This window comes from Pantherophis guttatus, chromosome 15 (genome assembly GCF_059756535.1).
Source record: "Pantherophis guttatus breed Tessera chromosome 15, ASM5975653v1, whole genome shotgun sequence".
Classification (NCBI taxonomy): Eukaryota; Metazoa; Chordata; class Lepidosauria; order Squamata; family Colubridae; genus Pantherophis; species Pantherophis guttatus.
Window position 1 is genome coordinate 19,035,587 of NC_142077.1, and position 72,089 is coordinate 19,107,675.

Here is a 72,089-nt window from a genome sequence, read left to right on the forward strand (position 1 = left end):
GGAGGATTCAGCCCAACAGCAGAGCTGAAACTTTTATCATAATTCTCCCTCTCAGGAGGGATCCCTGGATAATTCAATTAGTTCTTGGACTTGGAGATTGTTGGGAAATTCTCTGGAGGGAAATGAAAGGGAAATAATCCCCATGTCATTCATAATAACAGGGGCAGAGATGGAATTAAATCCATCATCTAGAATTGAGAAGTTTGGGAGCTCCATGCTTGAAAGTGGCCCCAGAGGGAATACATGGCACGTGTGGCTGAAATAACAAATAAATCTGATATTTGTTTCCATAGTGATCAAAGACAGAATGGGGTGTGGGGGGGCAGTTAATGCAGGAGCCTTCCACAGATCTGAAATAGCTGCCAGCTGAGTTGGAACCAAAATTTACTTTATTTTGAAAGCTAATGCTCAAGGGCATCGCACAAAGGGGCTGATGCAATAGTGTGGCCAGACTCCAAGAACAAAATCAACTTTAATGAAAAAGTTTTTGAACTTTGCAGAATTAAAAAAATCAGAGAGAAAGAGAGAGAGAGAGAGAGAGAGAGAGAGAGAGAGAGAGAGAGAGAGAGAGAGAGAGAGAGAGAGGTTAGAAAAAAGCAAGTGAAAAGAGATGGAGAAATCAAGGCTGCCTCTCACCCCATGTGGGGAGGGCAGGGGAAGAGAAGGAGGGAAGGGGAGCTTAGGACCCTCGTGTTGCAGATGGAAAGCTGATCTTCAAAATCCAACTTCCATCTTCAGAGACCTGGGAATGCAGAAGCCCATGTCCCATGTTCCCCTGCCACCATTTCCCATGCACAGGCCAGGTAAGGGGGCTCTTGCAGGGATGCCAGACAGGACTCTGCCCGGTTGAGTGGGGAGCCCCCCTTGGGAGAAGGAAGCTGTCAGATCCCTAAAAGTGATACTGCCATTCAATCGGAAGATGGGGGGACACTTGGATTCGATTTATTCGCATTGCCTGTGTCAACAGATATTTTACAACCCATATCCTGGCGCCAAAGAGCCCTGAGATCCCCTTTACCTGCAGGAAGTTTTATGATAGCCATGTGGGTTGTCTCACTTTAAAGTAAATGGTGGGAATGCATGTTTGTTCGTGTTCTCAGAGAAACTAGTAAAGAAAACATCTTCACACTTGTGTATTGTCTAAAATCTGCATTCTGACTTAAAGGGAGGGGTCTCTACTGCTTTAATCCTACTGCTTTGCCTAAGGGTATTCAGGTCTTGCTTTAACTGGATGGCTGTCACTTCTGCTTAATAAAAGAATCCTTTTGAACAACTACGTTTCAAGAGTTCTCATTTTCTTAAGTTGGAAGGAGAGGCGATCCTTACAGAAAGCACAATCTGCAAAACGGTCAACCCAGAGAAGCAATCTTTGCTCTACTGAGGGGACCTTGCAAACCATGTCTGAACGAAGCAGAGAGCTGGGAGAAACCGATTGCTGGGGAGAGACAGCAACCGCCACCCAGTCGGATGCCTGTTTCGTGCACCCCATCGGAGAGGATGAGGTAACCCTGGAGAATCCTGAAAAGCCCCGCTGGTCGATTGGCATTGGGAAGAAAGATGGCTGGGATGAGAGAACCAGAGGAGTCACCCTCAACCGTGGCAACCGAAAACCGGGGTGGAAACTGGAACTAGAAGCCCTTACTGACCAGGGGGGGGCTGACCGAAGCACCCTTGAGGGAGGACTATCTGAAGTGGCATATAACCCAATTAGTGATGGAAACTTTGGAAAATCTCAACATCCGAAGGGAGCCAGGACAACAATCAAAGAGCACTGAAAGGGCAGCAGTCGTAGATGATGCCACGGGAGGCACCCCCCTTCTGGAGCCTGCCTATTGAGCAAAGGGCACAGCAGCAGCGGGAGAAGACCCAGCAACCCCTCCCCCCAGGCTGCACGCACACCGACACCCATTCCCAACCAACCCCGGGCTCCTCAGCTGGAAAGAGAAACTCCCCCTCTTGGGGTGAAGTTTGATGGGAATCCGCAACAATTAGGATTCTTTGTGGCACATGTGCTCACCTACATGCAAGAGTATGGGTGTGATTTCCAAACCCAAGGCTCCCGAGTGCGAGTTGTGACCCTAGCCCTAGAGGGTACCGCTGCCAGGTGGATGGTGACCCTACATAATGCCAACGCACCAGAACTGCGGAATTTCAACCATTTCATGATGGCCCTGTGAGTCGGTTCGAGGACCCACTGGCAGATCGCAAAGCACGTGACCGCATTAAGGTGGTGAGGCAGGGGCGACGGCCAGTAGCAGAGTATACTGAAGAATTCTGGGACCTCGCGTGTCGTGTGCACTGGCCGGAAGATATTTTGGTGAGCTGTTTCAAGGACGGGCTGAGTGATGATCTATACAATGCCTGTGTGGCCCGAGGGGCACCGAATCACCTACATGAATGGTATGTCACCTCCAAAGAAGCTGAGATCGATATGGCCAGAAACCAGTATTGAGCAGGGTGAGCATGGAAGAAATCCCCACTCCAATGGAAGCACGAGCCCCTCAAACCACAAACTGCATTCTCTCCGAGATCTTCAGCCTGTTTCAAGTGTGGAAAAGTGCGGAGTGTCATTCGCAAACACCCACTCGGAACCACCCACCGGAGGAGGGCCCTGCAAAACTGGGTTGGCGTGGGAAGGAGACTGTCCTGAGGAGCAGGGAGACCATAGAAGTCCCATCCCCTCCCCTCTTTGGGGAGGAAACCCTGGCATCTGAACAGGAGGAATCACACTCATTCGGAAGCGATCCAGATGATGAGCCACTGGTAAGCAAACCAATTAAGCCATTTACCCTCCCCTTAAGACTATTTATCCCAAACCAGGGCAGGGAGATAAATATCCCCACTCTAGTGGATTCAGGGTGCACCCGTTGTTTGATCAGCCCAACATTAGTAGGGAAGTTAGGGATTAACGTAAGAAAGCTGAAAACCCCCGTTGCTTTCTGCCAACTAGATGGGTCAATAGCAGGAGGGGAGCCAGCTTCTTTTGCTACTGAGCCTCTACATATAGGCATCGGAAGCCACGAGGAAAGGCTTACCTTTATAGTGGCACCTGGCATGGAATGGCCGTTGGTTCTGGGCCTTGCATGGCTGAAAAAATGGAACCCAAAAATCAATTGGAAACAAGGCATCATAAATTTCCAGAGGAATGTGACTTTTGCTGAGAATCCACATAAAGGAACGGAGGGGGCAGAGAATCGAGAAACAGCCATGCCTGGTCACGCCATACCAACTGAGGGCATACCCATAGAGTACAAGGATTTAGGCTCCCCCCACCACCGTGCCACTGACTGTGCAATAGAAATCTTACCCGGTGTGAAACTCCCTAAACCCAAGATGTACAGCATGTCACCGAGGGAGTTGGAAGAGCTGAGAATATTTATTGAGAAAAACCTAGCAAGGAGTTTCATCGAACCAGCCCGACCAAAAATTGCAGCTCCAGTGCTCTTTAGAGAGAAAAAAGATGGCTCAAAACGTCTCTGCATTGATTTTCGTAATTTGAATACAATCTGTGTAGAGAACATGTATCTTCTCACCCTTATGAAAGATATGTTTACACACCTCGTTAAAGGGAAAATTTTTTCAAAGCTGGATTTAAGGGAGGCTTACTACCAGGTCAGAATTAAGGAGGGGGATGAGTGGAAAACGGCATTTAACATCCCCCTCGGCTGCTACTAATTCAAGGTGCTCCCCTTTGGGTTGCAAGGAGCCCCTGCAGTGTTTATGCAGTTAATAAATGAAGTGCTGCATCAGCATTTATATAAGGGGGTCCTGGTCTATTTGGACGACATTTTAATCTATACCGAGACCAAAGCAGAACATGTAAAACTAGTCAGGGCGGTTTTAAACAAACTCCGCTCTGCCAAACTTTATGCCAAACTTTCCAAATGTGAATTCCACCAAGAGAAGATTGACTATTTGGGGTACCGCATTTCACACCAGGGAGTTGAGATGGATCCTCTAAAAGTGCAGGCTGTACTTGATTGGGAACCTCCACGCACACATAAACAGTTACAGAGCTTCCTGGGGTTTGCCAACTTTTACCGCCAACCTGCGTTCGCTCAGATTGTCCTCCCCATCACCAAGCTCTTAAAAACGAAGGGGGAGGACAACCCTAAACCAAAGAAACCATTGAACTGGACTATGGAATCCCAGGCAGCATTTGAAAAACTTAAACGGCTGTTCTCGGCAGAACCAATTCTACCACACCTGGACACGGAGAAACCATTTGTCATACAAGCAGATGCCAGCGATGTGGCAATAGGAGCAGTCCTGCTTCAGAAGAATGATCAAGACCAGCTACAATCCTGCACTTACACATCCAAAAAATTGAATGAGACAGAGCAAAGGTGGGCCATTTGGGAGAAAGAGGCTTATGCAGTTCGTTGGGCATTGTTAACCTGGAGGCACTTCCTAGAAGTGCCTCCTAAAAGATGCCTTCCTAGAAGATTTTCCTAAAAATCTAGAAGCCCTAAAGACCCCAAGGAAACTCTCCCCAAAACAAATAGGATGGGCTCAGTAGTTTAAACGGTTTGATTTTACTCTAAAATATCTCCTGGGGGGGAAAAACTTTCTGGCGGATGCGCTATCCAGAAAACCGCAATACATTCGTGCAAGGTCAGACGTAATCAAACCTATAGTACAAAACAGTCAACTAGCCGCTAAAGTAGTCACCAGATCCCAGGAAAAACAAGAAACAGTGACAGACAATGACATCACCCAAAATTTAAACAAGCATTGACCACTGATGAATGGTTTTTGAACAACAAATCCAGCTGTCTGATGAAAGAAGACTTGGCTTGGGTGGGGGGGAAGTTGTATGTCCCTGCAAGCCAAAGACTATGCTTAATGGTACGGTGCCATGACTCCAAATTAGCTGGACATTTTGGGTTTGTGAAAATTTTACACCTGATTAAAAGACAATTTTGGTGGCCATCACTAAAAAAGGACATAGAAAGCTATGTAGCTAGCTGCCCCATTTGTGCAGCAGCAAAAAGACGCCAGGGGAAATCCCCAGGTCTATTGCAGAAGGTAGCTGAACCTGCAGCGCCTTGGAGAGAGATCGCGATGGATTTCATTGTGGAATTGCCAAACAGTGAGGGAAATACTGTTATTTGGGTTGTGACAGACCTATTTTCAAAACAGGCACATTTTATACCCTGCCAAAAGATCCCAACTGCTAAAAGTTTAGCCAAATTATTCCTAATACACATTTATCGACTTCATGGTGCTCCACAAAGGATCATCTCCGACAGAGGGGCTCAATTCACCTCCAAGTTTTGGAGGGCGTTTTTGGGCTTACTTGGTACTGGCCAGGGGTTGAGCATATCTTTTCATCCGTGTACTAATGGTAATTCTGAAATTTTGAACTCGGTACTAGAACAATATTTAAGATGTTTTATTAATTTTCAACAGGATAACTGGACCGAACTTTTGCCTTTTGCTGAAGTTGCGTTTAATAATGCTGTACATCGAAGCACTGGTTTTACCCCCTTTAAGAGTAGCAACAGGCCAGGATTTCAGCCCCATGTCTGAACTACCCACGGAAGAACCCACCATCCCCTCACTTAAGGAGTGGATGGATAATTTGCGAAACACATGGCCAGTGGTTAGATTAGCCTTACAGGAAGCTAGAGAAGCTTTTAAAGTTCAAGCTGACAAGAAAAGGATGGAACCCAAACCTTTTCATATTGGAGACAGAGTATACTTATCTACAAAATTTCTGAAATCATTACAACCATCAAAAAAACTAGGGCCAAAGTTCATTGGACCTTTCCCCATCACTAGAATCATCAATCCAGTAGCAGTTGAACTACTTCTTCCAAAGACACTCAGGCAGATCCACCCAGTATTCCATATCAGTTTACTCAAGCGAGAAGTAATCTCATCCCTCAGACCACCTGCATCTACACCACCTGTTCCCATCATGATTGAAGGTGAACAACACTTTGAAATCAAGGAAATCCTGGACTCTAGGATCCACAGAGGGAAAGTCCAATACTTAGTTGCTTGGAAACATTTACCACCAGCACACAATGAATGGGTCGCTAAACACCATGTTAGGGCTCCAATCTTATTGAGAAAATTTCACTCCCAATACCCTAACAAGCCTTGTTGATCTACTATCATGAAATCTTGAAATCTTGTGTATATTTTTTTTTGTTTTGTTTTTTTTACAGGTGGACCCTTTTGTTTTCTAAGGAGGGTAGCATGTCAGATCCCTAAAAGTGATACTGCCATTCAATTGGAGGAAGGGGGGACTTGGATTTGATTTACTAGCATGGCCTGTGTCAACAGATATTTTACAACCTATATCCTGGTGCCAGAGGCCTGAGATTCCTATTATTATTATTATTATTATTATTATTATTATTATTATTATTATTTAATCTTTAGTGAGATTCACTGCCTTTGAGGCTGGTTAATAGCTCAGCAGCTCGAGTCCTAACCAAGGACCTAGGAACTGTTAAGGTATCGTCGGAGGATGTAAGCTATTCCGAGTAAGGTGGTTTTTTGTAAAGTCAAAATGTTCAAGTCCGGCAAATTTAGAATTTCTAAGTAGCGGGGTAGCCCTTTGGGTATTGCTCCAAGGGCTCCAATTACAATTACAATTACAATTACAATTATTATTATTATTATTATTATTATTATTATTATTATTATTATTATTATTATTAATTTATTTATTTGATTTGTATGCCGCCCTATCTCCATAGGACTCAGGGCGGCTCACAACAATTAAAATCAAACCAGATAAAACATGTTAAAATACATATTAAACACATATTAAACATATTAAGATAATCCAAACCCCATCAGTCCAGGCTGGGCAATGTGAACAGACATGTTTTTAGTTCGCAGCGGAAGGTGTGAAGGTCAGGGGCCAACCGGAGCCCCAGGGGGAGTTGATTCCAAAGGGTGGGAGCCCCCACAGAGAAAGCTCTACTGTACTTCTGGGGGTCACCAGCCGACATTGTCTAGCCGACGGCACTTGGAGGAATTTATATGATAGCCATGTGCGTTGCTTCACTTTAAAGTATAATGGTGGGAATGCATGTTTGTTCGGGTTCCCAGAGGAAATAATAAAGAAAACAGCTTCACACTTGTGTATTGACTAAAATCTGCATTCTGATTTAAAGGGAGGGGGTCTCTACTGCTTTAATCCTACTTGTCTTGCCTAAGGGTATTCAGATTGTGCTTTAGCTGGATGGCTTTCACTTCTGCTTAATAAAAGAAATCCTTTTGAACAACCACGTTTCAAGAGTTCGTACTTTCTTAAGTTGGAAGGAGAGGCGATCCTTACACAGCCCTTCTGTGTTGCCCTTGAGCATTAGCTTTCAAAATAAAGTAAATTTTGGCTCCAACTCAGCTGGCAGCTATTTCAGATCTGTGACATACTCTGGAATTAACTGGCCTCTGGGATTTTCTCTTTAATCACTATGCAAACAAATATCAGATTTATTTGTTTCTTCAGCCACAGGTGTCGTGTATTCCCTCTGGGGCCACTTTCAAGCATGGAGCTCCCAAACCTCTCAATTCTAGATGACCGATTTAATTCCATCTCTGCCCCTGTTATTTTGAATCACATGGGGATTATTTCCCTTTCATTTCCCTCCAGAGAATTTCCCAACAATCTTTGACTGCAAGAACTAGTTGAATTATCCAGGGATCCCTCCTGAGAGGGAGAATTATGGTAAAAGTTTCGGCTCTGCTGTTTGGCTGAATCCTCCAGGGGAGACTTTGGGCAGAGAAATATGGAGTTTTGGGACAGGCAGAGTCTGCTCTTGAATGTACGTCTCTCTCCTTTCCAGGTGAAGCTGAGTGTTTCTCTGTGTTGAGAAAAAGCAACTGGTTGTTCCACCTTGTGAGAGTCCTTTGAATTCTTCTAATTCTTCTTTAGAAACAGGAAAGGGATTCATTGATTCACGCCATGAATGATGGACCTCCTGCTTCTGCCTCTGATGCTGCTTTTGTCCCATACAGTCTCTGGGAAGCTGAGAATGAAATGCCCGCTGAGTTTGGAGCACCAGGATGGAAAACAACCACAGAGCTTTTACAGCCCAGGAGACCATTTCATTGGTATAGTCCTCACTGGAAATGAAAGATTGGGTATAAAGTTGCTTTTCAACATGACTCCTTCTCTTCAGTTTGTTTTCCATGATCCGTAAGTCATTCTGGGTGATGGAGTTGCACTCCCTCCATTCTAACACCCTCCCTTTCTCTTTTATATTTTTCATTTATTCCTATATTGGGGAATATGTCCAATTTCCTAAATGATTTTGATTTCCATGGCTTTTCTCTTTTGTCTTGTTTTGTAGAAGAGACTCAAAAAGGGGTCTGGAAAAAAGATGAAAGGGCTGCAGATTTCCTCTCTCAGTTCAATCCTTAATTTATCATTTGAATAATGAATTTTATTTAAAGTAGTGGTGGAATCACTTGTAGTTGCCATACCTCAGCCAATTTCCATATTTGATCATTTCTTTTGGATCAAAGTTGGCTTAAGGTTCAGTAGGCTTCTCGAGGATTATATATTAAAAAAGGTATTGTTGCTGTTGATTATAATAACACTTTTTTTTTTTACAATAGGGATTTTTATAGTTTTTCATACGGCTTACTATTCATTTTCAACATTCAAATGGTCAACAAGAATTCCCATCTCTTGCACAATCTCACACTTGGCTACAACCTCCATGACAACTATTTGAGCACTTTACGCACTTCAGATGCCTTGCTGGACATTCTCTCCACTGGAGAAGCCAATGTCCCCAACTATGGCTGTGGAAGGAAGGAGAACCTTCTGGCTCTTCTTGATGGAGCCGAGAGGGAGATCTCCATCCAGATGTCAACATTAGGAGGAACCTACAAAGTCCCACAGGTTTGTGTGTCTTTTTCTCCATCTGGTAAAGTGAGGGGTGGATGGTGGTGGGTGAGCAATAGTTGCAATCATGTCTTCTCCATGGAATTCAAAAGCTGCTTTTGCATATTAGCAAAAATGTCAATACTTTACCCCATTATGTTCATGTTGAGATTAATCATAAAAGGCCTGAAATGCAAGCAAGAAGAAGATATTCTAACAACTATTAACTGATCAAAAAATATCCCTGGTTGTTGGGGTCTCTATTGGCATCTTCATTTTCACATAAATAATGCCTGCCCTATCCACTCAGATTGAAGTTGCCAATAGTACCATTTTATCTATCTAAAATGTGAATAAAAAGGACTCTATCAATTATAGACCAAATAGACTAGCAGATATTGTGGCTAAAATTTATGCCATGATCCTCTTAGTTAAACTTGAGAAAAATTCATTCCTTGCAGAAGAAACAGAATGTTTTAGGTAGAGTTAAATGCTATATAGATTTTATATGAAATAATGCATAAATTAATAATCATATATTGGCAACAAGTTTGTCTTGAAATATCTAATCTATATCAGTGAGGTAAAATAAGGTTTGCAGGCTTTCTAGATGTTAGTGCAGCATTTGACTCAATAAACAGAGAAATATGATGGAGAAAATGTTTTGCCCTCAAAATGGAGCTCAGACTGTTGGCCCTGATCCAAGCCCTTGTTTGAGAGGGAGGTTTGAGCTCAATGGAGGCATGAGAAGAAGGATCTAGGCTTACCAAGGGGGAAGGGAAAGCTGGGTATTTGAACCCTTGTTAGTCAGTATAGATATGAAATGACTTACTAGGACTAATGCAGGATCAAAAAAGAGATCATAAATAAATGTTATTTCATTCTTTGACAAAAATGACTAAATTAGTGGACCAGTGAAATGCAGTGCATGTAGTATACAGTACTTGGATTTCAGAAAGGCTTTGACAAAGTAAACCATAACCTATTTCTTGGTAAGCTAAAAATATATGGGATAGACAGCATCACCCCCAGATGGGCTCAGCCTGTCGTCCTCAATGGAACTACGTCTGCATGGAGGGAAACAAACAGTGGGGGACCCCAAGGTTCCATTTTAGGCCCAATTCTCTTCAACATCTTCATGAATGATTCGGATGAGGGGAGAAATGGGGAAATCATCACATTTGAAGACAACACTAAAGTTAGTGTCAGAAGATAGGCTGAAGATCTAGCTGGATCTAGATAGACTTGAACCCTGGGCCTATCTAACAAAATGAAATTCAATGTAGAGAAATGTAAGGTTTTACACTTAGGCTAGAAAACCAAATGTACACTTACAGATTAGGTGAAATCTGGCTCAATTGCAGTAACTGTGAAAGGGATCTTGGAGTCCTAGTGGACAATCACTTAAATATGAGCCAGCAATGTGTGGCAGCAGCCAAAAAAGCCAATTCAGTCCTAGGTTGCATTAACAGAGGGATAAAATCAAGATCACATGAAGTATTGTATGGCTTTATTTTTTATTTTTTTAAAATAATTTTTATTAAACATTTTTTAAAAAACAAACAAACAAATAAAAAACAAACAAAAACAGATATTTACATCTTCTTTTCAACATCTTCACATCAGTAATCTATATTTATACATTTTCTCTTTCTTATCTTAATCTATCTTTTATACATATATTTCTAGTATATCATATATATATATTCTCTTAATCTAAATATTTTATTTACATTTAACATAAACAGGTACCTAGTTTCCTTTCCACAATTTATATCTTCCCATTTGTTTCCATATTTCTCCACGTAATTTAACCATTGTTTAGTTTTCTTTTGTCCCCCCCTTTTTCCCCCTTTTTCCTCCAACCATTTATACCATTTCTCCCAGACTAAGTAATAATCTGTTTCATCTTTTTCTTGTATCTCCTTTGTGAGTTTATCCATTTCCGCACACTCCATAATTTTTCTAATCATTTTGTCTTCTGATGGTATGTCATTGTTTTTCCAGTTTTGGGCGAAAACTATTCGTGCTGCTGTCATTATGTGAATAATTAAGTATCTTATTTCTTTTTCACATGACCCGGTAATTATTCCCAGTAAAAAAGTTTCTGGCCTCATTTCTATTTGTTGATTTATAATTTCTTCTATTTGTGTTTTAATTGTTTGCCAAATTTGTTTTGCCTTTTGGCAGGACCACCACATGTGATAATAAGTTCCTTTTTGATGTTTACATTTCCAACATAGCGGGGAGGCATTTGGAAACATCTTTGCCAATCTGGCAGGTGGGAGATGCCACCTATAAAACATTTTATACATATTTTCTTTATAAGGTACAGACATTGTTAGTTTGTAATTTATATTCCATAATTTCTCCCATTTATCTAATTCAATATTGTATCAAAATTTTTTCACCCAAATTATCATATTTTCTTTAACTATCTCTTCTTCCAATTTGTATCTTAATAAATAATTATAGGGTATTTTTTTATCAATTTATCCTCTGTTCCATGAAGAATTTTATCTAATTCGTATGTTCCCTTTTGAAATCCAAATTGTGCCAAATCTGTCCTGTATCTAGATTTTATTTGCATATAGGGCCACCAATCAATGTCTGTACCCAATTCTTTCAATTCCTGTCTTTTTCTTAATTCCCCTTGATTATTCAACAGATCTTTGTAAGTTTTCATTTTGCCAATATCTAGAGCATTTGGGTAGATTTGTGCCTCCATAGTGGATAGCCATTCTGGAATTTTGTCATTATGTTTCTTTTTTATCCCCTGCCATGTCTATATTTATTTATTTATTTATTTATTGATTTAATTTTATTTTTATAATTATAATTTTTATAATTTTTTTATATGTAGCAATGCTTCCCTGATCAAATGTCATTGAAAATATACATGCTGTCTACTTTTTCCCTCCCAGAAGAAAGCATGCCATCCTCTTTGTAGCTCGAACCCCTCTAATGAAAATATTCTTTTGTTTTTTAGTTCCATCCAATCTTTAATCCATATCAATGAAATTGCTTTGTAATATGTTTCCCAGTCTTGGTGTGCTAATCCTCCTCTCTCCCTCATGTCTTGTAAATGTTTTATTTTGATCCTTGCTTTCTTCCCCTGCCAAATGTAATTCGCTATAAGTTTATTAAAATCTTTAAAAAAAATTCTTCCCCAATTTTATCGGTATCACTTGGAATAAAAATAACATTCTTGGTAGCACATTCATTTTAACTGAGGCTATCTTCCCAAGAAATGATAACTGTAGTTTGCTCCAGATTTCTAGATGTTTCTTTATCTGTCTTGTTAATTTGTTGTAGTTGTCTTCTCTAATCGATGATCCTTTGTTTGTTAGCCATATTCCTAGATATTTTACTTTTTTTGTCATTTGTATACCCATTCTGTCTTCTAGTTCTTTCTCTTGTTGTTTTGTGAGGTTTTTCGTTAATGCCTTTGTTTTTTGCCTGTTAATTTTGAGTCCTGCTACCTTCCCATATTCTTCTATTTGTGATAAAAATTTGGGTCCTGTCAATATTGGCTGTTCTATGATGAAGACCAAGTCATCGGCAAAGGCTTGAAGTTTATATTCCTCTTTTTTAACTTTCAGTCCTTTTATTTCCTTGTTTCTTCTAATTTCATTTAACAGTATCTCTAAGGATATGATATGAACAATAAAGGGGATAGAGGGCATCCCTGTCTCACTCCTTTTGTTATTATAAATTGTTCAGTCATATCTCCGTTTATTATTTATTTTTGCTGTTTGAGATGAGTATATTTTCTTTATCATATTTACAAATTTATCGCCAAATTTCATATTTTCCAATTGTAAAGTAAGAAATTTCCAATTTATATTGTCAAAGGCCTTTTGTGCATCCAAGAATATTAGTGCGATTTGTTTATCTGGGTTTGCTTAGTAGTATTCCAATACATCAATTATAATTCTCATATTATTTTTTATTTGTCTTTTTGGCAGAAAGCCATTCTGATCAGAGTGAATATATTCGTTTATTACTTTTTTTAGTCTTTCCGCAATAATCAATGTAAATAATTTGTACATTTAGTAACGATATTGGTCTATAATTTTTGATTTGTGATTGGTCTGTCCTCCTCTTTTGGGATAAGCATGATAATGGCTTCCGTCCAAGAATTGGGTATTTTGGCCTTCAAAAATGCATCATTAAAAGTTTCGAGTATAATTTCATCTAATGGTTGTTGACAAGACTTATAAAATTCTGCCGGGGTGCCATCTGGACCTGGAGTTTTATTATTTTTCTATTTTTTCCTTGCCTCCATTAATTCAATCATACTAATTGGTCTATTCAATATTTCCCTGTGTGTCTCTTCTAATTCCCTTAGATCTGATTTATTTAAATATTGTTTAATGTCTTCTTCAAATATCTCCTCTTGCTCATATAGCAAAATATGAGCAAAAGTTTTGCTATATTTTTTTTATCCTCATTTCTATAATGCGTCTCTCCTTTCCCATCTTGTAATTAGTGTATCGTTCTTTTCTCTTTTTCTTTTTTCAGTTTATACGCCAACCAACATCCCGTTTTATTCGCACATTCAAAATGGTTTTGCTTTGCTGACTTAATTTTCCATGCTATCTCTATTTGTGTGGTCAAATTAATTTTATGTTTTATCAAATTTATTTTTCCTTTGGTCGTTTTATGTAGGTCAGATTCGCATTCTTTAAGCTCTTTTAACAGGTTGTCTCGTTCTTGTTTGTTTTTATTTTTCTTCACCATATATGCAATAGTTAGACCTCTTATGTATGCTTTTGCCATATCCCATAGATTTTGAAGAGAAGTTTCCTCTTTTGTGATTATCCTGAAGAATATGTTCATTTCTTTTTCAGTCATCTGAACGTATTCTTTATCTTTTTATATATCTTTATTCATCATCCATCTTTTTCTTGTCCATTGTCCTTTCCATATTACTTTTACTGGGTTATGATCTGCCCACATATTTGTCATTATTTCCACTTCTTCTACATCTTTTCTAAGTTCTTTCATCATCCATACCATGTCTATTCTAGACCATGATTGATGTGGACTAGAATAGAATGTGTATTCTTTTTTCTCTTTATTTTAAGTGGACAATCACTTAAATATGAGCCAGCAATGTGTGGCAGCAGCCAAAAAAGCTAATTCATTCATAGGCTGCGTTAACAGAGGGATAAAATCAGGATCACATGAATTATTGGTACTGCTTTATAATGCCTTGGCAAGACCACACTTGGAATAGTGCATCCAGTTTTAGTCTCCATATTATAAAAAAGATGTAGAGACTCTGGAAAGAGTGCAGAAAAGATTATTAAGGGCCTGGAGACTAAAACATATGAGGAACAGTTGCAGGAATTCAGTATGTCTAGTCTAGTGAAAAGGACTAAGGGTGACATCATAGCAATGTACCAATATTTGAGGGGCTGCCACAAAGAAGAGGAGGTCAACCTATTTTTCAAAGTACTAGAAAGCAAGACAAGAAACCAAGGAGAGAAACTAATCAAGGAGAGAAACAACCTAGAACTAAGGAGAAATTTCCTAATGGTGAGGAATGGAACATCTACCCTTCAGAAATTGTGGGTGGTCCATCACTGGAGGCTTTTAAGAAGAAACTGGACAGCCACTTGTCTGGAATAGTATAGATAGATATAGATTAACATAGTTGAAAGGGACCTTGTAGGTCATCTAGTCCAAACAGACCCTACACCATTTCTGACAGGTGACGGTCCAGCCTCTTCTTGAAAGCTTCCTGTGATGAAGCTCCCACAACTTCTGAAGGCAAGATGCTATCATGTCTCCCCTGGTCCTTCTCTTCACTAGACTAGCCATGCCCAGTTCCTGCAACCTTTTTCATATGTTTTAGTCTCCAGTCCCCTCATCATCCTGGTTGCTCTTCTCTGCACTTTTTTTAGAGTCTCAACATCTTTTTTATAGTGTGGTGACTAAAACTGGATGCAGTATTCTAGGTGTGGTCTTACTAAGGCTTTATAGAGTATTATTAGTACCTTTCTTGATCTTGATTGTATCCATCTGATAATGCAGTTTAGGATTTCATTGGCTTTTTTGGCTACACTGCACACTCTTGACTCATATTTAATTGGTTGTCCACTAAGACTTTGTTTTGTGGTGAAGGTTGTTGAGAGCGTGGTGGCACGACAACTTCCCCGGCACCTGGATGAAGCTATCTATCTGGACCTGTACCAGTCAGGCTTCAGGCAGGGGTACAGCACTGAAACGGCATTGGTCGCGTTGGTGGAGGATCTCTGGAGGGCTCGGGATAGGGGTTTTTCCTCTGTCCTGGTCCTGTTAGATCTCTCAGCGGCTTTTGATACCATCGACCATGTTATCATGCTGCAGCGGTTGAGGGGGTTAGGAATAGGGGGCACCGTTTTGCGGTGGTTTTCCTCCTTCCTCTCTGACTGCTCGCAGTTCATGTTGACAGGGGGGCAGAAGTCGACTTTGAGGTGCTTTTCATGGGGAGTGCCGCAGGGGTCGGTCCTCTTGCCCCTTCTGTTCAACATTTACGTGAAGCCGCTGGGTGAGATCATCCGTGGTTTTGGGCTGAGAGTCCATCTGTACGCTGATGATACTCAGCTGTACATCTCCACCCCAGACCACCCCAACGATGCCCTTGATGTGATGTCTCACTGCCTGGAGGCCGTGCGGGTCTGGATGGGGAGAAATAGGCTCAGACTCAACCCCTCCAAGACTGAGTGGCTGTGGTTCCCAGCGTCGCGATATAGTCAGCTGGTGCCATCGCTGACTATTGGGGGTGAGTTTTTACCCTCCACAGAGAGGGCTCACAATCTGGGTGTCCTCCTGGACGCACAGCTGTCTTTAGAAAAACATATGACGGCCGTGGCCAGGGGGGCTTTTTATCAGGTTCGCCTGATCTGCCAGTTGCAGCCCTTTCTGGATCACGACACCTTGCGCACAGTCACTCACGCCCTTGTCACCTCCCGACTGGACTACTGCAATGCTCTCTACATGGGGCTCCCCTTCAAAAACACCCGGAGGTCCAGAATGCGGCCGTGCGGGTGGTTATAGGTGCAACTCGTTGTGCCCATGTGCCTCCTGTGCGAGCTGCACTGGCTCCCGGTGGTCTTCCAGCTGCAATTCAAGGTGTTGGTTACCACCTTTAAAGCGCTCCATGGCATTGGACCTGGATACCTTCGAGACCGTCTTCTGCCACCAGTAGCCGCCCACCGGCCAGTCCGCTCCCACAGAGAGGGTCTCCTCAGGGTGCCATCGGCCAAATTATGTCGGCAGGCGACACCCAGGGGGAGGGCCTTCTCTGTGGGAGCCCCAGCCCTGTGGAATGATCTGCCCCCAGAAATTCGTAAAATCTCTGATCTCCGTGTATTTCGCTGTGCCCTCAAAACCATGTTGTTCCGCCAGGCTGGGCTATCAATGTAAAGATTTTAATTGGATTTTAAAAATGGGATTTTAAATTTGGGGTTTTAAATTGAGCCTATCATTTAATAATTTTAATTATTTTTAAATGTTGTCTGTCTTTGTGCTTTTAATCAGGCTGTACACCGCCCTGAGTCCTTCGGGAGAAGGGCGGTATAGAAATAAAATTAATAAATAAATTAATTAATAAATCCCTCTCACAGTTACTGCTATTAAGCCTGGTTTCACCCAGTCTATATGTGTATAGGGGCTCCTGCTTGAGGGGGTTGGACTAGAAAACCTCCAAGGTCCCTTTATTTTGTTATAAGTTCTATTATAGGTACACATGTTTATCATGCTAAATTCCTATTGGAACACACTGATTTATGTTATATTATCCTACTTACACATTGGATTGTATACCCTGTGAAGAAGACTTGAATTGTTTTGTCTTAATAATTATCTGATAATTTATAAGCAAGTTCAAAAGTTATGGTCTTTGGGAAATGACATCATAGCCATAGATGGTCAGCCATTAGAGCAAGTAACACCTTTCCTTACCTGGGGTTGTTTTCTCTGAGCCTGAATCTTGGCTCCCTCATCATCCAAGGAGCTCCGTTAGAGAAAGGGCAGGAGTGAAAGTGGGGCTTAAAGGAAAACCTCATAGCTCTCCAGCTTCCTCAGCCCCAGTGATTAAAGAATCTGAGGCCCAGTTTCCCCCCATGTTCTTCCATCAATCTGATGTTTGGGGCTCCAGAGAGAAACCACCAGCAGAACCAACCCAATCTCAGCCTCTGAGGAGGATCTTGGGGTGGGTAAAAGGACTCCAGCTGCTGCCCTCAGAGCTGATTTTGGAATTTACACAATTTCTGCTTTGTCTAAATTCAGAAAATATGGGTATTATTGGCATGAAATTTAATCTATGGAAACTGACAGACTCTGAAAATTGTGGCTGTTGGAACAGACAAAACTTCAATTAAAGAACAATCTTGGATTATGCAACTGACAAATCTTATTAGGCTTTGAGGTCTGCCTGTTTCTTGTACAACTGGAGAAGAAGCTAAAAAGATTCCTCCACAAAGAATCTGGGATAGAGAAGCAAAAAAAGATGCAGCAATCCTTGAAAATTATAATAGGCCCTTTATTGGAATAGAATACTCCAATTGGCATTTACACGTGTTAATCTAATTGCAACAAATTGTAGGGGTGATAGAGTAGTGTGAATTACATTATTTATAGTTTTTTAATTTGTTTATTATTTTCCACTTTTATTATACAATCTTGCCAATATTCTGTCTTTAATATTTTAAACTATGCCTGATTAACAAACTATTCTAATACATTCATGAGAACCAGGTTGGATTTATTAAAATCTAATATTTTGGATTTGATTTGATCCCAAATATAACATAGCATTCTTCATTGCTTTTTTAGATCAATCTGGAAACTGCTTCAGAAGCTCTGAGTGATAAAAGTCAATTCCCTTTTTTCTACCGGATGAATCCCAAACAAGGGATCCTGTACCCAGTAATTGTCCCACTGCTCCTCCATTTCAGATGGACCCTGATTGGCCTCTTTGCTTCAGACACAGAGAAGGGAGAGAATTTCATGAGGACTTTCCCTCCTATGCTTGTCAAGAATGGAATTTGTGCTGTTATATCACAACAATTGTCAACAACTGGATATACTGCAGCCCTCAGGGATTCCCTCTCTAAATGGAGGCAAGTCAACGTCTTTGTTCACTTCATAGAACATGATTCCATTTGGGGAAGAATTCTTCCTTTACATTTAGCACTTATGCATTTGCCAGGACCCGTTGAAGGGAAAGTCTGGATCCTCACAAGTTTCGAAGGGTATGAAATGAACAAGCGCAGACTTCTCAAATACATCCATAGTATTTGGAAGTTTGGTTTTCTAAACAAAAAAAAGGCCAAGGGATTCTGCCTTTGACCCCCATTTCTTTGTGGAAGAAAAGTTTCAAGATCATTATTTTCTCTGTTCTCTTTCAAAGAACGTCTTTTCTGTCAAAGGCCGCAGAAGATGCACCCAGAAAGCCCCACTGGAGACCCAGGAGAAAGAAAACAGTAGAAAGTTCCCAAATTACTATCAATATTACAGCCTCATTCAGACTCTGGCCCAGGCCTTGAATGCTGCCTATTCCTCCAGGTGGAGGAGGAGAAGGAAGGAGGGAGAAAAGACTTCGGGGTCTCCAAGGCTGCAGCCGTGGCAGGTATGGGATCCCGATATTGATCCATTCATCTTAGATCCGTTGGAGGAGGAATCCAGAGGAGAAGGAGGGGAACCAACTCAACAGATCTGGCCAATTCAGTTACTCAGGGAATAATGGTTCCAAAAAATAGATAGCATGGCATTTTAATATTTTGCACTGATCATTTGAAAATGCTGTATTCTTTCTTAAATAAATTCCTGTATGGTTGAATTTGTTATTAGCATCATGGAATTTCATCTTTATTCTGTCCAGTGGTGGGTTTCAAAAATTTTCGCTACTGGTTCGGTGGGTGTGGCGGCATGTGACTGAGTGGGTGTGGCCAACTTGATGCCACTCATGCCCACACCCACTCAGTCACATGACTCCCCCACTTAGCCACACCCACAGGAAAAGGTAGGAAAGGTAGGGAATTTCCACCTATCTCTCCTTGCCCTCCCTTTGCCTGTCGCCCCCATTTCCCCTTTTTTACCGGCCCTGGCCCTAGCCACCTTCCTCCCCCACCACCACCTCTTTGTTCAGGCTGCTTACCTTCTGTGGCGGCTGATCCAGAGTCCAGAAGGCAAGCTGATTAGAGGTTTTGGCGGCCCCCAGGCTCCATCTGGGAGCACGGGAAGACCCCTTGGAGGGTAGAGCTGAGGATTTTGTACAGTATCTGCATGACAAAATCGCTCAAATTTGGGAAGGCTTGGACTCTGACGGGGTAGGTTCAACAGGGTGATGGAGGAAGGTCTTGAGAGTGTTATCCGGGAGGAGTTTGACCCGGTGACTCCCGAAGATGTGGACAGGATTCTGGGTAGACTTAGCGTGGCCACATGTTTATTGGACCCGTGTCCGCCCTGGTTGGTGCTGGCCTCCCGGGAGGTTACACAAGGCTGACTCCAGAGGATTATCAATGCTTCTTTGAGTGAGGGTTGCTTTCCCACCACCTTGAAAGAGGCGGTGGTGAGGCCCCTCCTCAAGAAGCCCTCCCTGGACCCGGCTGTTTTAGCGAATTATTGTCCAGTCCAGTCTCCAACCTCCACTTTGTGGTGAAGGTTGTTGAGAATATGGTGGTGCGACAGTTTCCCCAGTACCTGTTCCAGTCGGGTTTCAGACCTGGGTACAGCATGGAAACAGCATTGGTCGCATTGGTTGATGATCTCTGGAGGGCTCGGGATAGGGGTTTTTCCTCTGTCCTGGTCCTATTAGATCTCTCAGCGGCTTTTGATACCATCGACCATGGTATCATGCTGCGCTGGTTAGAGGGGTTAGGAATGGGAGGCACCGTGCTGCGGTGGTTCTCCTCCTTTCTCTCTGACCGGTCGCAGTTTGTGTTGACAGGGGGGCAGAGGTCGACCTCGAGGCACCTTATGTGTGGGGTGCCGCAAGGGTCGGTCCTCTCGCCCCTTCTGTTTAACATTTATGTGAAGCCGCTGGGTGAGATCATCTGTGGTTTCGGGGTGCTGTTCCACCAGTACACTGAGGACACTCAGCTGTACATCTCCACCCTGGACCACCCCAATGATGCCCTTGGTGTGATGTCCCAGTGTCTGGAGGCCATTCGGATCTGGATGGGGAGAAACAGGCTCAAGCTCAACCCATCCAAGACTGAGTGGCTGTGGCTTCCAGCGTCCCGATATAGTCAGTTGATGCCTTCTCTGACTATTGGGGGCGAGTCATTGGCCCCCACAGAGAGGGCTCACAACTTAGGTGTCCTCCTGGATGCACGGCTGTCCTTAGAAGAACATGTGATGGCCGTGGCCAGGAGGGCTTTTTATCAGGTTCGCCTGATTCGCCAGTTGCATCCCTTTCTGGATCGGGACTCCCTACGCACGGTTATTCATGCCCTCGTCACTTCCCACCTGGACTACTGTAATGCTCTCTACATGGGGCTCCCCTTGAAGAGCATCCGGAGGCTCCAACTGGTCCAGAATGCGGCTGCGCAGGTGATTATGGGAGTGTCATGGCACTCCCATGTAACACCTCTCCTGCACGAGCTGCACTGGCTTCTGGTGGTCCTCCGGGTGCAATTCAAGGTATTGGTTACCACCTTCAGAGCACTCCATGGCTTAAGACCGGGGTATTTACAAGACCGCCTTCTTCTACCAATAGCCTCCCACCGGCCAATTCGCTCCCACAGAGAGGGGCTCCTCCGGGTGCCATCGGCCAAGCAATGTCGGCTGGCGACCCCCAGGGGGAGAACCTTCTCTGTGGGGGCTCCTGCCCTCTGGAATGAATTGCCCCCCGAGATGTGGAGATTCCAACTTGCGCGCCTTCCGCCGGGCCCTCAAGACGCTTTTATTCCAACAAGCCGGGCTGGCCTAATTCTTTTAAATTTTTTAATCATTAACTTAATTTTAAATGTCTAAAATGGGTAGTTTTATTTTAATTAGATATGGGCCAAACTATTTAATATTTCTTAAATTGTTTTTAAATTTTATATCTGTGTGCTTTATTCTGGCTGTACACCACCCTGAGTCCTTCTGGGAGAAGGGCGGTATATAAATTAAATAAATAAACAAATAAACAAATAAACACATAAACACATAAACACATAAACACATAAACAAATAAACAAATAAACAAATAAACAAATAAACACATAAACACATAAACACATAAACACATAAACACATAAATACATAAATAAATAAGTCCTCACATACATGCAGGAATACAGCCAGAACTTCCCCACCCAAGGGGCATAAGTTCAAATAGTGACCATGGCCTTAGAAGGGGCAGCTGCTCAGTGGATGGTAACGCTCCTCAACACTGATGCCCTTGAGCTGTGAAACTTTGACTGTTTCATGATGGCCCTGTGATGTCAGTTCGAGGACCCACTAGTGGATTGCAAAGCCCGTGATCTCATCAGAATCATGAAGCAAGGTCTCCGGCCAGTAGCTGAATAAACGAGGAGTTCCGAGACCTCGCATGCCGAGTGGACTGGCTGGAAGACATCCTGGTGAGCTGGTTCAAAGACAGACTGAATGACGACTTGTACATCGCCTGCGTAGCCCGAGGGGCCCCTAACCGCTTACATGAATGGTACCTCATGGCAGAGGAAGCCGAGATCGACATGGCCAGAAACCAATACCAAGCAGGAAGGGTCAGAAGAAGATCCCCACCCCAGGGGAAAAGAGAGCCATTCAAGCCAAAATCCACCTAGCACCGAGGCCATCAACTTGCTTTAAGTGTGGAAAGGAAGCAGCAGAATGCCATTCAAAAACTCCCACCAGAAAGCCCGAGTGGCCATCCAGAGGGAAGCTGACAAACTCAACCCCCCAAGGAAAGGAGACTGCCTTAAGAAGCTGAGAGGCCGTGGAGTTTTGACTCTCCTCAACCCCAGGGGAAGAAACTCCGGCACCCCAGTGGGAGGACCAGAGTCCACCCGAAAGCAATCCAGAAGATGACCAACTGGTAAGTGACCCAATTGAACCACTCACCCTACCCCTAAGACTGTTCATCCCCAGCTGAAGGAAGGGGGAGAAAATCTTGGCGCTACTGGATTCGGGGTGCATCCGATGCCTAATTAGCCCAACCCTAGTAAGGAGACTAGCGATCCATCTGAGAAAGTTAAAAAATCCATCGCTTTCTGCCAGTTTGATGGGTCAGTAGCAAGGAGGAACCTGCCATTTTGGCCACAGAGCCTGTGCAGATAAGCATGGGGGACCATAATGAGACTCTGACATTCATAGCAGCCCCTGGCATGGAATGGCCGTTAGTTCTGGGACTCACATGAAACAACCCTAAAGTAAACTGGAAACAAGGGACCATAAAATTCCAAAAGCATGTGACATTCACAGACGAGCGAGAGAAGAAACCCGGAAAGTGGGGGAGCAAAGAAACGGCCATGCCCAGCCGGGCTATGCCAACTCAGGGCATCCCTAAAGAGTACAGGGACCTAGCCGAGGTCTTCAGCGAGGAATGCTCTGATGAACTTCCCCCCGCCCCCAACCGCGGCACACACTGCCATTAAATTCTACAAGGGACCAAACTTCCAAAGCCAAAAATGTATTGCATGTCCCCTCAGGAACTTGAGGAACTGAGAACATTCATCAACAAAAATCTGGTGAGGGGATTTATCAAACCTACCCGACCAAAAATTGCGGCCCCAGTGTTGTTCCGTTAGAAAAAGGACTGCACTTTGCGCCTTTGCGTGGAGTATAGAAATTTAAATACGGTGAGCGTAGAGAACATATATCCCCTCCCCCTCATGAAGGACATGTTGGTACACCTCTCCAAGGGGAGGATCTTCTCTAAATTGGACTTACGCGAGGCATATTACCCCATCAGAATAAGGGAAGGGGACGAATGGAAAACCACTTTCAATACACTACTAGGCTGCTAGTACCTTAAATATCCAAACAAACCATCGTAGATACCTATTGTATCATTTGTTTTCTTGTGTCTTTCCAGGTGGACTCTCCTTTTTTCTAAGGAGGGCAGCATGTCAGTTCCGTGAATCTGCCATTATTCGGGGGAAGGAGGGGACCCTGGATTACATTTATACTTTATATTTTACCTTCTACCCCTTTCCTTCTCCCATGTTTCTTGTATCCTGCAGCCGATTGATTTATAACCTTTAGCCTGGTGCCTAAGCGGCCTGGCATTTTCTCACCTTTTGTGGAGTGTAAGGGAAGGGATGGCCATGTGTCGGAAGAGGACCCTGGGAAAGTTCTCTTATCATTTCCTCACACCTATGGGTACAAAAACATCTTCACACCTGTGGATTGGCTGAATCCCCACTGGACTGTTGGGAGGGTTTCTACTTTCCTTTATTCTAACTGTATTGCCTGAGGGCCGCCAGAGCCTCCTTTGATTCCGTCCTTCCACCACTCCTTCCCAATAAAAGCTTCCTTTTGAAAGGCCAAGTTTCAAGAGTCTGTACTTTCCTGAATGAGGAGGAGAGGCCGGACCTTACAGAGTCCTTTCCTGAGATCCAGTGATGTCACCAGAGTTCCCATAATCTATTTAGGAAGTGCAATGATGTGTGAGAATGACTTTTGGGATGAGGGGAAGAGAGGCTGCCTAGGGAAGGATCAGAGAAGAGGGGAGAATCCTGCAGCTGCATAATGGGAGAGAAAGAAACTCAGAAAGGATCCTGGCTAACTTCTCAGGCTGAGAAAAGAGTTGGTGGGAGATTTGTTCTTTCAGATCTGCAAAATGTTGTTAATGTCGCATTACAATCAAGTAGAATTAGCACATCTGGGGGTGTTTTCCATCGGTATGACCAGGGAGAAGATTAGCCTGACAACTTTCTTCTTGATCAACCCATGCTTTCTGGGAATCAACCTCTTGTTTTCAAAGAGTTTATGAATCATCTTTTTTCTTTCTCTGTTCATTTTATTTGTCATCTGCTCTAGAATGTTCCCTATAATTGATCAATTGTGTCAATTATATTTTCTCTATATTTTGTCAGTATATGATTGACAAATTTTTTCTCAAACCTTTTCATTCACTTATGAAGATGATGGCAGTATTTGTATCCTATTTAACCATATTTGGAGATTAGACAATTGCAGAAGAAAGATTCAATGTGGGATAAGAAACAAAGTTTTCTGTTTTTCAAATTCCTGGATGTTCCCATTCTAGTTTCATCCATTTCTGGAGAAGAATGAATTTTTCAATATTTCTGAGAAGAAACTGTACTTGGATCAAAATGGAGAGATAACAGCAGATCTGGGCATTCAGGCCTCCTTGGTTCTCCCCAAGGAATATCCCAAGACAGAGGCTCTGGCATATTTCAAAAGACAGAGATTTACTATCAGAGGAGGTGCTCTTTCATGGCTAAAGTTGCTCAATAAGGTGAGAGAAATTTTGGTGTCTTTTCTCTGTTTTCCAAAGCCTGAGGTCCCATTTCAAGTGGGCAAAGCCTCGAGTCTCCAGGGTGGTTGGCCTCCCATGCCAGGTGGTGTCATCTAATGGAAGTTCTTCAAGAGACGGGACCTAAGTGGAGTGGCTTTGCCATGTTTTATGGAAACCTTTCAAGATCTTACTGGTCAGAAGTTTCTTTCTTCATCACAGTTTAATTTCATATTAAAAAATCTAATGGAATAGAAGTTTCCTCAATCTTTTACAGTAAACTTTGTTCTCAGATTTAACATGAATATATCATCATGCTTAAATCTTTTTCCAATTCGATCCCTCAAGACTTTTATTAAATAGAAAAATACTTTATTGTAATGTTAAATTCCGAAAGCAAAAGGAACTAAATGAAGAATCTGCCAGTTGTTTTACCTCCTGCATCTGTTTAGAAGTAGTCAGAGGTTTCATATTTACCCCAATGAAGATCAGAGGGTACTTCTCTCCATCCATTTCTACCTCCATTTTCCATGGACGGAGAGTCCTAACATCTTTTCTTTGGCATTCCTTGTTTTTCTGTTCAGTCTCTGCCTGAGTCCAAATGTGTGGAAAGTTGTCATCCTGGATTTGTCAAGAGGGCTCGAGAAGGAGAGCCAGTTTGCTGCTACGACTGCGTTCCTTGTCCGGAGGGGACCTTCTCCACTCAGGAAGGTGGGTCACACTGAGGAAAATGGGAGGCTTTGTGGAACTGGATCCATCCAGAACCTTTTCATGAAAGTGGAAGTTAAAAGACAGATGGAAGCTCACATGGTTTTTTATTTTTAACTGCACAATTTCTTATCTAAAAGGAAGTAAATCAAGAAGACTTGGAAGGAGGGGCTGGGAAAGAGATGGGAGGAGGGATGGCAGACTGAGCAAACTTTACTAACAGCAGAGGAAATATCTCTTCTGCTTTTTAGTTTGGATTTCAGTGGTGGGTTCTGCTTACCTTTACCACCGGTTCACAATGGGAGCATGCACGCTTCTGCACATGTTCAGATCTCTTATGATGACGTCCGGTTCGGTGGGCGGAGCCTCTTGCCGGTTTTACTACTGGTCCTTGCGAACCGGTCCAAACCAGGGGAAACCCACCACTGTTGGATATGTGGTGCTATTTTTATCTTTTTAGGAACACCTGAGTTCTTTGAAACTTGATGAATTGTTTTAGGTCCACCTTCTGAAAGATCTTTCAATCCACTGTATATTGGATCCTCCCCTTGAGGATCATTGAGAAGGTGTCACTGGGCCATAATCTGGTGCTGTGGATAGTTATGGGAGGGAACTCATTACACAAATATTCTGTCAGTCATGTAGATCAATCAATCAATCAATAATCAGAACAGGAAAGCACCTTGGAGGTCTTTTAACCCTACCTCCCTATACCATTTCAGACAAGTGACTGTCCAGTCTCTTCTCAAAAACCTCCAATGTTGAAGAACCCACAACCTCTGGAGGCCAGCTCTTTTCACTGGTTAATTGTTCTCACTGATAGGAAGTTTCTCCTTAATTCCATATGGCTTCCAGATGTTACAAGATACTGTAGGTATCCTCCAAATTCAGGAGATTAACTGCCATGTGGCAGGATTCAGGATGTCTGCCTAAAATGACTATATGATTCATTATTAACCTCTAATATTATACGTTCTTATGAAGATTCTATGCATTACACTGGAAATAATTAACATCCTATGTCTTCCCTCACCTTCATATACCTAGCTACATTTTTAAAAAAATATCCTTCTTATGCTCTTTTTAATGAAATAGCTAAGAAATACTTGTTGGAAAATGCCCATGGTAACAGCTGTCATCCAAAAAAGGTATTTCTTGACAAAAAATCAGTATATTAAAGAAATATTGTTTTTTTGGCTTTCTCAGATACACAAAAATGCACCAAGTGTCCAGATGATAAATATCCAAATGTGGACAGAGTCCAATGTATCCCCAAAGTCATAACCTTTCTGTCTTATGAGGAACATCTGGGCATCATCCTGGTCTCTTTTGCCCTACTCTTCTTCCTAAACTCAGGCCTTGTTTTAATTATCTTCATGAAATACCGAGAAACTCCCATTGTCAAAGCCAACAACCGGGACCTCTCCTACATCCTCCTGGTCTCTCTCCTGCTTTGCTTCTTGTCTCCTTCTCTCTTCATTGGTCAACCAAGGAAAGCCACCTGCCTTCTCCAACAAACAGTTTTCAGCATCATCTTCTCAGTTGCCGTTTCTTCTCTCTTGGCCAAAACCATCACGGTGGTGCTGGCCTTCCTGGCCACAAAACCAGGAAACCGAGTGAAGAGATGGTTGGGGAAGAGCTTGGCCAACTCCATCATCCTTTGTTGTTCTGCTGTCCAAATTCTCATCTGCTCCATCTGGCTGGGAGTTTCTGCTCCCTTCCCTGACTCTGACCTCCACTCCCAGCCTGGAGAGATCATCCTGCAATGCAACGAAGGGGCCGTTGTCATGTTCTACGTCACCCTCAGCTACATGGGCTTCCTGGCTGCCATCTGCTTCACGGTGGCTTTCCTGGCCAGGAACCTGCCTGGGGCCTTCAACGAAGCCAAGCTGATCACCTTCAGCATGCTGGTCTTCTGCAGTGTCTGGGTGACTTTTGTGCCCACCTACCTGAGCACCAAAGGGAAATCCATGGTGGCTGTGCAGGTCTTCTCCATCCTGGCCTCCAGTGCTGGTCTGCTGGGATGCATCTTCATCCCCAAGTGCTACATTATCCTTCTGAGGCCAGACCTCAACACAAAGGAGCAGCTCACAGCCAGAACAAATGTAAAAACATTAGATATAACACAAATATGATAGTGGAAGAATTATTAAAGTTTCTTTTATTTGAAAGGAGATATTCTTTCCATTTAGATAGTATGCAGGAGTAAAAGAAAATCATGTATATGTATAGGTTTCAAATTTAGAAATCGTTGAATTCTTCACAAAGGAGCAGCTTACAGCCAGGAGAAATGTGTAAATATGAGACTGAGGAATTTCAACTTTTAACATTTTCCACAGTCCAAACATAGAAAATGATCTAAACTCTTCTCCATGCATGAGTGGGCCAACTATTTTTCTTGAAATAAATAAAGGGTGTGTGGAAGATTGTGAGGAGACAAATTTCTTGGAGAAATGGGAGCATGTTAGCAAGACAGAAATATAGAAGGAATGTATGGAGCAACATTGATGCCCTCATTTCTCAGTACATTTCACCAAAAACTGCTTTGGCAACTGAGAGGTTTCTTTTTGTTTACACAATAACTCTTTCTTGAGGGTAGCAACAATACAAGGCTGGGGAGGTAACTTGAGTCTCCCTAATTCTGAATATTCATGCTCACATCATCTATTAAATGAAATATGCATATGTATGATTGTCCTTTTCTCCTCCTTTCCTGGAATGTATAAATATTTATTTATTTATTTATTTATTTATTTGTTTATTTATTTATTTATTTGTTTGTTTGTTTATTTATTTATTTATTATATTTCTATACCGCCTTTCTCCTGTAGGACTCAAGGCGGTGTACAGTCAAGAAAAATATAGACACACAAACATCATAAAATTGCTAATTAAAATTATTACTTAGTTTGGTCGATTAAATAAAACCCAGAATTAGATAACATTTAAAAAATCATTCACATGTTTGTATGTTTAGCCCCGCCTGTTGGAACATCAGGGTCTTGAGGGCACGGCGGAAAGCACGGAGATCAGGGATATTCCGTATCTCCGGGGGCAGTTCATTCCAAAGGGTTGGAGCCCCCACAGAGAAGGCCCTCCCCCTGGGAGTCGCCAGTCGATATAATTTGACTGACGGTACCCTGAGTAGTCCCTCCCTGTGAGAACAAACTGGTCAGTGGGAGGCTATTGGTGGCAAAAGACGGTCTCGTAGGTACCCAGGTCCTAAGCCATGGAGCGCTTTAAAGGTGATAACTAACAATATGAGTGCATCTTTTTGTCTGTAAATATTTCCTCCCACTATTTTCTGGAGGGAAATTCCTCCAATGGACGCTAAATAAATCACAACTGCAGTGAGCCTGGATTATTGGAGTTTTAGGGTCCTGTGTTTGATTCCAGAGAAACTGCTGTCAGGAGTGGGATTCACAATCTTCCATCTGCCACCAGGGACAACAGATGGGGCAGCCCTATAGGGTGAGTGTTGTGAGATTGATCCCATAACCCTTCCCACTGCCACATAAAGGCACCGTTTAGGAGTTTGTGTCAGACCACAGTCTGTGTCCAAGTGTCTCTTTTGGCTGGAAAGGTTTGTGGGGTGTTTGTGGTCCCTTCCAACCCAATTCTCAGCCGCCCTGGCCCTGCTGTGAGCTCAGCCGAGCGATGTCTGGAGGTGTCCAGGAACCGAGGTGAATTTGGCTTTGGGGGGGAGGGGTCAGAGTGACCTTTCCATGTGGAAGAATGGAGACTGACCTGGAGGCTCTGTGCAAACTCCCCTTTTCCTGTTGTCTGAATGGAGGAATTCAGCTGATCCCAGGCAGGGAGGGAAGTGGATGATGGGGCTCAGTCGGACTCTGATTGGGGAAGGAATCTTTCCCAAAGAAACAGAGAAACCTGCTGTGTCCCAGGACTGGGAGGGGGTCTGATGCCCCCACTGGTGCCCCCAAACTGCAAAAAAAGGGAGTGAGTGAAATTGGAAGGGATGATTAAAAAAAAAACTCTTCCTCCTTGTGAGAAGAGAAATTCCTGTATCTGCACAAGGCTAGGACAGAATCCATGCAAACAGAAGCAGGAAAGCCGGTTTTTATTTTAGTTAGATTTTCCCCCAGTGTTTTATTATTTTTACAAATAACTAAAGGAGGTGAACATGTCCAACTCTTCTTCCTCCTCGTCTTTTCCCCACAACAATCACCCTGTGAGGTGGGCTTGTCTGAAAGAGAGGGTCTGTCCCGAAGTCAGCAAACAGGCTTTCAGGGCTAAGGCAGGACTTGAACTCAGGATCTCTTGTTTCCTAGCCTGATGCCTTAAACATTGTCAATGTTAAGGCAGGGTGGATTTTGGGCAAAGGCCCTGCTGGTCCCCACTGCCGCCTCGTCTTCCAGCAGAACCCCAAGTCCCCCCTCCCCCCCCCGGGTCTTTCTGGGGTAGAGCAGCCCCATCCGAGAGCAAAGGAGAGAAACTCCTGGACACAGAGAGCCCCTCCCCCCATCACAGCCCGTCCCTCTTGCCAGGGGTCAGCTGAGACTCACTGCCTGTAGGGGGCAGCATAGAGTCTGGCCCTGAAGTCCTAGCTGGGCCCTGGGAACTGAAATCGGGGCCTCCAGGTGATTGGCTCAAAGTCCCCAGCTGCCTTTGACGCCTAAGGCGGGATTAGAACTCAGAGTCACTTACTGATTGGTTCAAAGTCATTAAAGCCCCCCCCCCCACCTAATTTTCTTGATAGCAAGATAGGTTGGCCACTGCCTTCTTCTCAACCTACCCCTGGCATTTCCTGGTGGTCTCCCAGCCCTGCTTGAATCCAACCTGCTTAAGCTTCTCCTAATCAGCCTGCTGCTCCATCCTACAGCTAGTCCTCCATTTACAACCAGAATTGGGACCAGAAATGGCATTGCTAAGCTAGGCGGTCGTTAAGTGAGTTGTGCTGAATTTTACCATGTTTATTGCCACCGTTGTCAAGCGAATCACTGGGGTTGTTGAGTGAATCCTGCAGCCATGAAACAAACGCCGTTTCGCCCACTGACTTTACTTGTCATAAATCCATGTTGATTGCCAGGCACCCAAATAGCGACTATGTGTCCAAGGGAAAGTTGCATTAGTGGTAAGTACGAGGACCCGTCATAGATGGCTTTTTTTCAATGGCCGTGGAACTTGGAACTGTCGCAAAATGAATGGATATAAATTGAGGACTTCCTGTAGGGACCGTTTGGGACTGTACAAAATTGGATCCCCTGTTTCTTTAGGCACCTTCTCACAAGGCCTTTTCAAATGAATCACATCTGATCTTTTAGGCCTATTTCCCTTTCACCTCCCCTTCATCACCTGGGCATGAAGAGGAAAACCTGGATCCGCTGGATCTCTAATACCAGATTCCAGATCCAAGGGACAAGATTCCCAATCTGGACTCCACCCCCACAGAAGGGGCAGAATCCAGGGCTCCCCGACCTCCCCAGGCGACCGACGGTTCCCCCTTCAGAAGGAGCCGCTCTGGCTGAAGCGAATTGGGGGCTCGAAGCCCCTTCAGGATTGGCTCATCCACGAATAAGCCACGCCCCCAGGTGAAGGCAGCTGGCTGGTAGCTATTCAGAGCCTTGGCTTGTGACATCAGAGGCTCCTCCTGAGCTCATTGGCTGGAGCTCTCCATGGCAACCGCCAGCATCCTTGGGGAGTCTGGACCACATCATGGAGGCTCTGCTCAACATCCCTGGAAAGTGGCTGGATTGGATGGCAGCACTGGGGGCATCGCAGGGCCTCCCTCGCCTGGGCTCCTCAGGAGGGAGAGACCCTCCCCTTAAAGGCAGAATTAAGGGGGGGGAGATGAGTGAAATGGGGTTCAACCAAAGACGACAGACGTGCGGATACCTGCCGTGTCTGCAGCCTCCATACCTGTCACCAAACTCCTCATCCACCATGTCGAAGGTCCTAGTCTCGGGAAAGGGGCTGGGGCCGGGCGGCTGGGGGGCAGAGATAGGAACTAGGGAAAAAATTGGCTTCGGGATGTCCCAGTTGGAGAGGCATTGAGACCCCAAAGCTGGAAACTGACCTGGGGAAATTAACCTAAAAAGGGATTCCGTTGGCCAGGTGTAGTTATTTCCCAAACAGAATCAGCCTGGTGATTGAGTTATTGATATATTTTTATTTTTTATCCACCTTTATTGTTTCTCTCAATAGCTCAAGGCATGAACATACTGAAGACGCCTTCGCCCTCACAACAACCTTGTGAGGTAGGCTATGGCTGAGAGGGAGGGACTGGCCCAAGGTGACCCTCCAGGCTTTCGTGCCTTGGATGGGGCTGGTAAGTCCTTGGAGGGGGGGCTCTTTCCTAATCCGAATGGTCACCCCCCCCTTTCCCTGTGACCAGAAGCCCCCTAGGAGTGCCAGAGATGGCCGAATTGATCGATCGCTGATTCTGACTCCTTTGGAGAGTTTTGATAGATGAGATGCCTCGAATTGGAGCCAGAATCAAATGGGAAGTCTGGGCAGTTTGAAGGGAGACCAGTTGTGATGGATTGTCTCAGTGTTTCTCAAACTGGGCCCCTTGAAGGCATCTGTGGACTTAAGGCCGGTTAGCAAAATGTCCCCTGAACTGAGAGAGGAAGTGACCGTGTCTCTCCATTTTTCAAACAGGTCAGCACCAGGGAAGAAAAGGTCCTTGAGGGAAGATCCTTGGGGAATCTCTCAGAGAGCAGTGATGGCCTCCATCTCCAGATTAACCACCTGAGAGATTTCTTTGACTTTCAGATCCAGGAATTCAAGAAAGACAAACAACGGATGGAAGAGCAGCACAGTTGTCTCAAGCAGACTGTGGATCAACTTCAGACCACAACAGAAGACCTGCAGAAAACTCTGCTGGAGAACAAAGGAAGGTTGGACCATGCCAACACGATGATCCCCCAGTTAGATCAGGAGAACAAATCTTTGATGAAACACACTGAAGAAATGTCTGAGGTTACTAGCCAAGTGACCTTCCTCAGAGTTGAGAAGGCTGCCTTAGAACCTCTGAGAAACTCCTTAAAGAGGTCTGGAACCTTCTTAAGGACTTAAGAAGCACCTCTAGAGTCTTCAGAATGAACTGGCTGAGAGGGACAAAAGTTCCACTTTGTGGAGAAAAGCCACTCCATCCAACTGAGGCAGAAAGTCACCCCTCTTCAGAATGTGAGGGGAAATGGGAAGAAGCACCTCAACAATCGGCATCAGCAGCAGACCTGTGTTTACCAGACCACAATGGAAGACCAGCAGAAAACTCCGGAGGACAACAGAGAAGGATGAACCAGGTCAGAATGGCCATCCAAGAATCAGAGCTTCAGAACAGGCATTTGGAGAAAGTCAGAGAAGATCTCCACAGAGAGGTCACCAGCCAAGGGGGCTTCTTCAGAAATGATGTTGGCACTCCTGAGTGACCAGCACATGGCAGAACTTTGCTGACACTCTCTCCCCATAGCTGGAATGGAGGAATGGGGGCCTTTTACCCATTTGAGAAAGAAAAAAGACTCTTCCCCTCCCTTCCCTTGACTTGCCACCCAGTGTGCCAGGGGAGTCATGTGAGCCCCACCCTTACCAGGGGAAGCCCCCCCCCCCTTAACCCCACCTTGCCAGTCACTGCAGGACTGTCAGCTGAGCTGAAAGCCTCCCAGCCACCCAGCAGATCCAACCTTCGGAGTGCCAGCTGAGGCCGAGGGGCAGCAGTGATGAGGGTGAGGGCTCTGCTGTGGGGAGAGTCTGGCCAGAGCTGGATCTGGGAGCCAGAATTGAGCACCCGAACGAGCCGAGCAGCTGGGAGCAGGGCAGCCGCAGGAGAGGAGGAGAGAGGAGAACAGCTAGAAGCTGAACTGGGAGCTGAGGGGTCTGCAGGAGATGCCCAGAGGCAGCAGAGACCCCCGGAGGCCGCAAGGCTGGTGGAGCTGGTGGCAGAGCTGGAAGACAGGGCTGGGTTGAGGGTCTCGGGGGCAGGCAGAAACTCCTGCTGCTCCAGAGGCTACAAGAGAGGAGCAACAGGAGGGGGAAGCCGGGGGCCACCAAGGCCAACTAGAGCTGGTCAGTGGCCGGTGGGTGGAGAAGTCGTCTTGGGGATGGTAGAACATAGGAGATAGATTGATAGGGCTGGAAGGGACTTTGGAGGTCTTCTAGTCCAGCCCTCTGCTCAAGGCAGGAACTTTATACCCTCCGGTTCTCTTCTCCACTCTGGAAACTTCCAGAGATGGAGCCCTCACTCCTTTGGGAGGCAACCGATTCCATTGCTAGATTCTTCCTACTGTATGAAAAATGTCTCCTGACTTCCAGATTGGGTCTCTCTTTAACAAACTCCCACCTGTTTCCTCTTGTCCTTCCCTCCAGTGCTCTGGAGATGGAGCCCCTCCCCTCTTCTCTGTCAGAGCCCCTGAAAGTGCTGGAAAATTCTATCATGGCTGCCCAATCCTTCCCACCTTGTCTCAGCCAGACATAGCAAACTCCCTCAACCGTCCATCAAGTGATTTAGACTCCAGACCTTAAATCATCTTTTTTTCCTCTTTTCTTCAGAATCTCCACAACTTTTTCTTTTCTGGGGTGACCAGAATTGGACAAAGTATTCCGAGGGTGGTCTGACCAGTGAGAACTTCTCACCATCTTGGATCTACCCCTCTTTTATTGCTGCCTAAGGCTGCCTTGGCCTCTTTTCTCAGCTGCAGCAGAGTTCTGGCAGATCCTCAAGTGCTTTGCCACGAGATCCTTCCACAGGGACCACTGCTGAGCCAGGTGCCGCCCGTTCTGTAGCTCGGCATTGGGGATTCCTGCTAAGGATCCTGCAGACCCTGGCTTTTCTCACCAGTGAATGCATCTTGCTAGGTGGGGTCCAACGTTCAAGTCTGTCAAGATCCTTCTGGATAATTGAGCTGATGTTCTAATAATTCCCACAAGCTCGGTGCCATCTGCAAACCTGATGACTTTCCTTTCTGTCTCCTCACGTAGGTCATTGAGGAAGAGGTGGAAGAGTCCTGGGCCCAAGGCAGAACCTTGAGGGACCCCACCGAATGCTTCCCCCCCCATGTAGATGTAGCTCCATGAAGGACCACTCACTGGGTCCGGTTGGTCAGCCACCTTAGGAATTTTGTGCCTATTTGGAATTGTATCCCGATTCTATCTCTCTCGGTGTCCTTTTCATATTTTGTTTTGTTTTCTATTTTCCTAAAAAGAGATTCAAAGAAGGAATTAAGCATTTCTGCATTCACTGTTCAGGTCATTCACACGTGGAATCCTTCCCAGTCTCTCCAGAAACTAGAAACAGATTAACGGAGTTGGAAGGGACCTTGGAGGTCATCTGGTCCAACCCCCTTCCCCCCAAGCTGGAGACCCTGCATCATTTCTGGCAGGTGGCAGTCCAGTCTCTTCTTGAAAGCCTCCAGTGATGACGCTTCCACAACTTCTTTTTATTTATTTTCAATTATTTTAAATCTATTTTTAATTGTACTTTATGTATAAATGTTTTATTTTGGCTGTTCACCGCCCTGAGTCCGAAAGGAGAAGGGCGGTATAGAAATTTGAATAATAAATAAATAAATAAATAAATAAATAAATAAATAAATAAATAAATAAACAAACAAACAAACAAACAAACAAACAAACAAACAAACTTCTGAAGGCAACTTCTGTTCCGTGGATTGATTGCTCTCACTGTCAGAAAATTTCTCCTTATTTCCAGGTTGAATCTCTCCTTGTTCAGGTTCCATCCATTATTCCTTGTCCGGCCTTTGGGTGCTTTGGAAAATAGCTTGACCCCCTCCTCTCTGTGGCAGCCCCTCAAATATTGGAAGACTGCTATCAATGTCTTCCCTGGTCCTTCTCTTCACTAGACCAGCCATGCCCAGTTCCTGCAACCGTTCATTGTATGTTTCAGCCTCCGGTCCCCTAATCCTCTTGGTTGCTCTTCTCTGCCCTTTTTCTAGAGTCTCAGCATCTTTTTTATAGTGTGGTGACCAAAACTGGATGCAGGATTCTAGGTGTGGTCTTACTAAGGCTTTATAGGGCGGTATTAGTAGCTCTCTTGATTATATCCTTCTGTTAATGCAATTAAGGATTGCATTGGCTTTTTTTTTTTTTTTTTGCTGCTGGCTCATATTTAACTGGTTGTCCACTAAGACTCCAAGATCCTCTCACAGTTACTGCTCTTAAGCCTGGTTTCACCCAGTCTATATGTCTACTTTTGGTTTTTCTTACCCAAGTGTCAGACTTTTACTTTCCTCTGCTTTGAATTTCATTTTGTTGGATCTCTCTTAGCTTGTTGAAGTCAGCTCTCCTGAAGACTCAACTCTCAGCCTGCTGGAGCATTGCTTGGACCAGAGGACCTCCAAGGTCCCTTCAAACCTTCTTGGACTGTTCCTGTTGGTTGAGTTCCCTGGGCTTGATGAAGTATGTTTGGGGGGCTCCCCAGAGGCTCAGAGCCAGAGGGGCTGAATGGGATGTTTGCCAGTTTCTTTATGGGCTGAGAGTTGGGTCTGGTGTGGTGTGGATGTGCTTGTCTGACTGGTGGGAGAGGCCATCTATGGGGTGGTATGGGGTGTCTGCATGAGGATGTGGGGGAGCAAAAGGGCAGGTAGATGTTAGGCATGGCCTCCTCCTCCTCTTGCTTCCCCTGAGAGGCTCTGGAGCAGCAGGAGCTTCTGCCTGCCTCCAAGACCCTCCACCCAGCCCTGTCCTCCCGTTCTGCCCCCCTGCTCCCTCAGCCTTGTGGCCTCTGGGGGTCTTTGCTCCCCCTCGGCCTCTCCTGGAGACCCCTGGGCTCCCCTCCAGCTTCTGGCTGCTCTCCTCTCTCCTCCTCTCCTGCGGGCTGTTCGGCCCCCGACTGCTCAGCCTATTCGGCTGCTCAGTTCTGGCTCCCAGATCCGGCTCTGGCCAGACTCACCTGGCACACGAGGTAGCAAGTCCCCCACCCCACCTCCCTCCCTCCCTCTCTCCCTCCCTCCCTCCCTCCCCCAATCCTCCACCCTCTCCTGGACAGACAGTTGGACATGATGCTCTTTCTATGGAGATATTTTAAACCAATAACCAATAGGCATCCTGGCCATTCCGAGGCTGCTTAGCTCCAGTGGCTGCTTAAGGAGGAACAGACTGTGGTTACAGCAAAGGTGGTTAGATTCTCCGCAGCAGCTCTGGGGATTCATGGGAAACACGGAATAATCCACCATAGCTATTTCCCACAACTAAGGTAGCAAATCCTTTTGCATTACTCCTCCTTTGCATTTAATGACTATGGGCCTCACAGTTTAAGGAGTGATATTATAATATCGTTAGGCCATGTGTAACTGACATTGGATGCCAAATTGTGATTTTAATATAGAGTTTATCTGTTTATTATTTCATTCTAGGATTTTTAACTGGATATTCCTTGAGTGTTTTTATTTGTTCTGATCTCTGGTCTTTGATGTAATAAACTTGATTTGATGCAATTCGATTTACCAAGAAGGGGACTAAAAAGACATATGATAGAGTTGACTGTTCCCCGTGTAGTGAATACTTTCCTCAGATAAAGGAAGAATTCTTGTGTCGTAAAGAAATGCACCATCACTTTGAGGTTGCAGTGATCACATCTAAAAAAATAGGACAGAACCGACCTTTAATTGCTGGACAGGGGCCTGTTCATTCATTGCTCTTAAGTCTCTGTTAGTGGTTGATAATGAATTAGAACAGCCTGCCCAAATCTGATGGCCTCCAGAGGTGAATTAATGCCTGGTCCTGATTCATGCTTGGCAACAAGTCCACCTTCCTCAGAGAAAGACCCAGATGTGTTTGCCAACACTGGTGCTGCTCCGTTTGTAGACCGGAGACCGAACCTTTGATGTTGTGTCTGCTGCTGCAGCCCCGGGAGACCTAAAATAACAGCGGAGCTCAACATTAGTGAGCAGATCCTTGGACTTTCACCTGGACCGGTAGCTCCCAGGAACTGCCCAGGCCCCTCTCCTCTTGAAGGGCATCTCAGCTCTCTGGATCTTGATGGAGGGAGCACAGAAATGGCCTCTCTGCCTTTTGATCTCCAACCTGGGAAGCAGAAATTTGTGGGCTGATTCCTCAAGGAAATCCTGCTCTTAATTGCAGCTTCTGAAGAGTTACTTAAATATGTCAACTGGGCTTTGGCTGCTATAACTATGGGTCTCCTTTCCTGAAACTCTTGCAAAAACCTTTATACCTTGCATAGATGAAGGATTTGTGAACTTTGTGTGTGTGTGTGTGTTTGTGTCTTGTGGTGCAATGGTCTTTTTTCTATACTTATCTTCTTTTCTTCTTTCTACTCCAGCTTAATTCAAGAAATTTAAAACTAATAATTAATAAATTTCAGTTGCCAGAGTTGACAAACACTGGATTAAACAGCATAGGAAGCCCACAATTTGGTTCCTTTGGGTTTACGTCCTCATGTTTTGCCTGAATCCAGTCCGCAAATGGCACACGAGTGGATGGCCTCCAGGAGCCCCTTCTCCCTTCCATCATCCAGCAGGTGCGTCGACTACAATTCCAAGAAGGCCCAGGGCTGGGTGGCCCATAGGTCACAAGCATCCACGATGATGCAATCAAAGCTCTGCTGGGAATTCTGGGAGTTGTAGTTGGACCTATCTGAAATTGCCAAGCTGAGGAAATCCATCCCAGGGACAGATTAAGACACCTCCTGGATCCCCTCCTGGAGATGGACTCCATGATTGCACCCAGGAGCTCTTTCCCCTCCCCCACTTCCTGCCTCCCTCCTCAGTTCCAGGAAAGAGGAAGAATCCCCTGCAATGAGTCATCCTGAGTGGCGGCCTCCCACTTGTGTGTCTTCTCCTGCCTCTGTTGCTCTGGACAAGCCCCTCAGAAGAACCCTCCAACCCTCCGCAAAAGGCCAAGAATGAAGACGTGGCTCAAGAGTTCTTAGCCTCCATCTTGAAATAGAGCCAGCTAACCAGCCCTGCCCCAAAGGAAGGGAGGGAGGGAGGGAGGGGTCCATGGGATATGGGCGATGGGGAGGTCCTTCCCTGATGACCTGCCAGCTTCTCAGCTCAGGGTCCAGCCAGGTGGGCGCAGGGCCAATGGCTCACCCGTCACTGACCCCCATGCCAGTTCCTGCTGCCCACATCAGGCAGGAAAAGAGACACAAGGAAGGGACAATTTGACCGAAGGCTTTTCATCCTCCTAAAGAATCCCATCCCAGCTCCAGAGAGACTCCAGGCCCCTCAAAAGCCCATTGCATTCCGATGCCTTTGGACAATGGAGCCCAGACTTGGGCGATTCTTCCTTGGAGACCCTGAGAATCGAATGGAGGGAGGGGCGAGGGGAGCTGTGCCCAAGGCCAGACCCCCCCTTTCCCTTCTGCCTTTGTGGGCGACATCTGGGATGAGGCCTGGGGGCTCCTGAACCTCCCCCTCCACCCGGATCTCAGGGTCGGGTGTATAAGTTGCAGGTGAGGGGAGACGATTGAGACAACTGGGCCCTTCTTCACTCCCACAACTGTAGACAGCAACATCTGGAGAAGGAGGGGCTTCCTCTGCTTTGGGGGAGGAGAGAAAAGATGCAGCTGCCCAGATTTTGGGGGGGGGGCAGAAATCCTCCTTTTGTTCGAGTTCAGGTGGACCCGGTTCCTCCCCTCCAGACCTTCCGGCTCTGGGGATCTGCAGAGGCCCCTTCCCCCTCCCTTCCTCCCTCAAACCTCTCAGACTGGCCGTCCTGCTAGATCCCTTCCTCTTCAACTGTGGCAGGGACCTCAATCTGGCCGGAGATGATTGACAGTTCCAGGGTATTTTGGGTTGGTTTTGAGGTCGACTGTCTGGGTGGGGTTTGCTCTGCTGCATAAGAGTTGTGTAAGGGAACTTCACAAATATGCTGAGGACACCTGGTGGCAGGTGATGGGGGGGGGGAAACTGCAGGTAAGGAAAAGACCGGAGGGAGAGGGAAAGGGGGGGCAGAGAGAGAGACCAAGGAATGGCCAGAAGACTTGGGGTCCCTTCTGAAGAGGGAAACCTTCTCCCTGGTTTGACCTCTGAAGCTTTGAGCAGGTCAGGCTGATTCCTCTTCAGTCCTTTGCAGTTCCAGACTCCCCAAAGGGAAAGGAAGGGGAAGGGGCTTCTCTCCTCTCCCCCTCCTCTTTCCAGGCAGCGACCCAGACGGAATGCCAATTCCTCCTTCATTGGGATCGCCTGGACAGGAGGCCACCCAGAAGTGCCACCTTCTCTTCATTGATGGATGAGACTGACGTGGACTCCCCTCTCATGCACAACATCCCTGGGAGGGTCAGTGAAGGAGAATAAAATATACAACAACCCAAGAAAAGGACCCCCAAGTCTTCCCTGGCTATGGGGGGCGGCTCCCCTCTTCTCATCCAGCCCCACCCTCACCCCAACCTCTTCCTAGGGCAGAAACCCTCATCTGTGAAATGAAACGCGTGTGTGTGTGTGGGGGGGGGGGTTCTAAATTGGGGGAGGAAGCTTTGATTTCGGACTTTGGAGGTGGGAAGGACAAGAATCAGAGGGAGCACCAATGGGAATTCTCCCTGCTTGAGCGTCATCAGTCTCCGGGCAGAGTCCTTTGTGGCTTCACCTGGAGGAGGAGGGAGTTCATAGCAGAGAGAGAAACGGAGAAATGTGTGTGTGTGTGTGGGAGGGGGGAGTCTGTTCGGTATTTGGGGGGGGGAAGCAGCTCAAGGGGGTTCATGGCAGCCCTAGACGGGACCCTCCACTTTCTTTGCTCCCTTCAGGAGTCTCAGCCAGGGATTCCCGCTTCCCCCCTTCTTATCCGCCCCCCCATTGACATCCCCAACAGCGGTTCTTGAACCCAAAACCGAGCTCTTATTTGCGGTGGGTCCGAAAACCCCACAGACCCTCCGGCAGCCCCTTTGCCAGGAAGGGAGCGAAAGGCAGGAGCTTCCGGGAGGGGCAGGGAGGGCAGGGACCCCCAGGGGTTGGGGGAGGGGCACTTCCAATCATAAAGTGTGTGTGTGTGTGAAGGCGCCCAAGGACTCCCCAGGCAGCCCTCTCAGAGACCCCCAAGGCCTCGCTGGCTGTGGGGCTGCGCCTCCCCTTCAGTCATCCACTCCACGCCGGATCGGGGGAGGGAGGGCAAAAGGAAGCCCACCCTCCCCTCCAGGGCTGGCATGAGCCCCCCTTGAGCTGCGGCCCCCAAGACTGAAAATATCCCCCTCCCCCTTCCTCCGCTCCTCTCTCTGCGCCCAACTCTCCCCTCCATCAGGTGAAGTCAAGGGAGACTCTGCCCGGAGACCGATGACGCCGCAGAAGGGAGAAATCTCATTGGTTCTTACGCTTTTCTGGGCACGTCCTAGGCAGAAATCTTCATCTGTGAAATGAAACGTGTACGTGTGTATGTGTGCGTGTGTGCGTGTCCTGGCCAGATGCTTCCAGCCCCAGAGGAGGGATCGGGGGTCTGAACTGGGGGGAGGAAGCGTCGATCTCGGACTTTGGAGGTGGGAAGGGCCAGAACCAGCGGCTGCACCAATGAGAATTCTCCCTGCTTGAGCGTCATCGGTCTCCGGGCAGAGTCCTTTCTGGCTTCACCTGAACCCCTCCCCCTTTCTTCACCCCCTCCCTCCGATTCCGCCTGTGTGGCTGCGGGGCCCGTCGAGCTTCTGGCTCCTTTCCTTTCCTTCCCTTCCCTTCCCTTCCCTTTCCTTTCTGTCCTTCTTCTATCTGCCTTTCCCTTTCCCCTTTCTTTACTACCTTTATTTTCTATTTTATGCCATGATAATCTGAATAAAAAATAATCAAAAGGAGCCTTTTCTTTTAAGAGCGCTTCTTGTTCCACGGCTGGAATATGCAAATTTCCCTTGGAGGAAAACTGGCAAAATGTCTTCCTGACCCACAGAAAGAGGGAGGGTTCCTTCACATTTGGGGTTGAGGGGCGGAGAATCCGCAAAGCACCATCCCTCTTTGGGGCATCTTCAGCGACATCCCAAAGGTGCTTTTCAAAAGAGAGCTGGAATTTCTTGGGTTTTTTCCCTTGAAAACGTTTCGTTTCTCATCCAAGAAGTTTCTTCGGTTCTGACTGAATGGTGGGGAATGGAAGGATCTCTCCTCCTTGCAGCCGTTGGGTGGTTAGCATTGTGAAGGTCAGCCGTGGGCTCTCTGAGAGGCCTTGACGCCACTGGGGGTTCATCTGCACCCTCAGGGTCCCCTGAATCAGAGGGCAAATGGGGGGGGGAAACCTCCTTGGAATTGGGGAAAGGACCCTGTTGCTGTCTTCGGAGAGAGCAACAGAGGAGACCCCTGGTTGGAAAGAGGGTCAAAGAGGCCATGTATGTTAAAACAGAACAGCCCCCTCTCAACAGAGGGGGAGGGGGAGGACCCCACCTCTCTTCTGTCTACCAGACCGTCCTGAGGACGTGGGGTTTCGGGGAGGGGCAGTCCGTGTGCAAGGAGTCAGCCGGGTCTCTGCAGGTTTCCAGAATTGAGAGGATTTCTCCCAGCCTGACCTGCTTTCTGCCTCCATCCTCCAATGCAGCAGGCAGGAAGAGTCCTTGGTGGGAGGAGGGGACCCCGGAGACCCCCTGGGCTCCTCTTTCCAGGACAAGCTTAACATTGGGGCCCTTTCACCCAATTCCTGCAATGCACAAGGGGCAGAACTCCTGGCTGACCCACAAGTACGACCACCTGGGATCGGTAAAGAGAGGTTTCACAGGAGTGATTGGAGGAAGTCCAGATTGTTCTCCCTGCAACACTGAGAAAATGCCCTGTTTTAACAAGACAAACTGACTGGCATCGATTAAAGACATTAATCACCTTTATTGTGGCCCATGAAGAATTGTTTTCTCTTTTCGGAGACTTTTCATGGAGTCCCATTTTCTGAAGGAAATTGCAGGCCTTCACCAAATAGTGACAGTTGTCAGCCAGAAGACAAAGTAATAGAATTAATATTTTGTTTGGAAAATCAGAATTTAGGTTTCGAGAGAACCTACCGTATATTCCAGAACAGGACATAATATTGTACATGTGTTTGTCTTACAGTTCTTATAATCTCAATGATCCTTTAGGACAATTGTTGAACAGGGAGGGCAAATTATAATTTAAAGGAATCGAGGAATAGTGACAATAATGGAAAATGCAATCGGTCAATTAAAATCCAAAGAATCAAATGTGGAGCTATTCCCAGCTTTCCCCCCAAAGTTTGGTCAGAAGAGGTCAAGGAGCAGCTGAGGTCTCCTTAGTGTTACCTGCTTCCATCCTCCAATTCCTCTGCCTTTCAGATGGGGATGGGCAACCAGAGTTTGACAGGCGTCCCCCAAGGTCTCTGCCACCTGATGTGGTTGCAAAGAGGGAAAGTCAAAACGTAACCCAGACTTGGGGTGCTTAAAAGCAGAGGGCCAGTCTCTGTCAAAGCTTCTTTCCACGAAGGCTTCTGGGGCTACCGGAGCATTTTTAGGAAACACAGGCTGGGTGAGGGCATCTCAGGGCTTTCTCCAGAAGTGAGGCTTCCTGCTGAAAAAGGCAAAGGGCCAAAGGTGGAGGAGAAGTCATTGTGGGCAAGGAAAGATGAACTGGGACCTCTGTGGCTGTTGAATTTAATTTTAAATGTCTAGTAGGTGACCAGAGACCTGCTGGATCCCGTTTTCAGATCTGCTTCCTTCCCAGGATCTTCCTCAGCTCCTTCCATTGGGGGGGTGGGCTCTTTCTGTGCTGCTTCCCCTCAAACGCTGGGCAGACCCTCAGAGGGAGCCCTGATGGATGACCCCATGTAGCCCAGTCCACAATCAGCCCAGGAGAGGTTTCAGGACCTTTTGTGTGACGTCACCATCTTGCATCCAGCTGTGGAGAGATGGGGGGGGTGTCCCCTCAGAGACCCCCCAGGAACTGTGGGTCTTTCAAGATGGAGAGTCAGAAGCTGGAAGAGACATCCGGAGAGTCCCAGGAAAAGTCTGTGGAGGGAAAAGGAAAAACTGGGAGTGAAAGACCTTGGAAAGAGGAGCTGAATGACTTGGGGAGGGGAGAAGAGAGGGAGGGAGGGAGGGAGGGAGAAAGAGAGAGAGAGGAGGAAGGAGGGAAGAGAAAATACAGGGAAGGGAGGCTTAACTGCCTTTATGTCTTTGAACTGGGAAGACTGCAGGAGTTTCTTGCAGGCACTGGAAATAATCTTTGGATCTCTCTGTCAAAGGGATCAAGTGGATCTCTCAGCTCCCTCTCAACCCACCATCTCCCCTCCCTCTCCTCTCTATCCTGGGTCCTCTAGTTCTAGCCCATTTCTTTTCTTTTATAGAACCGACCGGCTTCCCTCAGTTTCCCTTTGAGATTTTGAGATTTTGAGGTGGGAGGTTTGGGGCAGCTGGGAAGGAGAGATGCTGTCCGGAAGAAGAATTGGAGGGAAGATCAGATTTCAAAATCTTTTTGGTCCAGAGCTGGAAAATCTCTTTCCCTGAAAGTGCCCAACAGATGGAAAGAGGTCCAGGGGTGAGGGAGGAGGCATTCTTTAAGGGGGGCATCTGTGGCCCCTGCAGAGCTCCCCATTCCCTCCAATAGACCCCAACACCCTCTGTGGCCCTTTGGAATTTCCTCCCCCCAGAACCCAGATTGGCCCCTGAAGTAACAACTGTGCAAGACCATCCTTAGTTCAGGGGGTTGAATGAGAGATTTTGACTTCTTCTGCACAATAAGAAGATTACAGAGGTTTAGACCTCCTTCTGACCTAACCTGCTTATTTTTCATTTTCTGAAGTTTGGGGGTGGGTGGGAGAATCCCGAGATCCTGGACATAAGCATTGGCTCCTCTCCATACTTTCCCAGGCATTTGGGAGGGGGCCACAACCAGGGTCCCCATGCAGCCAGGCTGGGCTCCCCCCAGTCGAGGTGCCCTGGAAACAGGCAGGAGGTCCTGAGTCCAAACTGGGATGGAAGCCCCAAAGTTTATTTTATTTATTTTATTTTATTCGGCTTATATGCCACCCTATCTCACAATGGACTCAGGGCGGCTCACAACAATAAAACACAAGCCACAATATAAAATAAAGACCAAAATCTGAAAAAATTAAAATTAACCCTTAAAACCAATTAAAACCCCATCATCAGTCCAGGTCGAGGGATTTGAAAAGCCAAGTTTTTAATTCCCGGCGGAAAGTGCGAAGGTCAGGCGCTAGTCGGAGCTCCAAGGGGAGTTGATTCCAGAGGGTGGGTGCACCGACCGAGAAGGCTCTACCCCTGGGGGCCGCCAGCCGCCACTGTCTAGCCGACGGCACCCTGAGCAGGCCCTCTCTATGGGCGCGAACCGGGCGATGGGATATCGTTGCTGGCTGTAAGTGGTCCACCGAATATCCTGGTCCTAAGCCATGTTGGGCTTTATAGGTCATCACCAGCACCTTGAATCTCACCCGGGGGGCAACCGGCAGCCAATGCAAACCGCGCAGGAGGGGTGTAACCTGGGAGTATCGGGATTCTCCCATCACAACCCGCGCGGCTGCATTTTGCACCAGCTGAAGCCTCCGAGTTGTCCTCAAGGGCAGCCCCATGTAGAGAGCATTGCAGTAGTCAATCCGTGAGGTGACTCTGAAAAGATGCAGCTGCCCAATTGGGGAGGGGCAGAAATCCTCCTTTTGTTTGAGTTCAGGTGGACCCAGATCCTCCCCGTCAGACCTTCTGGCTCTGGAGATCTGCAGAGGCCCCTCCACCCTCCCTTCCTCCATCAAACCTCCCAGACTGGCCGTCCCGCTGGATCCCTTCCTCTTCAACTGCCGCAGGGACGCGATGTGGCCGAGGATGATTGACAGCTGCTGGGTACTTCGGGTTGGTTTTGAGGTGGACTGGCTGGGACGGCTTTGCTCTGCTGTGTAAGAGCTGCGGAATAAGAGAAGGTCACAAGATGCTCCAGGCACTTTGTGGCAGCTGATCAGGGAGGAAAAGTTCAGGGACGGAGAAGACCGGGAGGGAGGGGGAGAAGGTGGTGGGGGGAGGATGTGGGGGGGGGACTCAACAAAGGCCTTGAATGGAAGCCCAGACAGCCGCAGGGGGTCCCTTCTGAAGAGGGTGGCCTTCCCATTGCTTTGATCTCGGGAATTTTGAGCAGGTCAGGCTGATTCTCCTTCGGTTGTTTGTACTTGGAAAATTATCCAAAGACAAGGAAAGGTTTCTTTCCCTTCCTCCCCCTCCCCCCTCCTCTTTCTATCCCCCTTTTTCTTCCCCTCCCCTCCCCCTCCTTTTCAATCCTTCTTTTCCTTCCCATCACTCCACACAGACTTCATGCAAATCCCTAATTCTCCAGGATGGCCTGGATGAGGCCGTTGGGCAGGAGATTAAAAAGAAATCCCACCTTCTCTTTATTGATTTAAGGGAGAGAGATGGACACTCAAGCTAGTCTCAGACACACCTGGATGGATGGATGGATGGATGGATGGATGGATGGATTGGATGGATGGATGGATTGGATGGATTGGATGGATGGATGGATTGGATTGGATTGGATTGGATTGGATTGGATTGGATTGGATTGGATTGGATGGATGGATTGGACGGACAGATGGATGAATGGATGGATGGATGGATGGATGGATTGGATGGATGGATGGATTGGATGGACGGACAGACGGACGGACGGATGGATGGATGGATGGATTGGATGGATGGATTGGACGGACGGATGGATGAATGGATGGATGGATGGATTGGATGGATGGATGGATTGGATGGACGGACGGATGGATGGATGGATTGGATGGATGGATGGATGGATGGATTGGATGGATGGATGGATTGGATGGATGGATGAATGGATGGATGGATGGATGGATTGGATGGATGGATGGATGGATGGATGGATGGATGGATTGGATGGATGGATTGGACGGACGGATGGATGGATGGATTGGATGGATGGATGGATGGATGGATGGATTGGACGGACGGATGGATGAATGGATGGATGGATTGGATGGATGGAAGGATGGACGAACGGAGGGAGGGAGGGACAGTAAAGCGCCTCCCTGCCCGCCTCTCGCCTCGCCCAAACATAGAGCCGCGGCGCCCGCCCCTTGCCTGTCCCCTTCCCTTGGCACCCGGGGAAAGTCGGAACAGGGCCCAGCAGCCACACAAAAGCTCCGCTGCCTTCGAAGCCTTTGCGCCGCGCTCCCCGACCCCCTCCCCGCCCTTTGGAGAGGAGCCTTCGCCTGCCGTCGCCCCTCCAGCCTCCCACCCGCGGAGGACGCACCACGCTGCGCCGCCAATCAACCGACCCCCCCCCATTTTCTCCCCCCCCAGGCTTCCCTTGAACGGCCTCCTCCCCCCCACCTCCTCCGCTCAGCGCCTCCGTCTCTGAGCACCGGGGGAGGTTCCGCACCTGGAGGGCCCCCCTCTCCTCTCCCCTCGCCTGGCCCAGGTGTTGCCGCCTGGAGGTTGGGGGGCGGAGACGGCTGAGCTTCCCCAGCACAGAGGCTGCGGGCCTTGCGGGGGTCCGGGAGGGGCTCAGCGCAGCCCTTGGCGGAGGCAGGAAGGGGCTTCTCAGTCCTGGGGGGGGACCTCCGGGGCTTCTGGGCAGCCGCTGCCAGGCGGGAGGAGCGCCGGGTCGGAGGAAGAGCGGAGAGGGGACTGAGGGGGGGGGCGGGAGGGAGGAGGGGAGCCCCTTATCTGGGCGCAGCTCAAAGGGGCGATTCCTCCTTCCCGGAGCTTCCGACTTCGCCCCTCCGGCCTCTGCGGGGAGCCGGCCGCCCCCCCTCCCCCCTCCCTCCCCGCCCGCCCGACGGCCGCCACCTCGGAGGGGGCGAAACCTTCCAGGGAGCCCGGTGGGGGCCGATCCGCTCCTCCCAAGCGCGGCTTCCCCGCCGCCGCCCCCTCCGCAGCGTCTGTGGGGAGAGGGAGAGAGGCCCCCCTGCAGCCCCCGGGGGTCCCTCAGAGGCCGCCCGCCTGCCCTCCCCCCACCGCCGTCCTCTCCCGCTCCCAGATCCGGGGGCCACGCTGTCCCCCCCCCCCCCGGGTCCTCCGGCCGCTCTCCTCGGTGGGGCCGCCGCAGCCTCTGGAGCCGGAGCCCCGACGTGGCCCGGGAGGGAAGAGGCGCCGGGAGCCCCGCCAGCCACCCCTCAGCCCGGTTGGGAAGAAGCCCGTCCAGGCGTTCGCTCGCCCGCTGCTCTCCGACCGGCTCCCTGGCGAGGCTCCCGGCCAGCCCCGAAGAGGCTCCTGTGGGGAGGGGAGGGGAGGGGAGGGCCTCAGGCAGACCCCTTGCTGGGGGTGGCCCTGCCCGACCTGGGCGCGAGGGAGCGGGACAGGACGCTTGAGTGACAGCTGTCTGTTGGGGGAGGGGGAGGGGAGAAGGGAGGCGCAGGGGCAGGAGGGGCCTTGGGTGCTGGGGGGGGGGAGAAGGGGGCCAGGAGCGCCCGGGGAGGGTGCAGAGAAGCAAAGGCAGCCGAGGGACTTTTCTCCCCTCACTAAAGTTTTCAAAGCAGCTTTAGAATAGAATCCAAATGGGCGCCTTTGAGACAATCACTGGGAGATTGGGAGTTCTAGCTCTGCCTTAGGCAGGAAAGCCAGTTGGGGGAGTTTGGGCCAAGGTCCAGGAGGCTCTGAGTTCTAATCTTCCCACAGGCATGAAAATTTCCTGGGGGACTTTGGGCCAATCCCCAGGAGACTCTTGAGTTCCAGTCCCGCCTTAGTGCTTTTTGATTGCGGGTGTGAAAGTTGGAAATATTTTCTCAGGTTAATGTGGGATGCCAGAATTGGGGATTCCTAGAGTGTGAGATGGCCGAGTGTCCAATATTGTGTGGTTTGATGGAGGAAAGTGAAATTGTGGGGAAAACACCACTTCCATGTTGGGCAAAGCCAGAAGTCTCTCTGCCTTCTGCTTGTGGGAGAACCAGAGGGATTTGTGTGGTCACTGTGAATCTTAGACTGATTTTGGTCTGATCCATCAGAGCTTTTCTTAGCTCCTTAAAATGGAATTTTCAGAGGGATTCCATTCACATTTAGGAGCCATTCTGAAAGCTAAACTTTGATTCCCAATTGATCAGCAATCTGTGTGGTTGGAGAGCAGAACAGCTTCCATGGGTGCCTCTCCCTAGAAACCAGGAAGTCCCCCCCCCCTCTATTCACCCCCTTCTTGGACCTGGATGAATATTATGCAGCATTGAAGGTTTGTGACCTGGTCAGTGATGCGGCTGCCTTTAGACAGGATCCCCTCAATCTCCTCCTGGGGAGAGTCTCCAGGTCCCCTTTCTCTGGGCATCTTCTCCAGCCCTTCACAGACAAGAAATGCTTTACGTACAAATTGTAAAGTGGAAAATTAAACAGCCTGAAAACTGCTATTTTATTTCTCCGGTTGATGAAAGAAAAAATATACAGTAGAAATTTCTTCACACGCTTTAGTTTTTATTTTTACTTTGTTTTTTTATTTTGGTGTAAAGTACCAAACAACAAATAAAAACAACCCCAAACTGAAATCCCAGAAGCTCTTCTGCTGAATTCTTTCTGCAAAGGAGGTTTTTATGAGGAAATCAAGAAAGTATTATATAAGAGAGATGAAGATTTCCCTCTTCAGCTGAGAGCCAGTCAAACATGGCATTTCACATCATTCTGTCATTTTCACGGAGAGGATCAGGCAACCAGGCTGGTTCCCACAGCTTCCTCCTTACCTCTTTCCTCCTCACTCTCTCTCACACATACTTTTAGCTGTAGGAAGAAGTGTCTGAATTATTTTTTATAAAGTGTCACGTTCAGTAGCTGTTGCTGAACACCAAATTTCTCTGAATGACTTCTACACAGTTCTCTTTAGCAAAATTTATTGAGCTAAGAAGATATAAGAATTACAGTTATTTCTCATTTGGAAACATGTAGATATTATTATTATTTGACTCCTGAATACTATTTAAGAAGAAATAATGTGTACTTTCAAATGAAAGAAACTTTACAATCTCTTTAAATATTAGGGTGTTACGTCTCATGTTTTTACATTTGTTCTAGCAGTAAGATGCTCCTTTGTGTTGAGGTCTGGCTTCAGTAGGATAATGTAGCACTTGGGGATGAAGATGCAGCCCAGCAGACCAGCACTGGAGGCCAGGATGGAGAAGACCTGCACAGCCACCATGGATTTCCCTTTGGTGCTCAGGTAGGTGGGCACAAAAGTCACCCAGACACTGCAGAAGACCAGCATGCTGAAGGTGATCAGCTTGGCTTCGTTGAAGGCCCCAGGCAGGTTCCTGGCCAGGAAAGCCACCGTGAAGCAGATGGCAGCCAGGAAGCCCATGTAGCTGAGGGTGACGTAGAACATGACAACGGCCCCTTCGTTGCATTGCAGGATGATCTCTCCAGGCTGGGAGTGGAGGTCAGAGTCAGGGAAAGGGGGAGAAACTCCCAGCCAGATGGAGCAGATGAGAATTTGGACAGAAGAAGAAGAAAGGATGATGGAGTTGGCCAAGCTCTTCCCCAACCATCTCTTCACTCGGTTTCCTGGTTTTGTGGCCAGGAAGGCCAGCACCACCATGATGGTTTTGGCCAAGAGAGAAGAAACAGCAACTGAGAAGATGATGCTGAAAACCGTCTGTCGGAGAAGGCAGGTGGCTTTCCTTGGTTGACCAATGAAGAGAGAAGGAGACAAGAAGCAAAGCAGGAGGGAGACCAGGAGGATGTAGGAGAGGTCCCGGTTGTTGGCTTTGACAATGGGAGTTTCTCGGTATTTAAGGAAGATGATTAAAACAAGGCCTGTGGTTAGAAAGAAGAGAAGTGCAAAAGAGACCAGGATGATGCCCAGATGTTCTTCATAAGACAGGAAGGTTATAACTTTGGGGATACATTGGACTCTGTCCTCATTTGGATATTTATCATCTGAACACTTGGTGCATTTTTCTGTATCTGAGAAAAGGAAAAAGCAATATTTCCTCAATATTCTGTCCTTTACATTTCAAGAAATCCTTTTTTTTTTGGACTGATTCCAGCCATATTTTCCAAGATGTGTTCTTTAACTATTCCACAGAAAATAATGATAATATAATTTTCTAATACATTTATAGCTAACTATATGAAATTGGAGGATTTCTAGTGCATTTTGCATAAACACAAAAAAGAGTTGAACTTCAAGGCATGTTTTAATTTGCACTTTCATCAAAATGCTGCGGATAAATCCATTTCCACCAAGCCTTCCTTTCCTGTGGTGTCACCTACCTTCCTGAGTGGAGAAGGTCCCCTCCGGACAAGGAATGCAGTCATAGCAGCAAACTGGCTCTCCTTCTCGCGCCCTCTTGACAAATCCAGGATGACAACTTTCCACACATTTGGACTGAGGCAGAGACTGAGCAGAAAAACAAGGAATGCCAAAGAAAATGTGTTAGGACTCTCCATCCATGGAAAATGGGGAGAGAAATGGACATTAGCCAAGTAGCCTCTATGCTTCACTGAGGTAAATATGAAATTTCTGACTCCTTCCAAACAGATGTAGGAGATGTGACCCTGGAAGGTTCTTCCTTTAGTTCCTCCCTTTTGCATCTGGCACAACACGTTGGAATAATAAAGGACTTTTCTACTTAATAAATTCTGGAAGGATGGAATTGAGAAAAGATTTAAGCATTGTGACAAATGTAAAGGTTCCTCCTCATGACTGTATTAAAAGGCATTCCTCCACTCTTCATCTATCTATCCATGGTGATGATGATTATATTAAATTTTTAAATACAGTCATTGTCAAAGATTTATTAAATTATTTTATTTAATAAAGATTTATTTAAGTAGAGTAAAACGTTATTAAAAAGGAAACTTCTGACCAGTAGGGTCTGGAAAGGTTTCTTCTGGACTACAGAAAGCCTTGCAAAGCTGCTCCCCTTTGACACTAGTTCAAAACAGTCTCCCCGTTAAGAGACAAAGCAAAAATTCCTCATAAATTATAGCTGATGATGTTACCTAGTTGGGTAATGAAATGCCTGGAAGAAAACAAGCAAGCTCAGAGAATATCAAGGAGCCCTCATGTCAATCCTGAGCTACCAATATTCTCCTTTATTAAGACTGAAGGTTTCTGCATAGTTTCTAGAACTGTAGTGAGATTGAGGGGAGATCATGAGAAGGTTCCCTGAAAAAGATTAAGTTGCAAATCTTTGGCTGCAACAGAGGGGACATGAGTGTGAGTCCTGGGTCAGGAGGGGATATTTCTAAGGCCCATCCAGTTATCCAAGAAAAAGTCCTTTGTGTTGAAGGACTCCAATTAGGAGACTCCAACTGGCATGGAAAGACTGACCCAAATTTAATAGTAGTTGAATTTGGAGACTCCTTTTCAAGCAGAGGGACTGAAGGTGGCTAACACTCAAGATCAACAAGGCCATTCAGTTTCAGATGAAGAGCCCTCTTAATTAGCAAAGGCCAAATCTAAGTAGCATTTCCTGTCACAATCTGTCTCCTTACTTCTGATATCGGGAAGACCTTTTCTTTGAACTACAGTTGTGTTTCAGGTTTCTGGGACAAGGGATTCTCTCACTGGTCACTGTCATTTTACGTGAACTGAAAGCCTTGGACCTCCTTCCTAGGGGCAGAAGGCCAATTGCTCCCCCCCCCCAGTTGGGTGAAAGACAGATAGGGCTACCTTTGACCAGGTCTGGACTACTTTAAAACATCACAGACCATGGACCTGCCCTTTGAGGGAACCATTTCCCAATGGCCTTTCCCTAAGTAGGACAAGAGGAAGCTTCTCTCCCAATGGGACCCCCAGGAGCTCCATCCAGCCATGATCCAATTTCATCTCATTCAGTCCAAACCTCAATTCAGGGTCTCTTCAACAGAATCCCCTTCTGCTTTGCTCTTTCAGGACAAGGAACAAGCGAACCTGAGGCTCTTAACAACACAACCTCCAGCACTTGAGGGTTTCTCATCCTAGGTTGGACATGGCTGAACCAGCTACAAAGAGTCTTCAGTATTACAGCAGCTGAAGAACAGCTTGGTCAATAGTACTGAAGGCTCCCAAGTGGTCTATAGAAAGGAAACTATAAGGTTTCTACTCCCCATGTTCAATTCCCAGTGAAGGTCATGGACCCTGGAAACTAGGCTTAGTCCACATGAAATGGGTCCGAAATCTTTGGAAAAAAGAGGAAAGTCTCGAAAATTTCTCCCACCTTGTTGAGCAACTTTAGCTGTGAAAGAGCATCTTGGTAGATAGTAAGTCTCTGTCTTTTCAAAGTCCCCATTCGAAGTCTGATGGGATTCTCCTTGGGGAGAATCAAATGGCTCAGGATTGCCAGATCTGCTGCTACATCTCCATTTTGATCCAAGTAGAGTTCCCACTGAGAAATATTGCAATACTCATTCTTCTGCAGGAAAGGATGGAACTAGAAGGGGAACATCCAGGAAGTTTAACATCTGAAAGCTTTTTTTAAAAAAATCCCATTTAGCGTTTACACATTTGAATCTTTTTTCTACAGCTGCCTAACATCAAAATATACATTTAGAAAAATAGGCGTTACTACCTTCATAAATAAAACAAATGTTCAGCAAATTGCTCAACCCTATATTGGCAAAATATATATTAACAAAATATAACGATGCAATTGGTAAATTATAGGGGACATTCTAGAGCAGATGATAAATGAAATGAATCATAGGAAAAAAAAATTATTTATAAACGCCTGGAAAACATCAGGTTGATTATGAAAAATGGTTCATTTAGTGACCATTTCAAAGTTACAATGGCACTGATCATTTTCCCAGGATCATGGCAGCATCCCCAGGGTCTCCAGGTGATCAACATCTGAATTCTTGGCATCCACTTATGATGGTTACAGCGTTTTAGGGTCGCCTGATCTCCTTTTGCGACTTCTGACAAGCAAAATCAACAGGGAAGCCAGATTTAGTTAACAACCATGTTAACAACTGTGATGATTCACTTAAGAAGAAAAGGCAAGAAAGTCATAAAATAGGGCAATACTTACTTAACGACCGTCTTGCTTAGCAACAGAAATGCTGAGCTCAACTGTGGTTGTAAATCCCATTCTGCCTCTTCCAATAACTGGAAGAAGTTGCCCAGAAACTCCAGATCTCCTCCATGTAGCTCCAGAGGGAGGAGGGGAAATGGGGCAATGAGCTCAGTCAGAAGGGAGGAGATTCTGGCTGAAGGAGAGGAAAAAGACCCTGAAAAGAGGAGCCATTTCAGAGCTCAGCCCTCAAAGCAGAGAAGTTCAGCCTCCCCTTCACTGAGGACACAAAGACTGAGCAGCCGTCAGTCGGAGAAGTTTGACTGGGACTCCTGCAGAGAGGAGGGGTTGGGCTAGATGGTCTCCAAGCGTCCTTCAAAGTTATAAAGGTAAAATTCAACTATGCTAATCACAAACCCATAAAGACATGAGTGTATTTAAAAATGCATACATCCTTTTAAAATTCAGGGGCCTGGTGGCTGAGCAGACTAAAAGCATTGTGATTAACACCAGCTGTCTGCAATTACTGTAAGTTCGAATCTCACCAGACTCAAGGTTGACTCAGCCTTCCATCCTTTCTAAGGTAGGTAAAATGAGGACCCAGTTTGTGGGGGCAATAAGCTGACTTTATATAAATATACAAAAGTATGAAGGCTATTGCTTAACGCATTGTAAGCCGCCCTGAGTCTCCGGAGAAGGGCGGCATATAAATCAAATTAAAAAAAAAAAAAATTAACTGCGTTTAAAACCAAAATCTATCTGTTGTGGGGCCTGGTGCTTAGAAGATGATGTCTCCAGCAATCAGATTGGCCCCACCGTTGATCTTCTGAAGCCCAATGTGGTTGAGAAGGTTCCCATCCTTCTCCTCTGGGTTCCTTCTCTGAAGGATCTAAGATTGATGGATCCATATTGTTAGAAATAGGAAAGCAGCAATAAAACAAGGGAGGCAATCTGGTACCCAAAAGGAGCAAAAGTTTATCAAAGCATCTGCAATTAGCACAGCCCCCCAACCCCCGCCCCCAAGGCTGTGTGCTCTCCCCACTTCTCTCCGTATACCAATGACTGCATCTCTACCGATCCATCTGTTAAACTACTGAAGTCCGCAGGTGACACAACAGTGATCGGCCTCATTCGAGACAATGATGAATCCACATACAGACGGGAGGTTGAACAACTAGCCTCGTGGTGCGACCAGAACAATCTGGAACTGAAGACACTCAAAACCGTAGAAATGGTGGTAATGTAATGAAGCGGGCTCTGATGGATGACCACTGGATAACTTTCTATTCACTCTATTCTAAAAAGAAATGCATCCGGTTGGAAAGAGTACAAACTCAGCCAAGGTCCTTTTGGTTCCTCTAGGAGGCCTCTAAGTTGTCAGAAGAAAGGAACATTCTAATAACATACAGCTTAAAAGTTGGTTAGGTCAAGGGGATCCACATGAGTTAAAAGTTGTCCATCGTCAAAAGATAAAAGATATGCTTCAGTAATCTACAAAAAGAATTATGATTGTTTTGCAAAGAAACTCTGTAATGTCAATTAAAATTGATAAATGTATAGGACCATATGAACTGCTGACTTCAAAAGAATCCTTTGTCTAGAAGGGTATAAAACCATTGTACCTAATTCCTGTCTTTGTTCAACGCTTCATGTACAGAGCCTTGAACCTATTGCGCAATATATAAAATCTGTCTCTGATCAACCCAAAAGTTGTGTTTGTCTTATTAAATCCACAACATTTATGGCACCCCAGATGGGACTACAAGGCAGAGAACTTTTGTTCTACCAGACAGCCTGCCTCAGTGGGAATCGACGCCTCCCCAAGGAAAATCCACTGGCCGGCCATTAGGACTCCTTTGAAGTCCATGGAGATTCAGTGAGGAGGTGCCGTAAACCCGCTGACGAAGACAGGCCAGTCAAGAATCCTTGAAGGTTGATCAGACAACAGAGACTCAATAAAAATACAAAAAAGAAAAAAAGAGAAAGAAAGAAAGAAAGAAAGAAAGAAAACAGGTAAGTATAAATTAGAGAGTTAAAGTCTCTCTGTTTAGAGGTACCTACCTATTAAAAGGGTGGAAGAGTGAGATCTGATCAATCTCCTGAGAGACCAGTTGGCGTGCTGAAGTCTCTGGAATTAAGTATTTAATTGTTGAAATTAAGTACTAAGTATTATGTGTAATCTTATGTGTGGTAAGAGAAGAACTAATTGCAGTGTTATAAATTTTCTGATAAACTGACATTCTTAAACAGCCAGAGTTTACTGTTCTTCCCTCCCGGGGTTTAGCAGGCAGTTAAAAAGGTGAAGCCTGTCTAAATGGGAAAACAGATATGATTTGATCAATTTGGTGTGATTTCTGTTAAATATATATGTATATATATAATGATAGTGTGTAAATTTGAATGGAATTTAATTGATTGTGATATGTGTGGCTGCCAGAAAAGTGAGATGATTTGTGCTTGAGGCTGTGAGAGATATTTGAGATTATTGTAATGGTTGGTTTGCATGAAGTGGGATTTTTTGTATGTGAAATTGGTTTAAAGAAGTCTGATGGCAGTACAAATATGAAAAGCCTGTGTGTTGATAAAGTGAGAAATTAGAGAAATACTAATGTTAGTATAGTAATAATACTGTGTTGCTTTGTTGTAAGAATGCTGAATGGAAGAGAGAAGCGAGGCTTCCTTGCGTGCTGTACATTTTTTTCCTCTCCCCCCCTCCTTTTCCTTTGTAAGAGAGAAACAGTTCCTTTTAACTTTTTTTCCTTTCTCTCACCCCCTCCTTTTTTTCCCTGGGAGATGAGAGGCACGAAAGAGGGGGGGGGCTACAGTTTAACCATTTTTTTTCTCTCAGAAAAGCAGCCAGAGAAAGGAGAGGGAAGTGGGTGATCGGCTAATGCTGTTGCTGCTAGGTCTCTTTAATTTGCATATGAAAACTTTTCTGCTCTGAATACAATTTTGATTTTATTTTTTCTGGAAATTTTTGGAGGTTTAAAAATGCTTCATTAAACCTGTACTCAGAATCCTGTTGTTTCGCCAGGCTGAGTTAGCAACATAATTTTAAATCGGATGTTTTAAATTTCTGGGGTTTTAAATTGAGCCGAATCCATTTAATATTTTTAATTCTTTTAAATTGATGTTTGCCTTGTTTTTTTTTTTAAACAAAATAGGCTGTACACCGCCTTGAGTCCTTCGGGAGAAGGATGGTATAGAAATAAAATTATTTTTATTCTTATTTTTATTCTATCTCAAAGAAATTATTTTGAAAGATTTTTTTAATCTGACTTGCATTTTACTATTGTTTTATTTTTGAAGCTGTCTTTCTTAAATGTTTTTATGTCTCCGTGATTCTGCATCCTTAACAGATGGCACGTTTGTTTGTATGTTTGTTTGTTGTTTATTTGTTTGTTTGCTAGTAGCACAAGTTACTGCCCTTTTTGGGAATTGTCACAGAGATGAGTTGGAAATTGCGATGTGTGGTGGGAGAGATTCAGTGGCATTTTTGTCTAAAATGTTGGATTCTGCCTCGAGAGTATGCTTGTTTTTGTTCACTTCAGTTTACAAGGAGATTAGATAATTGGTGCTGAGGAGCTAATTTGTTTATAGAGGGATATACGGTAGTTGAAGGAAGAGAGGAAGTTTTAAGGGAAGTCAGAAAGTTGCCTTTAAGTTTGTCTACACAGACTTGTGCTGGCTTGGAAATCAGGATGGCAGTGGTAGGAGGAATTGAATGTTATAATAAGAAGGAGTTAGAGAAAGTAGAATTGATGGAAGGGAGAAGGTATGTGATTTGTTTTTGGAAAGTTATGGAAGTTGGCAGATTGAAATGTGGAAGTGCTAAGAAGTAGGAGAGAAGTGGTGATCTGGGCAGGGAAGACAGCGTTAAAGATTGCCCGATCCAAAGAAGAGAAGTGGTGTTTTTCGCTGACAGAGATCAGATTAAGTGAACAAAGCATTTGAATACACTTAATCAGTGAAGGGAGTGTTGGAAGATTTGAGAAGCTCAATATTAAAAGCACAAGAAAATTCCCCTAAAGAAAATAGGCAGAAACTCAGGCAGAGTTCAGCCCCCACCTTTACCAATGGGCCATTAAGAAACTGAGACGCCGCCTTAATTTCCACAACAAAAGGAAGAACTGATTCCAGGAGTTTTGAATTCAGGACGGGGAAAGCTCTGCCTTTCAGCAATCTTTAAAGGGAAAGACTTCCCCCCCCACAGGAGAAAAAAAAATAAAAATAAAAATAAAAATCACTCCTGATAGAAAGGAGGGGTGGCGTCTCCGCCTCCATCTATAAACAAGCAAGAATTAAGACAATTCTATGCAAAATTAATTGAATCTGGACCTTGGAGTTTGAAATGGGAGGGACATGAAAGAGGAAGCCTTGAAAATTTGAAACAGGCTTTAACCAGGGCTCCTGTATTGGGTTTGCCAAATTTGGAAAAGCCATTCGGTCTCTTTGTAGACACACACACACACACACACACACACACACACACACACACACACATTGAATTGCACGAGGGGTGTTGGCTCAGAAAGTAGGAAATTGACCTTTGGGGGAGCCCTCATTGTAAGCACCCCACATCAAGTCAGAACTATCCTTCAGTGGTGGTTATCTGATTCAAAATTCTAAACAAAAATAAAACAATTTTAATGCAACACAGATTTGATTTTACCTGCAGTTCTCAATTTGAATCAAGCACAGTTCTTAACCAAAACCAGATCAATGGATCACCTTGGATGAGAACATTATGGTGTTGAAATAATTGGCTTACATACAAAAATAAGACCAGATTTGGAGGGACACCCCCTGGAGACAAATTGCCTCGAAATTGGTCTGCTCAAACCTTTGAATTGTATTCATTAAATTAAGCTCTATGGACAGGGAGCCTGGATAGCTCAGTGGATAAATGCATTGTAATTTAACACCAGCTGTCTGCAATTACTGTAAATTCGAATCTCACCAGGCTCAAGGTTGACTCAGCCTTCCATCCTTTCTAAGGTAGGTGAATTGAGGACCCAGTTTGTGGGGGGCAATAAGCTGACTTTATGATGGCTATTGCTTAATGCATTGTAACCCTTAGTCTCTGGACATCATTTGGCAAAATATGGGTGGAGTCATTGGGGACTTCAAGCTATTGTACATGAACTTTTAAACTAAGCTATGATTGTATTGGGATATATCCTTTAGTAACATCAATTATAAACAAATGTGGGTTGCAGCTTTTATCTGCAGTAATGCTACAGCAACAGTGGTGTCAAGAGTTTTACCCAACCTAGACAGATTATCATCATATCAACTGTTGTTTGGAGTAGTTTTCACTACAGGAAGCATATGCATTACTTCCTTGGAAACCAGTGACAAAGTATTGAAACAATATGTGTATAACCTGTCCAGATATTTTGAAGTTTTTAGGAAACAAGGACTATTAGCCCAAACACCACCCTTGAAGTTTCCAGTCCACAAATTCCACCACGATGATTGGATGTTAATCCAAACTGGACGGAAGTTAGACCCCAAGTGAACGGGCTCAATCTCATCAAGGAAATCCAGTGAAGTTGATGATCCAAAGGATCCAGCCACCAGTGGGAATAGCGTTCTTCATCATCTGGACTATTTTTGTATTTTTTCTTTCTTAGGATTCAGTGGTTGCCTATGCTGTTTCCCAACTGGAAAGGACTACAACTGCTCAGATTCCTTTGCGCCCTCGCCCAGATGTATTGGTTTTGTAATTGTGTTTTTAAGATCTTAGGAGGACAATCCTGGATCCACTGGATGAGACTGATACCAGGTGATCATCAGCCTTGCTGAATCACTCCGGAAGCTGATTCTCAACGCACGGCGGAAGATTTGTAAAGAGGACAACTGCCTTCACATTGTACATATACATATTATTAGCTGTAATATAACTCTTTCTTACACATGCTAATGTTATTAGAAGTTTGGGAGTACGTTTTGTGGGTACTTGTTTTTCTAATTTTGCTAGTCATTTTGTTTTACATATATAAGGAACGTTTTTTGTGGTAGACCTAGGATTTTTCTTGCTACTGCTATATCCCAAACCACATGCACCACTCACTCTCTCCCTGACCCTGACGTTGTGAGCTACACACCACAGTGATTATGTTTTGCCTATGGCTTTGTACATTATTTGCTCTTGCATTCTCAAGTAACCATGTAGGGAACATTGATTCCCTAGATGACTACACTTTAGGTCAAGTTCACTCACGCCAAGAACGCATTGTATATGCACGAGGTCGTTACCTTAGACCTAAGACAACTCCACCACCTAAGGTTCCTATCTTGACATACCCAGCTGAGGGGGGAATAGATAAGGAAAATGGGCCTCTCCAACAATTGCATAGAGGAGACTATATATCACGAATTCTGGAATTAAGTCAAGATCTTGTTAATCAGTATGACCCTACCCTAGGTCAGAAATGCTGGTTATGCTTATCTGCTAGCCCTGCATTTTATCATGCTGTTCCTGTCAAACCACAACTCTGGGTTAGAACCAGAAATAAACTTTAAGAAGGGAAAGTGGGGTGGATGGAATCTGTCTAAGACCATTTCAACCTTCAGAATTTCCACTCTGGTTCAACTTAAAGTCCAAATCAGATTTATGTATCCTTTTTCCACCTCCTTTTTCTATCTCTCGATATGTTTTTTGAAGGACCAATTCTCAGAGATAAACAGAAGGACCTCTCACTGGAAGTCCCATTGCAACCACTGGCAGGAATGTTTGTGGCAGGGACTTAGGGGTCTGAATTAATGCAAGGAACTACTGAGTGCATGCCTTTTCCATAAATCTTCTTATGTGGAAAGGATGCATATTTGTGTTTACCAACAAACTGGACAGAAACATGTAACAAATCAGGTGTGGTCAGAGATATTGCCAAGGAATTGCAGGATAGGGCTTCCAAGATAGGTCAGAGGTTATAAACAACTGACATGTGGTTTTCTTGGTTGTCTGGATCCGGGTGAATTAATATGGCTGTGGCAGGCCTAGCTTTTATTCCTTGTGCAATCCCTATGCTGAAACATCTATAAATAAGAACAGTAAAAGAGATTCAAGTTGAAAAGGAACTAGCTTTGATAGAACATTTTCTTAATCAACTTGGTTCCTACCCTATGGAAGGAATTACAGATCCTGCTGTAGACCCATATGAGGAAATGGAACCTGTAGAAAAAGGTAGAGAATCTCCCCAAGAATCAAGAGAGTAGAAAAACAATCAAGAACTACCTATCCTGACTTCCGGTTTCCTTGTCTTCGGCGACGGCGGCGCTCTTTGAAGCTCCGCCAGCCCCGCCGCCTGTAGAGCCGCTTCGAGACGAAGAAGCGGCTCGAAAACTTCTAAATCCACAGGATTGAAGAAGGAGAGATCGCAGGGCACAGGTTGAGCCCCTGTAACCCCCCAGGGAAGTTTCTGGGGAGAGAACAGGCGTGGCTCCCTCCCAACCTGCTGGAACTCCGGGCGACATGGGACGATTCTGCTTTTGCAGAACAAGCCGGCTGCAGGAAACTTAAAGCGAAAGAACCAGTTTTAATAAACAGCGAAACTACCTGAATCCTGAAATTTGGAAACGCAAGTATTAGCACTTTGTTGACTTTTCAATCTGAGAAAATGCGAATGAGTGAAAGTGCTTTGAAAAAATATGGCGCCTAGCTTCAGAGTTAACGAGCCAGCGAGTGTGGATTGGTGAAGTTACTTTGTTTTGCTACAAAGTTTCCAAGTTGCTACTAAGCTGCCTTGCTTGTTATAAGAGAAATAACTGGGAAATTTTTTCCCTTTTCAATATTGGACTTTGCTTTATTTTAACCCCTGTTTGATCAAATCTGGGGGACTTTTTTAGAAGTCTTTGTGCAGGAGGGAAAGGAAAAGGAACTTCCCTCTTTAGAAAAACTAGATCACGAGCCAGGATGGCTTCAAAGAAGCAGGAAGGGAAGGCATTAGGGGGGGGATCCCCCACACATAAACATCAAACGCAACTTCCCCCTGCTCAACAGCTACAAACCCAGAAAAAAGAATTTGATGTGGGAGATTTAAAAGAATTTATTTCTAAAACTCTGGATGACAAATTTCAAAAATCTCAACAGGGGATAGATGATAAACTTCAAAAATCACATCAGGAATTTATGCAGGAAATTAATGAAGTTAAAGACATGGTGAAACAGAATCAAAATAAGGTGACCAAAAAAATATCAGAAGTGGCGTCTGGCCTGGCAGAATTTATTGGGAAAGTTGATTTTAAAGTTGAAGAATTCAAATCAGAAGTTAATGTTAAGATGAAAGACAATGATTATAAAATTGATGAAGTTGACAATAAAATGCAGAGAATTGAAGATGAGATTGTTATGATACAATTCCGGGCGATGGAATTTGCCATACGGCTTCGGGGAATTCGAGAGGAGGAGAGACAGGACTTGAGACAGGTTTGCTCTGAAGCCTTGGCTAAGATTTTACAAGCTAATCCTGATTTGGTATTTCATAAAATAGATAAAATTTACAGAGTGAACTCTTGGGTGGCCAGACAAAGACAATTGCCTAGAGATGTGGTCATATACTTTACTGAGAGAGAAATTAGAAATGTTATCCTGCAAAAATCTTTTCACACTTCTGTACAAGTGGGGGGCTCACGACTTGAAATTTTTAAAGAATTACCTCCTAAAATGCTGAAAGCTAGAAAAGAATTTGGTTTTTTTGTTAAGGAATTGAAAAATTTACAGATACCCTTCCGGTGGGACGCACCAGCTGGGATAATTTTTAGATATAAGGGAGAAGGATATCGGTTGAATACCGTGGAGAAGGCACAACACTTTTATAGTACTATTCTTAAGGAAAGAACACCATCTCCACGTACATCTACAGTTTTGGAGATTAAGGAGAGTGAAGAGAGGCAATTGAAAGAACAGTCTAAGCAGGAATTAGAAAACGTGCAAGGTGCAGAAGGAGGTTTTCTGAGTGAGCCCTTGTTGGATTCTTCTCCAATTTTGGATTTGATTCAGTTGACAGAAGTTAAAGATCAACGTATAACTAGAGCCCAATCCAAGCTACTTAAACAACAGCAACAACAACAGCAGGAAAGACAAGACAAGAAGGCAGTTAAGAGTACCGTACAAGAGAGTGGAGCTATGGGAGGAGCGAGATCGAAGCTCTCGGATGAACTTCAAATATTTTGCTCTGTGCTCCAGAAAGAGGCTGATGACCTTTAAGTGTCTATCTTGGAATGTCAATGGGTTGAATTCAGCACAGAAAAGGAAGAAATTATTTACATATTTGAAACAATTTAATAATGATATAATATGTTTACAAGAAACGCATATCACAACTCAAGATCAAAAATATTTGATAAACTCAAAACTAGGAGCACATTATATATCTTCAACTTCGCAGAAAAAGAATGGTGTGGTTATTTATGTAAATAAAAAATTAACAGCGAAAGTTATAGAAGCAGATCAAGATGGTAGGTTTGTAGCAATTGAATTGCTCACAGCAAATGGTCAAATTCTTTTGATTGGAATTTATGCTCCCAACCAACAACAGGATTATTTTTATAAGATGTTACATACTAAAATATTGCAATGGGACTATAGATCTATTTTAATTATGGGAGACTGGAATGGAGTAATTGATTCTAAACTAGATAAAAAGAGCTTGGCAAAGTCTAGAATTAGACTACCACAGACTTTTTTTGATATGAAAGAAGATATGGAATTAAAAGATGTTTGGAGAATACATACTCCAAATGAATTGGACTACACTTTTTTTTCGGATAGACATAGATCTTTTTCTAGGATTGATTTTATCCTGTTGTCAAATGATCTACTTGTTAAGACAAAAAGAACAAAGATTTTTCCAAGAACTCTGACTGACCATAGCCCTGTATGGATAGAAATTGAGATGGATAAGGTTGAGAGACGTTCTTGGAGATTAAATGAGAACTTGTTTAGATATGAAAAAAATACAATAGAACTTAAAAAGCATTTGAAAGAATTTTTTGAAATAAATTTGAATAAAGGTACCCCAATTGAAATTGTTTGGGATGCCAGTAAAGCTTATATGAGAGGGGTACTCATCTACATGAATTCTAAACATAGACTGTTCCGACAAAAGAAAAGATTTGAGTTGGAAATGGAAATAAAGAATAAAGAACAGTTACTTATTAAAAACCCAACAGATGAAAGAATACGAAGTGCTATAAAACTTTTGAAAGACCAATTTCAAATGCTTATGGCGGAACAAGTTGCAACAAGTTTACAATACGCGAAGCATAATACATTTTGCAACGCTAACAAACCGGGCAGATGGTTGGCTTACACATTGAGGAAAAAACAAAGTATACGGACTATTGATAGTATTGATATTGGAGGGAAAGAAATTTTTCAACAAAAACTAATTAAAGAAGCTTTTGTGGATTATTATACTAAACTATATGCCAAAGAAGAGGTGCAGAATGGACTTATAGAAAAATATTTAAAGGATAAGAGAGTTACAAAAATTACTGATCAACAAAAGGAAAGAATGAATTATCCTATAACAGAGGAGGAGATAACAGCAGCAATTAAACAGCTAAAAACAGCCAAAGCTCCTGGCACGGATGGTTTGACCGCAGTGTATTACAAAACTTTACAAGCTGAAATGGTGGGACAACTTAGAGATTTATTTTGCAATATTCAACAAGGGGGCAAAATACCCCCATCTTGGACAACTGCTTATATATCTTTGATACCAAAAGAACAAGTTGGTCCTAAAAAACCAGAGAATTACAGACCAATATCTCTTTTGAACACAGACTATAAAATTTATGCGAAGGTATTAGCCAACAGGTTGATGCCAGTAATCCAAAAGGTGATTCATGCGGACCAAGCGGGATTTATTGAGGGCAGATATATGAAGGACAATGTAAGGCAAGTAATAGACTTATTGGAATATCTTGACAAGAATAAACAGATTTCTGCAGTGCTGGTTTTTTTGGATGCGGAGAAGGCCTTTGATAGAGTGGATTGGAATTTTCTATTAAAGACTTTAAAAAAGATGGGCTTTGGGGACCAATTTATACAGGCGATCTCAGCAATTTATCAAGAGCAAAAAGCACAGATTATTATTAATGGAAGTTTGACGACAGAGTTTAAAATTGAAAAAGGAACAAGACAGGGATGTCCGTTGTCCCCACTTTTATTTATTTTAACATTGGAAGTCTTGCTAAATACAATACGGGACTCAAAAATTTTGAAAGGCATAATGATAAGGCAAGAGGATTATAGAATAAAGGCATTTGCAGATGATCTGGTGGTTACCCTATCACAACCAATGGAATCAACAATCCTGATGAACGACATTATACAAGACTATGGTAGAGTTTCAGGTTTTAGAGTGAATTCAAAAAAGACTAAAATGGTAGTCAAAAATATGACACAAGATCGTAAACATGAGTTTGAAAGGAGGGCAGGTTTTGAAATTGTACCTAAGGTAAAATATCTTGGAGTTCAGGTTGCAGAATCAAATATGAAATTGTTTCAAAATAACTATGAGGTGTTGTGGCGAGAGGTTCAGAAAGACATGGAGACTTGGAAAAAGCTGCAACTGTCTTTACTTGGAAGAATAGCAGCAGTTAAGATGAACATTTTGCCAAGATTTCTGTTTTTGTTTCAAATGATTCCGGTGCTTAAAAGTGATAAACAACTGAAAGTTTGGCAAACTGGACTTAATAAGTTTGTCTGGAACGAGAAAAAGCCGAGAGTGAAATTGAAAATTATGCAAGATGTTCCAGAAAGAGGAGGCCTTAAACTTCCAAACCTACAGTTATATTATGATGCAGCAGCTTTAACTTTAACAAGTGATTGGTTTGGAAGTAAAAAGGCTGGAATATTGAATGCAGAAAGTTTTGATCTTGAATTTGGATGGCATGCTTACCTATTTTATGATGACAAAGTTGATAAAGTATTTAAAAGTCATATACTTAGAGACTCTTTGATGAGAGTTTGGAAGAAGCACCGACTCAAATGGGATTATAAAATACCGCTATGGCTGGATCTTGGTCATACCTTGTGGAATACAAATATAATGTCACTCGGGGGGTTTTTATACAAAGAGGTTCTTTTTACAGATGCGGGCAGATGGCAGCTGAAGACATTGCAGACACTGTTGGACGAAGGGATTAATTTAACCTGGTTACAATATAATCAATTACAATTGAGATGGAAAGAGGACCAAAAAACTGGTATTATGTTGCATGAGGAAGAATTGGTTAGACATATAAGAGAGAAAGGTCCAATGCATATTAAAAGGCTTTATAATGTTTTGCTAGAAAGGGATTCAGAAACGGAATTAGTTAAAGATTGCATGATTAAGTGGGCACAAAATTTTGAAGAACCAGTGATGTTGGAAACATGGGAAAAAATTTGGGTTCAGAATGTTAAATTTACACAGTCGCAGAATTTGAGGGAAAATTTTTATAAAATGTTTTATAGATGGCATTTAGATCCTAAAAAGTTGTCATGTATGTACCCTAATGTTCAGCCAAAATGTTGGAGATGCGAATGTTTGGATGCTACGTATTATCATGTTTGGTGGACCTGTAGGAAAGTTAAGGCTTTTTGGATAAAAATATGGTGGGTCATGCAGAATGTTTTGAAGAAAAAAATTCAATTTTCTCCACAATTGTTTTTATTGGGTATAGTTAAGGGTTTCACACGGGGTGAAACAAAATTAATATTGTATATGATAACAGCAGCAAGATTGCTGATAGGTAAATATTGGAAGAATGAAGCTTTGCCTACTATCGAGGAATGGACTTTGAAGATGGCCAGTTTTGCAGAGATGGCGAAGATTTCAGCATATTTAAAAGATTGTTCACAAGAGACTTATGAATGGGAATGGAAAAGGTGGATAGAATATGTTCAGAACAAATACCAAACTAGAAAGTACCAAATAGCTTTTATTTGAAAACAATGTATTAGAAATATCTTAATGTGAAGAGATAAAGAGGGAAAATTATATAGGGGGAGGGATGGGTTCAGGTATATATATCAGTGTTATTAGTTATGAGTACATAATAGGGAAGTCTGGGGGGGGAGGGTTAGGGAGGGTTAGGGAGGACGGGAAGTTTGGGGAGGGAGGTGGGGGGGTGAAAAAAGGGGTGAAAATGTAATTGTAAAACTTTTGCAATAAAAAAAAAAAAGAACTACCTATCCTTTACTTTTATTAATTATCTTTTGTTAGACCCTATATATGGTAGATTTGTTTATTGGAATCTTGTATACTCAGAAGTTAAACTTATATGAGAATAGTGAAAGTTTCTGCATTGAAAAACTTTCAGAGGGGGGAATAATGTAATGAAGTGGGCCCTGATGGATGACCACTGGATAACTTTCTATTCACTCTATTCTAAAAAGCAATGCATCCGGTTGGAAAAAGTACAAACTCAGCCAAAATCCTTTTGGTTCCTCTAGGAGGCCTCTAAGTTGTCAGAAGAAAGGAACATTCTAATAACATACAGCTTAAAGGTTGGTTAGGTCAAGGGGATCCACATGAGTTAAAAGTTGTCCATCGTCAAAAGATAAAAGATATGCTTCAGTAATCTACAAAAAGAATTATGACTGTAATGTCAACTAAAATTGATAAATGTATAGGACCATATGAACGGCTGACTTCAAAGAATCCTTTGTCTAGAAGGGTATAAAACCATTGTACCTAATTCCTGTCTTTGTTCAACACTTCATGTACAGAGCCTTGAACCTATTGCGCAATATATAAAAATCTGTCTCTGATTAATCTAAAAGTTGTGTTTGTCTTATTAAATCCACAACAGCCTGGACTACTGCAACGCTCTCTACATGGGGCTCCCCTTGAGGAGCACCCGGAGGCTCCAACTGGTCCAGAATGCAGCCGCGCGGGTAATTATGGGAGCTGCATGGCGCTCCCGCATAACACCGCTCCTGTGCGAGCTGCGCTGGCTCCCAGTGGTCTTCCAGGTGCGCTTCAAGGTGTTGGTTACCACCTTTAAAGCGCTCCATGGCATAGGACCTAGTTATCTTCGAGACCGCCTTCTGCCACTGACGACCTCCCATCGACCTGTGCGCTCCCACAGAGAGGCCTCCTCAGGATGCCATCAGCCAAGCAATGCAGGCTGGCGACCCCCAGGGGGAGGGCCTTCTCTGTGGGGGCTCCCACCCTCTGGAATCAGCTGCCCCCAGAGATAAGGAGAATCCAAGACCTCCGTGCCTTCCGCCGTGCCCTTAAAACTTTCCTTTTCCAACAAGCCGGGCTGGGCTAACAAATCCTTTTAAATGATTTTAAATTCATTTGTCTTTTTAAATTTTGGGCCAATTGAGATATTCCTTTTAACTGTTCTTAATGTATGTATTATGTGTTTTAACTTGGTTGTACACCACCCTGAGTCCCCAGGGAGAAGGGCGATATATAAATTTGAAATAAAATAAATAAATAAAATTACAGATGGAGAAGAGGCTGAAGAAGCCAAGCCAAAAGGGGGGGGGGTCAAATAAAGAGCAAAATTCAGAGCTTTCGGGGGGATGAGAAAGAGGCAAAAGCTCCCACAATTGCAGAGGGAGGGGGGCTTAATCCCTTCCCCAGAAAAGGCTGCAATGAAGAGGGTCTCTTCAGCTGGGGGCACTGGAGTGGCCACGGGGGACCCCCATCTTCCTCAGAGTCACGGAGGGTCCCCTCCAGGGTGAGGCCGACCCCCTTTTCCTCCTGGGCAATGTGGGATCCCCCTTGGAAGACCCAGCCCTGCATGGCTTCTCCCCCACAGGAGCCTCGGGCCCGAGCGAGGCTGCGTCCCCCCAACATTCAACCCTGGGACCCATAAACCAGGTTAGTCTCTTCCCAGGAATGCCCCAGATCCCCTCCTCCTTCCTGGCCATCCTGGGCTTTCTCCGTGGGTCTGGGCTTTGCTTTCCCCTGAGTGCCCCATGCATGGAAAGAGGTGGCTGAGCAATATGGGATATGGTCTCCCCCGTTTCCAGGACTCAGAAGATGGAACCTGGAGGGAGATTTTGCAGATCTGCTTCCCTCCCCCACCATGAGGCTCCCCATCTTCCTTCTCCCAAGAGGGGCTCCCCACTCAGCCGGGCAGAGTCCTGTCTGGCATCCCTGCAAGAGCCCCCTTGCCTGGCCTGTGCATGGGAAAGGGTGGCAGGGGAACATGGGACATGGGCTTCTGCATTCCCAGGTCTCTGAAGATGGAAGTTGGATTTTGAAGATCAGCTTTCCATCTGCAACATGAGGGTCCTGAGCTCCCCTTCCCTCCCTCCCCTCCCTCTCCTCCCCACATGGGGTGAGAGGCAGCCTTGATTTCTCCATCTCTTTTCACTTGGTTTTTTTCTAACGTCCTCCCCCCTCCCTCCCTCTCTCTCTCTCTCTCTCTGATTTTTTTTAACTCTGCAAAGTTCAAAAAACTAGTTTTTCACTAAAGTTGATTTTGTTCTTAGAGCCTGGCTGCACTATTGCATCAGCCCTTTTGTGCGATGCCCTTGAGCATTAGCTTTCAAAATAAAGTAAATTTTGGTTCCAACTCAGCTGGCAGCTATTTCAGATCTGTGACCTGTTCTGGCATTAACTGGCCCCTGGGATTTTCTCTTTCATCACTATGCAAACAAATATCAGATTTCTTTCTTTCTTCAGCCACAGGTGCCATGTATTGCCTGCATGGAGCTCCCAAAACTCTAAATTCTAGATGACCGATTTAATTCCATCTCTACCCCTGTTATTATGAATCACATGAGGATTATTTCCCTTTCATTTCCCTCCAGAGAATTTCCCAACAACCTTTGACTGCATGAACTAGTTGAATTATCCAGGGATCCCTCCTGAAAGGTAGAATTATGGTAAAAGTTTCAGCTCTGCTGTTTGGCCGAATCCTCCAGGGGAGACTTTGGGCAGAGAAATATGGAGGTTTGGGACAAGCAGAGTCTGTACTCTTGAATTTACGTCTCTCTCCTTTCTAGATGAAGCTGAGTGTTTCTCTGTGTTTGAATCAGGAAAGCAACTGGATCATATTCCACCTTGTGAGAGTCCTTTGATTCTTCTAAATCTTCTTTAGAAACAGGAAAGGGATTCATTGATTCACGCCATGAATTATGGATCTGCTGCTTCTGCCTCTGATGCTGATTTTGTCCCATCCAGTCTCTGGGAAGCTGAGAATGAAATGCCCGCTGAGTTTCAAACAGGAGGATGGAAAACAGCCACAGAGCTTTTATAGCCCAGGAGATCATCTCATTGGTTTAGTCATCACTGGAAATGAAATACTGCATACAAAGTTGCTTTTCAACGTGGCTCCTTCTCTTCAGTTTGTTTTCCATGATCCGTAAGTCATTCAGGGTGATGGAGTTGCACTCCCTCCATTCTAACACTCTCCTTCTTTTCTGTTTTTTATTTTTCATTTATTCCTATATTGGGGGATATGTCTAATTTCCTGAATGATTTTGATTTCCATGGCTTCTCTCTTTGGTCTGATTTTGTGAAAGAGACTCAAAAAGGGGTCTGAAAAAAAGCTGAAAAGGCTGCAGATTATTTTCCTCCTTAAGACTCAGTAGGCTTGTGGAGGATTATGTATTAAAAACAGTATTTATTGTTGCTTTTGATTATAATAACATGTTTTTACCATAGGAATTATTATGATTTTTCATATGGCTTACGATTCATTTTCAACATTCAAACGTTCAACAAGAATTCCCAGCTCCTGCACAACCTCACACTTGGCTACAACATCCACGACAACTATTTGAGCACTTTCCACACTTCAGATGCCTTGATGGACACTCTCTCCACTGGAGAAGCCAATGTCCCCAACTACGGCTGTGGAAGGAAGGAGAACCTTCTGGCTCTTCTTGATGGAGCTGAAAGGGCCATCTCCACCCAGATGTCAACATTAGGAGGCACCTACAAAGTCCCTCAGGTTTGTGTGTGTTTTTCTCCCTCTGGTAAAGTGAGGGGTGGGTGGTGGTGGGTGAGCAATAGATGCAATCATGTCTTCTCCATGGAATTCAAGAGCTGCTTTTCTCCAAGTTAGCAAAAATGTCAATATTTTACCCCATTATGTTCAAGTTGAGATTAATCATAAAAGGCCTTAAATGCAAGTAATACATTCCCTGGAGAAGACATTCTACCAACTATTTAACTGATCAAAAAATATTCCTGGTTGTTGGGGCCTCTATTGGCATCTTCATTTTCACAGATAAATGATGCCTGCCCTATCCAGTCGGATTGAAGTTGGCAATAGTAGCATTTTATCTATCTAAAATGTGGAATTAAAAATTACTCTAGCAATTATAGGCCAAATAAACTAACAGATATTGTGACTAAAATTTATGCCATGATCCTCTTAGTTAAACTTGAGAAAAATGCATTCCTTGCCGAAGAACCAGAAGGTTTTAGGTAGAATTAAATACTATATAGATTTTATAAGGAATATTGCACAAGTTAACAATCTAATATTGGCAACAAATTTGTCTTGAAATATCTCATCTATATCAGCGAAGTAAAACTAGATGTTAGTGCAGCATTTGACTCAATAAACAGAGAAATATGATGGAGAAAATGTTTTGCCCTCAAAATGGAGCTCAGCCTGTTGGCCCTGATCCAAGCCCTTGTTTGAGAGGGAGGTTTGGGCTCAATGGAGCCATGAGAAGAAGGATCTAGGCTTAGCAAGGGGGAAGGGAAAGATGCATATTTGAACCCTTGTTAGTCAGTATAGATATGAAATGACTTACTAGGAGTAATGAAGGAGAAAAAAAAGATCATAAATAAATGTTATTTTATTCGTTGACAAAAATGACTAAATTAGGGGACCAGCGAAATGCAGTGCATGTAATATATAGTACTTGGATTTCAGAAAGGCTTTGACAAAGTCTTCCACAACCTATTTCTCAGGAAGCTGAAAATATGTGGGATAGACAGCATCACCCCCAGATGGGCTCAGCCTGTGGTCCTCAATGGAACTACGTCTGCATGGAGGGAAACAAGCAGTGGGGGACTCCAATGTTCCATTTTAGGCCCAGTTCTCTTCAACATCTTCATGAATGATTTGGATGAGGGGAGAAATGGGAAATCATCAAATTTGAAGACAACACTAAAGTGGCAGGAATAGCCAACAACAAAATAGGCTCAAGATCCAGATAGATCGAGATAGACTTGAATCCTGGGCCTATTTAATTAAGTGAATTTCATTGTAGAGAAAAGTCATGTTTTACACTTAGGCTAGAAAAACCAAATATACATTACAGATTAGGTGAAACCTGGCTCCATAGCAGTAACTGTGAGAGGGATCTTGGAGTCCTAGTGGACAATCACTTAAATATGAGCCAGCAATATGTGGCTATAGAAAATCAGAGGCCAGGCATTTGTTCTGATCAAAGATGTCTCTCCTGCTCTTGCAGAGAGCTTTATTTTTTATACAGTTTTACACAGGCAGATAAAAGGCAGGACAGCAACAGCGTTCTAATTGGAAAATCCTCCTCCCTGTTCCCCCACTCAGAAGGAAAGTCAGATAACACAGACCAGAGCCAGAGCCTCGAGATCACCCAGGAAGAAGATACATGACATCAGAAACGGAAGCAGTTTGCTGCATTCTGTCCGAATTAATTCTTCCATCCCTACATCTCACTCTTTTTTATCTTGTTTGTGAAGCCATCCTCTCACGAGGGGCCAGAAAAAGGGGTTATTATCAGGAGAGGAATATCCTTGAAGTTATACATATGTTACAAAAGCAAGAAATACACTGAACAAAACAGCATCCTCCAATTAAAATAGGACAAATGATAGGCCAAATTATACAAAATTTTAAGTTGATGCTGAATGTTTCTTCACTCATCTAAAATGTTAAAGCAACAAAATTACATTTTCAAGAACTGAAACAAATCAATTGCGTTCGGGGGTGAATAATATACAGCTTCCCCCCAACGAGCTATATTCTTATAGTCAAAGTTCCCTTCGAACAAATACTCACTCAAATTAGTAAAGTTTTGAATTACTACATACAGGGATTAAACATGTAGAAAGCAAATTTTCCATATCATAAACTTCAGACAAACAAAAGGCATCCATTTTGGGTTTTTTAAATTTTTTTTTATTTTTAAACAAAACATAAAACATCCATCATCAATCATCAGTGTGTCGGTTGGTAACAAGTCTTTTGTGCATCTTCACCATCTTCATAGCTTATTGATTATCTAATTTCTCATATTATCAATCTAATATGTATCTTTGTATTATTATCCTCATTAATCATTTATTTAACAATGGCTATTTCTTCGTAGAAAATATTTTCAAATTTAAGTTAATTTATATTATAACAGTCATTTCCTCTTCCTAGACCAGTCCAATA

At 44.6% G+C, this 72,089-nt stretch overlaps 1 protein-coding gene and 1 long non-coding RNA gene across 2 annotated transcripts in view; both read left to right on the forward strand.

Annotated features, from left to right (window-relative positions):
- The first annotated feature begins 30,619 nt into the window (after positions 1-30,619).
- LOC148112046 (uncharacterized) lies at positions 30,620-31,885 on the forward strand. Its single transcript, XR_015730035.1, has 2 exons — positions 30,620-31,251; positions 31,584-31,885. It is a non-coding gene; the product is annotated as an uncharacterized LOC148112046 (long non-coding RNA).
- Positions 31,886-68,751: 36,866 nt separating this feature from the next.
- The window catches only part of LOC148112047 (vomeronasal type-2 receptor 26-like), a 23,413-nt gene continuing 20,075 nt past the window's right edge, over positions 68,752-72,089 (forward strand). The window contains exons 1-2 of the mRNA XM_087878858.1: positions 68,752-69,071; positions 69,374-69,662. Of these exons, the coding sequence (XP_087734984.1) occupies positions 68,845-69,071; positions 69,374-69,662 (516 nt within the window). The 5' untranslated portion in view covers positions 68,752-68,844. The remainder of the gene's footprint in view (positions 69,072-69,373; positions 69,663-72,089) is intronic.